At 46.4% G+C, this 72089-nt stretch overlaps 2 protein-coding genes and 2 pseudogenes across 2 annotated transcripts; 2 read left to right on the forward strand and 2 right to left on the reverse strand.

The window, feature by feature from the left end:
• The first annotated feature begins 21708 nt into the window (after window positions 1-21708).
• On the forward strand, window positions 21709-29444 carry LOC123125777 (DNA (cytosine-5)-methyltransferase 1A-like; annotated as a pseudogene).
• A 569-nt stretch (window positions 29445-30013) lies between these two features.
• On the reverse strand, window positions 30014-31231 carry LOC123125778 (PRA1 family protein E). Its single transcript, XM_044546235.1, has one exon. The coding sequence runs from the start codon at window positions 31035-31037 to the stop codon at window positions 30336-30338; it is 702 nt and encodes a 233-aa protein (XP_044402170.1). The 5' UTR covers window positions 31038-31231; the 3' UTR covers window positions 30014-30335.
• Window positions 31232-32369: 1138 nt separating this feature from the next.
• Window positions 32370-44408, forward strand: LOC123121023 (uncharacterized; annotated as a pseudogene).
• A 4798-nt stretch (window positions 44409-49206) lies between these two features.
• On the reverse strand, window positions 49207-50518 carry LOC123125779 (expansin-A13). The gene is made up of 3 exons (XM_044546236.1): window positions 50238-50518; window positions 49832-50153; window positions 49207-49751 (listed from the first exon to the last, which is right to left on the reverse strand). Exons 1-3 carry the CDS (start codon window positions 50377-50379, stop codon window positions 49439-49441), a joined length of 777 nt encoding a protein of 258 aa, XP_044402171.1. The 5' UTR covers window positions 50380-50518; the 3' UTR covers window positions 49207-49438.
• Between the last annotated feature and the right edge of the window lie 21571 nt (window positions 50519-72089).

The following is a 72089-nucleotide window of genomic DNA, read 5'->3' on the forward strand; positions in this document are numbered from 1 at the left end:
TAGTTGAAAGTTGATAGTAGAAATTATGCGGACTGGGTCCGTAAACTGAGGATTATCCTCATTGCTGCGCAGAAGGCTTATGTCCTTAATGCACCGCTCGGTGTGCTGAACCTCGAGCGTCGTCTCTGGATGTTGCGAACATCTGACATACATGTTTTGATGACTACGTGATAGTTCAGTGCGTAATGCTAACGGTTTAGAATTGAGGCGCCAAGGACGTTTTTGAAACGTCGCAGAACATATGAGATGTTCCAAAGACTGAAATTGGGATTTCAGACTAGTGCGCATGTCAAGAGGTATGAGACCTCTGACAAGTTTCTTAAGCCTGCAAACTAAGGGAGAAAAGCTCAATCGTTGAGCATGTGCTCAGATTGTCTGAGTACTACAATCGCTTGAATCGAGTGGGAGTTAATCTTCCAGATGAGATAGTGATGGTTCTCCATAGTCACTGCCACCAAGCTATTAGAGCTTCGTGATGAACTATAACATATCAGGGATAGACATGATGATCCTTGAGCAACTCGCGATGTTTGACACCGTGAAAGTAGAAATCAAGTAGGAGCATCAATTGTTGATGGTTAGTAAAACCACTAGTTTCAAGAAGGGCAAGGGAAAGAAGGGATACTTCATGAAACGGCAAATCAGTTGCTGCTCTAGTGAAGAAACCCAAGGTTGAACCCAAACCCGAGACTAAGTGCTTCTGTAATGAGGGGAATGGTCACTGAAGCAGAACTACCCTAGATACTTGGTAGATGAGAAGGCAGGCCAGGTCGACAGAAGTATATTGGATATACATTATATTAATGTGTACTTTACTAGTACTCCTAGTAGCACCAGGGTATTAGATACCGGTTCGGTTGCTAAGTGTTGGTAACTCGAAATAAAAGGCTACGGAATAAACGGAGACTAGCTAAAGGTGAGATGACGATATGTGTTGGAAGTGTTTCCAAGGTTGATGTAATCAAACATCGTACGCTCCCTCTACCATCGGGATTGGTATTAAACCTAAATAATTGTTATTTGGTGTTTGCGTTTAGCATAGACATGATTGTATTATGTTTATCGCAATACAGTTATTCATTTAAGGAGAATAATGGTTACTCTGTTTATTTGAATAATACCTTCAATGGTCTTGCACCTAAAATGAATGGTTTATTGAATCTCGATCGTAGTAATACACATGTTCATGCCAAAAGATATAAGATAGTAATGATAGTACCACATACGTGTGGCACTGCCATTTGAGTCATATTGGTATAAAACGCATGAAGAAGCTCCATGTTGATGGATCTTTGGACTCGCTCGTTTTTGAAAAGATTGAGACATGCGAACCATGTCTATTGGTATATATGCATGAAGAAACTCCATACAGATGGATCGTTTGGACTCACTTGATTTTGAATCACTTGAGACATGCAAATCATAACACATGGGCAAGATGACTGAAAGGCCTCGTTTTCAGTAAGATGGAACAAGAAAGCAACTTGTTGGAAGTAATATATTTTGATGTGTGCAGTCCAATGAGTGCTGAGGCACGCAGTGGATATCGTTATGTTCTTACTTCATAGATGATTTGAGTAGATGCTGAGTATATTTACTTGATGAAACACAAGTCTGAATTATTGAAAGGTTTAAGTAATTTCAAAGTGAAGTTGAAGATCGTCGTGACAAGAGGATAAAATGTCTATGATATGATCATAGAGATGAATATCTGAGTTACGAGTTTGGCACACAATTAAGACATTGTGGAAATTGTTTCACAACTAATACCGCCTGGAACACCATAGAGTGATGGTGTGTCCGAACATCATAACTGCATCCTATTGGATATGGTGCATACCATGATGTGTCTTATCGAATTACCACTATCGTTTATGGGTTAGGCATTAGAGACAACCGCATTCACTTTAAATAGGGAACCACGCAATTCCGTTGAGACGACACCGTATGAACTATGGTTTAGAGAAACCTAAGCTGTCGTTTCTTAAAAGTTTGGGGCTGCGACGCTTATGTGAAAAAGTTTCAGGCTGATAAGCTCGATCCCAAAGCGGATAAATGCATCTTCATAGAATACCCAAAACAATTGGGTATACCTCCTATTTCAGATCTAGAAGCAAAAGTGATTGTTTCTAGAAACGGGTCCTTTCTCGAGGAAAAGTTTCTCTCGAAAGAATTGAGTGGGAGGATGGTGGAGACTTGATGAGGTTGTTGAATCTTCACTTCAACTAGTGTGTAGCAGGGCACAAGAAGTTGTTCCTGTGGCACCTACACCAATTGAAGTGGAAGCTTATGATAGTGATCATGAAACTTCGGATCAAGTCACTACCAAACCTTGTAGGACGACAAGGATGTGTACTACTTCAGAGTGGTACATAATCCTATCTTGGAAGTCATGTTGCTAGACAACAATGAACCTACGAGCTATGGAGAAGCGATGGTGGGCCCGGATTCCGACGAATGGCTCGAGGCCATAAAATCCGAGAGAGGATCCATGTATAAAAGAAAAGTATAGACTTTGGAAGAACTACTTGATGGTCGTAAGGCTGTTGGGTGCAGATGGATTTTAAAAGGAAGACGGACAATGATGGTAAGTGTCACCATTAAGAAAGCTCGACTTGTCGTTAAGATGTTTTCCGACAAGTTCAAGGAGTTGACTACGATGAGATTTTCTCACTCGTAGCGATGCTAAGAGTCTGTTGGAATTATATTAGCAGTTACTGCATTATTTATGAAATCTTGCAGATAGGATGTCAAAACATTGTTTCCTCGACGATTTTCTTGACGAAAGGTTGTATGTGATACAACCAGAAGGTTTTGTCAATCCTGAAAGATGCTAACAAGTATGCAAAGCTCCGGCAATCCTTCTAAGGACTGGAGTAAGCATCTCGGAGTTGGAATGTACGCTTTGATGAGATGATCAAAGATTTTGGGTTTATACAAAGTTTATGAGAAACTTGTATTTCCAAAGAAGTGAGTGGGAGCACTATAGAATTTTTTATGAGTATATGTTGTTAACATATTGTCGATCAGAAATGATGTAGAATTTCTGGAAAGCATACAGGGTTATTTGAAAAGTGTTTTTCAATGGAAAACCTGGATTAAGCTACTTGAACATTGAGCATCAAGATCTATAAGGATAGATCAAAAAACGCTTAATAGTACTTTCAAATGAATACATACCGTGACAAGATTTTGAAGGAGTTCAAAATAGATCAGCAAAGAAGGAGTTCTTGGCTGTGTTACAAGGTGTGAGTATTGCGTAAGACTCAAGACCTGACCACGGCAGAAGAGAGAGAAAGGACGAAGGTCGTCCCCTATGCTTTAGACGTAGGCTCTACAGTATGCTATGCTGTGTACCGCACCTGAAGTGTGCCTTGCCATGAGTCAGTCAAGGGGTACAGGAGTGATCCAGGAATGGATCACATGACAGCGGTCGAACTTATCCTTAGTAACTAGTGGACTAAGGAATTTTCTCGATTATGGAGGTGGAAAAAGAGTTCGTCGTAAAGGGTTACGTCGATGCAAACTTTGACACTAATCCAGATGACTCTGAGTAGTAAACCGGATTCGTATAGTAGAGCAGTTATTTGGAATAGCTCCAAGTAGCGCGTGGTAGCTGCATCTACAAGATGACATAGAGATTTGTAAAGCACACACGGATCTGGAAGGTTCCGACCCGTTGACTAAAAACCTCTCTCACAAGCGAGATATGAACAAACCTCATGGGTGTTGGATTCGTTACAATCACATAGTGATGTGAACTAGATTACTGACTCTAGTGCAAGTGGGAGACTGTTGGAAATATGCCCTAGAGGCAATAATAAAATGGTTATTATTGTGTTTCCTTGTTCATGATAATTGTCTATTGTTCATGCTATAATTGTATTAACTGGAAACCGTAATACATGTGTGAATACATAGACCACAACATGTCCCTAGTAAGCCTCTAATTGACTAGCTCGTTGATCAATAGATGGTTATGGTTTCCTGACCATGGACATTGGATGTCATTGATAACGGGATCACATCATTAGGAGAATGATGTGATGGACAAGACCCAATCCTAAGCATAGCACAAGATCGTGTAGTTCGTTTGCTAAGAGCTTTTCTAATGTCAAGTATCGTTTCCTTAGACCATGAGATTGTGCAACTCTCGGATACCGTAGGAATGCTTTGGGTGTACCAAACGTCACAACGTAACTGGGTGGCTATAAAGGTGCACTACAGGTATCTCTGAAAGTGTCTGTTGGGTTAGCACGAATCGAGACTGGGATTTGTCACTCCGTATGACGGAGATGTATCTCTGGGCCCACTCGGTAATGCATCATCATAATGAGCTCAATGTGACTAAGGAGTTAGCCACGGGATCATGCGTTACGGAACGAGTAAAGAGACTTGCCGGTAACGAGATTGAACAAGGTATAGGGATACCGACGATCGAATCTCGGGCAAGTAACATACCGATAGACAAAGGGAATTGTATACGGGATTGATTGAATCCCCGACATTGTGGTTCATCCGATGAGATCATCGTGGAACATGTGGGAGACAATATGGGTATCCAGATCCCGCTATTGGTTATTGGCCGGAGAACGTCTCAGTCATGTCTGCATGGTTCCCGAACCCGTAGGGTCTACACACTTAAGGTTCGGTGACGCTAGAGTTGTTATGGGAAATAGTATGTGGTTACCGAAGGTTGTTCGGAGTCCCGGATGAGATCCCGGACGTCACGAGGAGTTCTGGAATGGTCCGGAGACGAATATTTATATATGGGAAGTCCTTATTCGGTCGCCGGAAGTGTTCGGGGGTCTATCGGTATTGTACCGGGACCACCGAAAGGGTTCCGGGGGTCCACCGGGAGGGTCCACCTGCCCCGGAGGGCCCTATGGGCTGAATATAGAGGGGAACCAGCCCCTAGGTGGGCTGGGCGCCAAACCCCCCTAGGGCCCATGCGCCTAGGGTTTGGGGGGAACCCTAAAGGGGGCGCCCCCCTTGGCTTGGGGGGCAAGCCTTTCCCCCTTGGCCGCCGCCCCCCTCTAGATCCATCTGGAGGGGGCCGGCCCCCCTCTCCCTTGCCCCTATAAATAGAAGGGGGTGGGAGGGCAGCCACACCCCATCCCTGGCGCAGCCCTCTCCTCCTCCAACTCCTCCTCCTCCGTAGTGCTTAGCGAAGCTCTGCCGGAGAACCACGAGCTCCATTGCCACCATGCCGTCGTGCTGCTGGAGTTCTCCCTCAACTTCTCCTCTCCCCTTGCTGGATCAAGAAGGAGGAGACGTCCCCGGGCTGTACGTGTGTTGAACGTGGAGGCGTCGTCCGTTCGGCGCTAGATCGGAACTTCCGCGATTTGAATCGCCGCGAGTACGACTCCATCAACCGCGTTCTTGTAACGCTTCCGCTTAGCGATCTTCAAGGGTATGAAGATGCACTCCCTCTATCTCGTTTCTAGCATCTCCTAGATTGATCTTGGTGACACGTAGGAAAATTTTGAATTATTGCTACGTTACCCAACAGCTGGCTTGACATCACTTAGCTTGAATCTCTTGAGCATGTCTTGAGTGTATTTGGCTTGGTTGATGAAGGTTCCTTCTCTTCTTTGCTTCACTTTGAACCCGAGAAAGAACTTCAACTCTCCCATGGAAGACATCTTGAACTTTGAGGTCATGAGAGCGGCAAATTCCTCATTGAAAGCTTTGTTAGGGGAACCAAAGATAATATCATCAACATATAGTTGGCACACAAACAACTTCCCTTTGACCTTCTTAGTAAAAAGAGTGGGCTCGATTAGCCCAACTTCAAATCCACGGTCTTGTAACAACTCGGTAAGGTGGTCATACCACGCACGTGGGGCTTGTTTAAGGCCATAGAGTGCCTTATCGAGTTGATACACATGATCGGGAAAGTAGGGATCCTCGAAACCGGGGGGTTGCTTGACATATACCAACTCATTAATAGGACCATTAAGGAAAGCACTTTTCACATCTATTTGTTGCAACTTAAAGTTGTGATGAGAAGCATAAGCAATCAACAAACGAATGGATTCAAGGCGAGCAACGGGAGCAAAGGTTTCACCGTAGTCGATACCCTCGACTTGGGAGTAGCCTTGTGCCACCAACCTTGCCTTGTTGCGAACAATGGTCCCATGAGCATCTTGCTTGTTCTTGAATATCCACTTGGTTCCAATGACATTGTGGTTCCCCATTGGCCTTGGCACCAATCTCCACACCTTGTTGTACTCGAAGTTGTTGAGTTCTTCATGCATGGCATTAAGCCAATCCGGATCTTCGAGTGCCTCATATACCTTTTGGGGTTCAACACAAGAGACAAACGCGTGATGTTCACAATAGTTTGCCAATTGTCTACGAGTGCTTACCCCCTTTTGAATGCTCCCAAGCACATTCTTCATGAGATGACCCTTGGTGGAGAGCTTGGATGCAATCTTGGCGGCACGACGCTCCAATTCCTCCTCGGGGGTGAGTCGAGGAGCGGTCACTTGATCATCTTGAGCGCCGTCTTGAGCTTGATCTTGATCTTGAGGAGGCTCTTGATCTTGAACTCGCTCGGAGGAGAGAACTTGACCTTGGGCATCACTTGATGTTACAACACCATCTTGAGATTGATCTTGCCCTTGGACTTGTTCTTGAGGTTGAGGGCCTTCATTTTGTTCTTTGGAAGTGTGTGAGCCTTGGGTTGGTGATGGCTCCACTTGAGTGGAGCATTGTCCTTCTCCTTCGGCCACAAGGGGTTCCTCAATGGGTAGGATAAAACCAACTCCCATTCTTCTTATGGCTTGGGGAGGAATTTCATCACCTACATCACAAGTGCCACTTTGCTCCACTTGGAAGCCGTTATTCTCATCAAACTCCACGTTACACGTCTCCTCAATAAGTCTCGTGGATTTATTGAGGACACGGTAAGCATGAGAGTTTGTAGCATAACCAACAAATATGCCCTCATAAGCTCTAGCCTCAAATTTAGACAACCGAACACCTTTCTTGAGAATGAAACACTTACACCCGAACACCCGGAAGTACTTGAGGTTGGGCTTGTTATCGGTGAGAATCTCACATGGAGTCTTGTTCAAGCCTTTGCGGAGATAGAGCCAATTGGATTCATGACATGCGGTGTTGATGGCTTCGGCCCAAAAGTTGTAAGGAAACTTGAACTCCGCCATCATGGTCCTTGCCGCATCCATCAACGTCTGGTTCTTCCTCTCCGCTACACCATTTTTTTGAGGGGTGTATGGTGCGGAATATTGATGCTTGATCCCCTCATCACTAAGAAACTCATCCAAGGTGTAGTTCTTGAACTCGGTGCCGTTGTCGCTTCTTATTGTCAAGATCTTTGCATTGTGTTGACGTTGGGCTTCATTTGCAAAGTCAATGACGGTTTGTTGGGTCTCGCTCTTCCTCTTGAAGAAATATACCCAAGTGTATCTTGAATAGTCATCCACAATCACCAAGCAATACTTTGTACCCCCAAGACTATCAAAGGATGGAGGCCCAAAGAGATCCAAGTGAAGAAGCTCCAAAGGCCTCTTCGAGTAAATGATAGTCGTGGGAGGGTGATCCTTCTCATGTAGCTTTCCTTCGATACAAGCACTGCAAGCACGATCTTTAGCAAAACTAACATTTGTTAGTCCACGAACATGGTCCCCCTTGAGAAGACTTTGCAAAGATCTCATATTGACATGGGCTAAACGGCGATGCCAAAGCCATCCCACGTCAACTTTAGCCATTAGGCATGTCGCGGCCTTAGTGGGTCGCTCCGAAAAGTTAATCACATATAGACCATTCTCGACATGCCCAACAAAGGCTACTTTAAGAGTCTTGCTCCACAAGAGGGCCATGGTATCAATATCAAAGAAAGGGGCAAAGCCCACGATTGCAAGTTGACGAACGGAAAGTAAATTGTATGCAAGGGACTCAACAAGCATGACCTTCTCGATCGTGAGATCATGAGAAATGACAACCTTGCCGAGTCCCAATACCTTAGAAGACTAGGCATCACCCCACTCGACATTGGTGGGCATAGATGGAATCTTGTGCACGTCCACCACCAAGTCCTTGCTTCCGATCATATGATTAGTGGCTCCACTATCAAGCAACCATGATCCCCCACCGGAAGCAAACACCTAAAAGAGATCAATGCTTGGTTTTAGGTACCCATTTTGTAATGGGTCCTTTGATGTTAGTAACAAGGGTCTTCGGAACCCAAATAGACCATTCAATGCACTCATAAGGAGAACTAACAAATTTGGCATAAACATGTCCATCACTAGCACGGCACAACACATAAGAAGGGTTAAAGTCGCCGGCTTTGTTGAGAAGGGAAGTGTTGCCCTTTTTGGCATCACCACCCTTCACGGTGCTCTTCTTCTTCTCCTTAGTAGCACCCTCTACCTCCTTCACAAAGGTTTACTTGAGAGGGGGGTCGTTTGGCCTTGTCATCCTTCTTCTTGTTCTTGGACTTGGGTGCGTACCCAATCCTTTCCTTGGCCACAACTTCCTTTTGATTGCTCAAAAGGTCGTTGAGGTTCTTCTCGCCTTGTATGCATGATACAAGACCCTTCTCAAGCTGGTCCTTTAACTTAGCATTCTCCTCAACAAGATGCACATGCTCACAACATGGGTTAGTAGCATTTGCATTATCAATTAACACCATATGAGGAAATGTGGCTTTCTCCTTGGTTAGCTTTACTTGGAGTTGATCATGAGACTCCTTGAGGCTAGCATGAGCACCCTTCAAGACTTTGTGAGCCTTGTCAAGTATGTCAAACTCCTCTTTGAGTCTAGCAAGATCAACCCCAAGCTTGGCCTTCTCGGAATTGAGCACACGAGAAACAACAAGAGCATGATCAAGATCTTTCTTTAACTTAGCATGATCATCGTTGTGTGACTCCTCAAGAGCCAAACGAAGACCATGCTCTTCCTCAAGAGCGTTGAAAAGATCCGAAATCTCATCGGCATAGTCTCGACTATGCCCCTCCATCTTAGAGATGGTATCTTCGTGAGCCTCGATCATGTCATTGGCTTCACCAAGTTGTTCCAAGAGAGCAACGAAGTGCTTCTTGGATTTACCCTTGAGTTTACCCATAAAGGACTCAAACTCATTCTCCTCCACATTAGATCCCTCATGTTCATCAATGCAATCCGTCAAAGAAGGATGATTAATGATGGTAGTTTTGATGTTAGGGGTTACCTTGTTGGTGGCTTTCGCCATGAGGCACTTGGTGGTGATGCTCTCATTTGGTGAATCGAAGAGAGACACCCATGGAGTCGTCGCAATGGCAACGGAGGCCATGGCTACCGACTAACCATCGTCATCATCCTCATTGTACTCTTCTTGTACCACCAATGCCTTGGGAGGAGTCTTCTTGGTGAAGTTGCTCTTGTTGGGGAAAGACTTGGCCTTGTCCTTTCGGATGAGCTTGCCACCATTGTCTTCCCTCTTCTCATAAGGGCACTCCGCAACAAAATGGCTCACATTGCCACAATTATAGCAAGTCCTCACACGTTGCTTGACCTTTGCACCACTTGAATTGTTCTTGTTGAAGTTGGGCCTTGAGTTCTCCTTGCTCCAAAATTGCCTTGGAGCAAGAGCCATGTGTTCATGATAGGCATACTTTGTATCTTCGGGGTTGCTCTCCTCTTCTTCCTCTTCGTCCTCCTCCTCCACATTAACCTTGGCCTTTAGTGCAAGGTTGGGCTTCTTTACTCTTTGAGACCGTAGCACCGCATTATCGGCGGTCTTGTCCAAGATGCTCATAGCGACGAACTCATCCAACACTTCACTTGAGGACAAGGTGTGGAAGTCCGGCCTTTGACAATGACGGAGGACATGGCTTTGTGATAAGGCATCATTGCCTTGAGGAATTTGCGCTTGATCCAATTTTCATCCGTGTCCTTTCTTCCATGATCTCGGAGTGAAACCGCGAGTTTGGTTATCCTCCGATAAAGCTCACGAGGTTCTTCATCTTCTTTCATTGCAAACTCATCGGCTTCATCTTGCACCACTTCATAGTTTGAGCGTTGAATGCTTGCACTTCCCCGGTAGAGAGAAACAACTTGGTGCCAAGCATCTTTGGCCATGGAGTAGGGCTAGAGATGAGGAAGATCTTCGGGTGAAATTGCTTCTTGGATGATGAAGAGAGCATTCTCATTGAATTGATTATCCACGGCTTCTCTAGGAGTGAAGTGTCACGCCCAATATGCAATACTATCCTAAAGAGACTCGAAGGTCCCACCAAGGATAGAACCGCATATTGACACGCTTTTGCAAGGTGGATATCATTACATCAACATTACATAATATATGGGGATACAAACAGGGCATACAAATGCCGCATGAATACATCAATAAAACATGAGAACAACATCCGACTAAGGATGAAACATAAACAGAAACTCAAACGACATCCACCCTGCTAGCCCGGGCGGCCGACCTGGAACCTATCCCCTGATCGAAGAAGAAGCAGAAGAAGAACTCCAAAACAAGAAACATCGCTCTCGCGTCATGATCGTCGCAAACTAGTATCTGCAACTGATGTTGTAGTAATCTGTGAGCCACGAGGACTCAGCAATCCCATTACCATGGGTATCAAGACTAGCAAAGCTTAAAGGGTAGGAAAGGGGGGTAAGTGGTGAGGTTGCAGCAGCATCTAAGCAAGTATGGTGGCTAACATACGCAAATAAGAGCGAGAAGAGAAGCAACGGAACGGTCGTGAAACTAGCAATGATCAAGAAGTGATCCTGAACTCCTACTTACGTCAAACATAACCCAGAAACCGTGTTCACTTCCCGGACTCCGCCGAGAAGAGACCATCACGGCTACACACGCGGTTGATGCGTTTTAATTAAGGTCAAGTGTCAAGTTCTCTACAACCGGATATTAGCAAATTCCCATCTGCCACATAACCGCGGGCACGGCTTTCGAAAGATAATACCCTGCAGGGGTGTCCCAACTTAGCCCATTATAAGCTCTCACGGTCAATGAAGGATATTCCTTCTCCTGGGAAGACCCGATCAGTCTCGGAATCCCGGTTACAAGACATTTCGACAATGGTAAAACAAGACCAGCAAAGCCGCCCGATGTGTCGACAATCCCGATAGGAGTCGCACGTATCTCGTTCTCAGGACACACCGGATGAGCAAAACGTCGGGTTGGCATAGACCCTGGTTGCCCAGGGGGCGCCGGACATCGCTCGGTTTGGACCAGCACTTAGACAAGCACTGGCCCGGGGGGGTAAAATAAAGATGACCCTCGGGATGCGTGACTCCCAAGGGAAAAAGGCTAGGTGAGGCAAATGTAAAACCAAGGTTGGGCCTTGCTCGAAGAGTTTTATTCAAAGCGAACTGTCAAGGGGGTCCCATAAATCACCCAACCGCGTAAGGGACGCAAAATCAAGGAACATAACACCGGTATGACGGAAACTAGGGCGGCAAGAGTGGAACAAAACACCAGGCATAAGGCCGAGCCTTCCACCCTTTACCAAGTATATAGATGCATTAATAATATAAGAGATATTGTGATATCCCAACATAAACATAAACCGACATGGAGCAATCTTCATCTTCACCTGCAACTAGCAATGCTATAAGAGGGGCTGAGCAAAGCGGTAACATAGCCAAGCAACGGTTTGCTAGGAAGGGTGAAAAGGTTAGAGGCTGACATGGCAATTTGGGAGGCTTGAAGAGCAAATGATAGGTAGCGCAGCATAGCGATAGAACGAAGCAACTAGCATAGCAATGATAGTAATGAGATCCATGGTGATGGTCATCTTGCCTGGAATCCCGCTAGGAAGAAGAACGAGTCCATGAAGAAGATGAAGCCACGAAGACGAACGAATCCTCACGATGGCAACGACACGGGAACTATCGAGAAAAAGCACACAACATGGTAAACACACCACACATGAACAAGGCAAGAAGCTCAACCAAGTATGACGCATGACAAGGCTACATGAAGCTACTCATGACAAGAGATGATGCACACAAGAACAACACATCAAAGCAAGTTTAAATGAGGACGGAAACAACCTATAACAATTCCGGTAAGTCCCCATATGCAAATTTCGAAATTGGTCCAGAACTGAATAAACTTTATGTTCAAGTTGTTAAACAGCAAGTTAAAGAGCACCATGATGATCTACACGAAATTCTAGTCAAGTTACATATAAAGTTCATTAGATTCGGAGCTACGGCCTACAAGCTATGAGCAAAACAAGTTAAACATGTTATTGATGCAAAATGCATTCAAACATCAAGCAAACACCTCGGAACAAGGATGCAACAAGATAATATGGAACTACATGCAATTCTAAGCAAGTTTGATATAGAGCATGCTCAAAACGGAGCAACGGTGCAACACATGCACTCCAAACAAGACATAGCAACAAACTGACCATAACAGCAACTAGGCATCTCGCAATCATCAAAACAACAAGCTAAAACAATCCAACATGATAACAAAAAGCAAGGACATGGTGTACAGGTAAAGCATTACAGAACATGAACACTGATCTATCTCCAGAAATCACTAGAACATGCTCAAAAGGACATGGCAAGATTGCAAATAATAACAGATTACAGACTTAGCAGAAATCACTGGACATGGCAGAAATAACATCAGCTTGCAAGGTTTAGAGCAAGAAAGCAACATGCTACAGGAATATATCATAGCAAACAAAGGCATGACATGAATATACTAATTGCATAGAACAAATGTCCCTTACTGATCACGAGCCAAAAAGGCACAGAAGATATGATGGCACCCAGGTAAACATAGCAAGTTTCATAAACAGATTCAGACTTAAGAAAAACAGAGCATGGCAGAAATAACGATAAGTAGGCATGTTGGTGAGCTTGAACCATTCACTACAGAGCATTAAATGGCATGGAAAGGTAACCAGCAGCAAGAAGGCATAAATATGAAGCTAAGAATGGCAATAACATAGTCATAGGGTACATGGATCACTAGTAACAACCATGGCAAAATTGATTAACGTGTAAACAATCTGCCAGGAATATTATTTAGCAACTTGAGAGCAAGATTACTACAATCTACAGCAGGCTATAAATGCAAACAAGGGCATGGATGGATAGATCATAACAAGTATAACAAAAACTCCTTAGTGAACATCTCCAGATCATGCATAGAATGACTTGTAGCAGCAGGTTTACATGGCAACAAAATATAACAGACTCAGACTTGGCAGAAATGACTAAGTCACAGAAATCAGCAACATCATGGAGGCTACTTTGCATGCTTGTGCTAGTCACCACAGAGATCTTAAAAATACAAGACGAGCACCACTGTACATATGGCATGATGTAGAACAAAGCACATGTAGACATCAAGCTCATAGGATGCACACACAAAATGCAATGAAAAAGACAAATCACCAAGTTCTATAAACAGACAGCAGTTAACAGCATATAGCACTCTTGCAACGATGATTAGGGCATCAAGATGAGCTCAAACAAACATGGCACAATGGAATAAAATATAGAGCATCTCCCAATAAACATTTTGACATATTACACGCACGAAACAGAGCAGTATCTATGGAGTTATGATGCGATGAACAGAGCACCAGAATGTGAAATTAACAGGACTTGGAGAAATTCGGGGGAGGGAAGAAGTCAACCTCTCCTTCGGATCTGGATCGGGCTCGGTGGGAGTTCGCCGGAGAGGAAGGAGAGGCCGGCGAGGGGGGCGGTCGGGGCCGGCCACCGGGCGAGAGGCGGCGAGGGTCGTCGGGGACGGCGGGGCACGGTCGGCGACGAGGTCCGGCGGGCGCGGGGCTCGGGCGCCCGCGGGAGGCGGCGGCGCGGCGACCCGTGGCGACGGTCGGCGGGATCTGGCGGAGCGGCGCGGGGACGGCGCGGCCAGGGCGGCGGCGCGCTCGGGCGCTTGGGGCGGAGGCGGGCGCCTTGGGCGGCGGCGGCGGATGGGCCCGCGCGGGCCCCGGATGGGCTCCGCGGGCCGCGGCGGCGGGGAGGAGAGAGAGAGGAGGCGCGGGGACACGTGGAGGGCGCCGGTTGGAGGAGAGCGGCGGCGGGGTGACGTGGCGGGCGCTGATTGGCCGGAGCGAGGTGTCCGGCGGACACGTCCGGCGGCGACAATTTCGTCCGGTGGCGCAGAGGAGCGGGGTTAGGGTTTGGACTGCGCGAAATTCGGGGGGAGGCACATATATATAGGTAGAGGGAGCTAGGAGTGTCCAAATGAGGTGCGGTTTTTGCCCACACGATCGTGATCGAACGACCGAGAGCATGGAGGGGGTTTGGATGGTCTCAAGGGCTGTGGTGAAGAGGGGCTGGGCTGCAAAGAGAGAGGGGTTTCGGGCTACGCGGTTAACCGTTGGGGCATCAAACGAACTCCAAATGGAACGAAATTTGACGGGCGGTCTGTCGGTGCTATACCAAGGCCACTCGGCAAATACCGACCCATTCTGAGAAGGTTTTTCTCCCGCTTACGAAAAGAAAACAGAGGGGGTGCAACGGGTGCGGCGAGAGTGTCGGATCGCGAAACGGACAACGGGGAAAAGGACCGGATGCAAGTTTTGAAAAACATGATGACGCAATGCAGATGATGACATGGCAAAATGCAACACGCAAGCAAATGACATGGCAACGACGACGAATAACTGGAAGACACCTGGCGCATCGGATCCGGGGCGTTACATGAAGTTGCTTCGGTCATGCGGATAGAAACCTTCTTCAATGATTCTCCAAAGATTAGTATTCACATGATTTAAATGACGCTTAAAGCGATAGACCCAAGAATAAAATTCCACATTCTTCTCAATCTTAGGGGCAGGGCCGGCATGATTCAAATGAGTGGAAGGAAGTGGTCCACCATAGACAAGTGGAGGTTCCACATGGGTAAAGATGTCGGTGCCATTTTTACCACTAGAAGAAGGAGCTTTCTCACTAGTAGCTTCCCCCTTGTCGGAGTTAGCATCTGTCACCTTGTTAGCGGGATCACCCACTTTCAATGGTGCGGTGGAAAGTTTAAGCCCTTCTATGAATTTATTAAACATGCTTTCAACCTCGGTCGTCATGGAGGTCTTCAATGGGTCCAAAGCCACATTGAATTCCTCACGAGAGACCGCGGTTCCCCCATCGGCCGTAGACGAGAATGGATTCACACCGGAGTGCTCCTCCGCACCGTCTACGGTGTCAACCATACTCTTCGGATGGCAAAGTCCTTAATAAAGAGACGAGGCTCTGATACCAATTGAAAGGATTGATATAGTTGACTAGAGGGGGGTGAATAGGCAACTAAAATTTTTTAGCTTTTCTTTACCAATTTAAACTTTGCATCAAAGTAGGTTGTCTAGATATGCAACTAGGTGAGCAACCTATATGATGCAACAACAACAAGCACAAAAGCAAGCAAGGGATATAACACAAATAAGCTTGCACAAGTAAAGGCATGAGATAACCAAGAGTGGAGCCGGTGAAGACGAGGATGTGTTACCGAAGTTCCTTCCCTTTGAGGGGAAGTACGTCTCCATTGGAGCAGTATGGAGGCACAATGCTCCCCAAGAAGCCACTAGGGCCACCGTATTCTCCTCACGCCCTCACACAATGCGAGATGCCGTGATTCCACTATTGGTGCCCTTGGAGGCGGCGACCGAACCTTTACAAACAAGGTTGGGGCAATCTCCACAACTTAATTGGAGGCTCCCAACGACACCACAAAGCTTCACCACAATGGACTATGGCTCCGCGGTGACCTCAACCGTCTAGGGTGCTCAAACACCCAAGAGTAACAAGATCCGCAAGGGATTAGTGGGGGGGATCAAATTTCTCTTGGTGGAAGTGTAGATCGGGGCCTTCTCAACCAATCCCGAGCAAATCAACAAGTTTCATTGGATAGAGAGAGATTTCGGGCGAAAATGGAGCTTGGAGCAACAATGGAGCTTAGGGTTGGAAGAGGTGGTCAACTAGAGGAAGAAGACACCCCTTATATAGTGGAGAACCAAATCCAACCGTTATCCACTTAACCAGCCCGCGACCTGCGGTACTACCGCCCCAGGCAAGCGGTACTACCGCAAGGCCTCACGGTACTACCGCGACTGACCGCGGTACTACCGCTGCTACGGTAGGAGCTAGGACAGGCCTGAAGCACAAAGGCTGAGGGCGGTACTGCTGCTTGCGCGGTACTACCGCTCCCCCTTGCGGTACTACCGCAAGGCAGGTTTGGACTAGCCTGGGAAGGGCGCGGATGAATAAAAATACATCCATGCCAACTTCCGCTGAAAAACAATCGATGCAAAAATCCGACACGGTACTACCACATATGGCATGTGGTACTACCGCGCAGGGAGCGGATGTAAAAAATTACATCCGCCCCTACTTCTGCTCATGCGGCTGTGCCAGACCAGGACTCATGGTACTACCGCGCACATGGGGCGGTACTACCGCGTAGGGCGCGGACGTAAAAAATTACGTCCGCCCCTACAGCCGCACGGGCAGCTGAGTCTGGTCTGAGGCCACGGTAGTACAGCTCCGTAGGAGCGGTACTACCGCGGGCGCCTACGGTACTACCGCTCCTTAGAGCAGTACTACCGCATGCCCCAGAACAGCAACACTTAGGAATCCTTCCTTTTGCATAGAAATGAGGAAAACGGAGGATGCTCCAAAGTGCACGGGGAAAGGTGGCGCAGAGGAAGAAAACGTGTACGTGATGATTCCACCCGAACCTTTCCGAAGCGGACCCCCTCTTAATAGTACGGCTTTCCTATGACTCAAATCCATCGAAAAGAAACGTAAAAAAACGTCTTCTTCAATAGTCTTCGAGGGGCACCAAACTGTCTTGTGCCTAGCGATGAGACGTCTGAGAAACTCAAGGCACACGATTAGTCCGCAAAAGCATTGTCATCAATCACCAAAACACCTTAGGGATAAATATGCCCTTACAGATGGGTTGCGCTACTCAATGCGACTCCTGTCCATTTGCATTTATTAAGCGTGTCCTCGTAGATGAGGTTCAGTCCGCTGTCGTCGTCCATTAGCACTTTAGTAAGCCGAAAACCATCCACAATTGGGTTGAGGACCAGAGCGGCTGGTGCTCGGACTGAGCGGGATCTTGGTTTGTTATCGGCATTGAAAGTAATTGCCGTATAGTTCCAAGGGTTTATAGCTGCTACATGGAAGACCTCGGCAAGGTCGCGAAGCGCCCGTTTGCACCGATTATTTGATGAGAAGGTCTCGAAGACTGCGAGTACTTCGGGATCGTGTTCTAAAAAGTACTTTTCTAGTGTAGTATTGGTGAGGATACCCTCGCCGCTCTTGGCCACCTGCCGGAGTATCCAACATGCCCGTAGGCCGTGCGTTGGTTCGGTATTCGGCGTCATGTGTATTTGACAGGGCATGTCGAGCCATTCTTCGAAGACAGTTTTGTGTCCCGTAAAGGGCTTGAATTTCTTGTCCACGGGATGATGATTAGGTGCCCTGCAAGGGTGCGCCCTTTTTGCCCGTCCGGGAGATGGCTTAAAGGCCTGCAGTTCCCAGCGGGCTGTCTGAGTTTTCCAGGCGCTTTGCATTGCGCAATACTTCTGTACTATGTGTGCCAAATCTACGAAGTGCAAGACATGACGGCGATCGAGGGCATTAAGGATTCCCTCATCCGTACAGTTGTTGCAAAATACTGAAATTGCGTCATCGTCGTAGCAATCTTTTACCTTGTTTTTAACATGGAGGAATCTAGCCCAAAAATGATGGACTGTCTCCCAAGGCTGCTGCCGCACATACATTAGGTCGCATATGTCCAGAGGGCTGGAGTTGCTTGGAGAATATTGCTTGTGGTGGGTGGGCGGGCTCGAATTCGCACCCTGACCCGCCGTGGAATCCGGAGTTTGAAGAATTTCCGAGGTTACCGGCCCAGGCTCCGGAGTGTTCAGGGAATTCTCAGACTTAACGTCCGATCTTGTGTTCAGAGGACAGGGAGTGTCCTCTCGAGGGCAGGTATCCGGTTCTTCGGGTTCGGAAATCCAAACATAGTTGGTTCTCAACGTAGGAGAGGAGTTTTTGTCAGCCTGTTCTTCCACAACCGCTACCTGATGGGTGATCGGCGGACATTTAATTTCTCTCTGATCGGGTTTAATCCCGATCCGACCATAGTCAGTTGAGACTCCTAGGGCGGCGATGCGATCTAGCAGCTCGTTCGAAGATGATAGATCTGCCGGATCCATCTTGTCGGAATATTCGGGGCTGATATGAAGGGGATTTTCGGCGACTTGGGGGTTGCCTTTGGCTTAATGGCCGGACGGGCACCCACAGTGAAGTCGCCGAGCCGGAGGGTTTGCCCTGGAACTAGGGCTCCTTCGGAAGTGATACTGTCATTGATGACAAGGCGAGCCATCGGTCCTTCAGTTGACGCCACAGAGGAACTGTCAATGAAAGCACCAATGTCGGTGTCAAAACCGGCAGATCTCGGGTAGGGGGTCCCGAACTGTGTGTCTAAGGATCAAAGGTAACAGGAGACAGGGGACATGGTGTTTACCCAGGTTCGGGCCCTCTTAACGGAGGTAATACCCTACGTCCTGCTTGATTGACTTTGATGAGTATAGGGGTTACAAGAGTTGATCTATCACGAGATCGTAATGGCTAAACCCTAATTGTCTAGCATGTATGATTATGATCGCCTCTGCGTACTAAACCCTTCGGTTTATATAGGCACCAGAGGGGGCTAGGGTTGTACAGAGTCGGTTTACAGAGAAAGGAATATTCATATCCGCATGCCAAGCTTGCCTTCCATGCAAAGGAGAGTCCCATCCGGACACGGGGGGAAGTCTTCTATCTTGTATCTTCGCGGCCCATTAGTCCGGCCCATGTTGCATAGCCCGGACGCCCGAGGACCCCGTAATCCAGGACTCCCTCAGTTACAACAAAGGATGACCTTCCTAATTCAAACCTGGACATAGTCGTGCACCACCGCGCCGGTTTAACCATTTTGCACAACCAGGAGAGCACAAAATCCAGCGATGCATTCGCACCCAAGGAAACCAGCCACCACGCCCAACTTCGACGAGCCCCAGCCATCAACTGCGTCGTCCCCAAGGGTAACCGCTGCCACTAGGAGCTCCACCGCGTCGAGCTGGTCACCGCCATCTACTCAATTATCTTCAGAGACCACTATAGCATAGAGTTCGTCTATTCCCGAGCCACACTTCTGCAGGAATGGCTACTAGTGGCGTGCACCAAAAGCCCAGTAGTGCCGGGCAAGGCTCTCAGGGCCACCCCCACCACTAACATGGCATTCCAGTGGTAAAGACCTAGCAGTGGCAGATATTACCTAGTGCCCGCCACTAGTAATGACCACTGATGGCACACACTATCAATGGCGGGCGTCAATATTTACCCTTCACTGGTATAATTCTATAAAATAAAAAACAAATGTGCCAGCCGGTGGCGCAGTAGCGGTGGTCCACCCCACGCACGCTGGATCCACCGCCGCACACACGTCTGTTGGTTTCACCGCCACGAGCCGACTAGATCCGTCATTGCGAGCGTTGCGCCCGCTAGATCCACCACCCCGCCGGATCCCCCGTCGTGCCCGCTGGATCCACCATGCTTGTTCAACAGAGAGAGAGAGAGAGAGAGAGAGAGAGAGAGAGAGAGAGAGAGAGAGAGAGAGAGAGAGAGAGAGAGAGAGAGAGAGAGAGAGAGGGGGGGGAGAAGGGAAAGGATAACGGGGAGATAGGAGAAGGGATTGACGGTGACGATCTGTGCGTGCATGTTGGGTGTGGATGGTTGGATGATAGCCACCTCATCAATCTGTGGGATATTGGATTGGCCAATTAGAACGCAAGCGGTACCAGTGGTGGGCCCTAGATTATGCCCGCCGCTGCTATGTTTTTTTCTATTTTTTGCTATTATTGTGTAACACAATATATTACTTGCTCTGAGACTTTTCCACAATTGCCCCATAGTGCATAACAGAATCTAGTCGTTAGTGATCCTTATTGGGTCGTGGCTCCGAGTCCTCGAGGTGGTGTATCTACTCGTCTACCTCGTGAGTTCGCTAGTTGCTTCTTCTTGGCTTTGTGATGCGGTTCAATGACGTTGGCAGCATACAGATGTCTGCAATGTGGTCTCGGTTGAGTAGGTCTTTTGACGGCGTTGACTGCTTACCTGTTCAGGCTCTAGGTGTCGTTTTCTTGAGGTGGTTGGTGTCGAGTAGTTCTGGTGGCTCCTGTTGCCAACCTTCCCTCTCATTTTGATCTTCTTTTCTTCTTATGTCATGTGCTCTGGCTCAGCTTGATGTGTGTATGTGAGGAGGTGGGGCTGATAACACCGGCCATTGCTCCACCCCTGCATTCTGCAACTTATCTTGCCAAATTACATTTGTTGGTAATAAATGTTCAGGTGGGAAGTTTCTGCCCCCCCCCCCCCCCACACACACACACACACCTAAGATGTTTAAAAAAAGTATATATGTGTGATTCTTGCTTATGGTCTGGCGTGTATTCATCATTGATAACAATGTCATCGCATGGAAAATGTTTCCACCACGTGAAATTGACATTAGGAGCAAAACAATAAGACATGGAAGAGTAAAATACCATAGAAGTGGCTATGCCACATGTTGTGTGGTTGCCCCTTGTATTGATATGTTGCAACGCATTGCGCTATCAGTGCCATGGTTTTCTTCTAACTAACATCGTCGTCTAGAAACTCTATGGAGTTCCAAATCCAAACCTTAGTTTTCAGTCTACATGACTTGTGATTTTTTAGTTCAAGTTAACAGACACGGCTTTCAAGCTATGAGTGCCATGTGGATGTGGCAAAAAAAATTGGCTCCATGGATATTCTCTTTAACAAAATGATAAACATCTGATCCGGCCACTACGGGAAGGGGGGGGGGGGGGGGGTTGCCTCGCTCAGCAACGCCGAAGGGCCATTTCATGCAAGGAAGTGGCGGCTCTGAGGTTGGCGGTTGTGGTAGTTGTGGAGCCAGCCGACGCAAGGAAGAAGAGAGGGTCCAGATGTTCACATGAACGAAAAGCAATCGTTTTCGTATTGCCATAATCATTTCCCAAATATACCATATGTTTTTTCCTCATAAATGCGCAGCACTGGCACATTTTCGTATTCGATCGAGCAACGGGCAGCTGGCACATTTGAACGGAGACGGGGGAGGGGGTCGCCAACAATAGAAGGAAAGAAACCCGCAGCGTGACAACAAAAAGGGAAAGGAGTTACTTCTCCGCGAGGTCGATCCCAAGCTTACCCGGAGGAAATCGCCCTCGCTCCCGCCCAGCGGCCTCGCCCAGCGGCCAACGCGATCGGCAAACCATAATTTGCGAACTGTTGAAGGACTATCTGTCCATGAAACTATCTGTCCATGAAACTTCGACGCCACGCGATTTCTCAAATCTTTCCGTTGGGTTCTCAACTTTTGATCCTGGATCTTGCGGTCTTGCCTGCCTGCATGGTGTGCGTGTAGCCAGCCGGTCAGTGGATCGTTTTGCCGATGATCTGTGTGAGGCTCGACCAGATGCTTCGTCCGCGTCCTCTACCGGCCACCGGTGTTTTCTACCTTGCTCACGTGCTCCCAACGCCGTGCTTTTTCCGTCCGGATCTTTGCTTTAGATGAATGATATAGATAGCCGAGACCAGGCAGGGGAGGCTGGAATCACGTCTTGGTCTCTCTATCCATGAGTTTTGGTCGAGGATCTCGCGTACGTTCTCGCCTCCATGGTGGGCGTAGATGGGATTCGTCCACGTCCTGCTGAGGTTCTTCAAAGCCCGGTTTTACATGTGGTTCTCTACCTCCTTTACGTGCATGTGCCATACTTTTGTCGTAGCCTTGGATGGATCATGATCGCCAACTGACTGGCCAGTGCTAGGATCGTGTTTATATCGTGTTTTTTTTTCTTTTGGCTTGGTCTTGCTTTGCTGGCCGCCTACTCATAGGTTCCGATCACTCTCTGTACTTGCATCTATAAATGGTGGCATCGCTGTTTGTGTTTGTGTATTTTGTTTGGTTTGAATCCGGGTGACCGTGCTTCTGCGGCTTGATTTATAAATGGTGGCATCGCTGTTTGTGTTTGTGTATTTTGAAACCAGATGAACTTGCTTATATGTCCAATTCATGGTTACATCTTGTTGTATTTGCATAGATCCATGTTTCCGCATCTAGACTTTTGATTAGGATGCTTCTCTGAAGGTCTATTTCATGGTTTTGTTGCGCAAGAGTTTCGACCTTGGTGGTGGATATGTGGTCTGCCCTTGGTGGATATGTAGATTGCACCGCCGAGGTAATTAACGCTCTCACTCCGTTTTTGAACTCGTAGCCGATGGTTGATGGGTACTTCTTGCAGATCGGTAGATCTGGCTCTGTTATGTGGAGTTGTGTGCTCAATTGCCCATAGGTTGCATCGGCGCCTCTCCCCATTTTTGTCCATCTGCTCTTGGTTGCTCTATTTCTTCTGATCGCTTTGTGTACTTGGCATTTCATCACCCCTTCAGGTTTGAATCCGGCTTATTGTGATTCTATTTTCGATTTACACATGATGACGTCTCGTCACCTATTTGGTTTGAGTCTGGGTGAAGCTTCTACGCTCGATTTATGGTGACATCGCTAGCTGTATTTGCGTAGTTTGAATTTGGGTGGACGTGCTTCTATTTGATTTACGGTGGCATCTGGTTAAGTTTGAATAGATCTGTGTTTTCACATCTGAACTTCTAATTAGGATGTTTCTCTAATAGTCTAATCTATTTATGTTGTGCAGGAGTCTTGGTTTCTGTGGTGGTGAATCGTGATCTGGCATTGGTGGAGATCTGTAGATTCAACTGGCCAGGTAAGTTTATTGCCCCCCTCCCCGCCCCATCATTTTTGCGTTCACCCTGTCTAGCTCTGCCATATATGTCCTTGTTTGAAAATATGTTAACGAATTGTTGATTTGAGGTGTAACCGCCATACTCTTGATTTTGTAATTTGATTGCTATATTTATCTAAACTTCTAATTGACACATCTACTTGATTCTAAACTTTACAGGGGAATTATGTCGAACTCTCCATATTCTGCGGGTACTGCAGGTATATGTGCTTACCTTGCTATTTTGGTTCCCAAACTTTACATAAACTTATTCCTGGAAATGCTATAGTTTCCGCAACATTTCACTTCTCCATATTAGCAAATTACACGGTCATAATATTATTATTTTATAAGTTTGATGTGCGGTGTAGTATATGAAAACTATGGATTGGGACATCATTGTCATTTATTGGTACATTTGCCATCTCATGCATTTAACTAATCATTCAACAATATATTTTACAAGGCCACTGTGTGTAGTAAGCGAGCATAATCATACTGGGTCGATCAAAGAATGAGTAGTTAAACCGCCATTTTAATATTTTTATGCATGGGATTCATCTGATGCATACATACTTGCACTGCATTCAGTTCTTTCAGTGTGTCCAACATTTTTGTTGAAAAATGTGTCTAACATTTCTAACAAAAATGTGTCCAACATTTTTTTCGCTTTCAGGAACAAAGAGGCGCCAAGCAAAGCCTAAAAGCGACAATGAGGATATAATTGAGGAGAGCAATGTTACCACCAACATTGGTCACAATGCCATTGGCTGCAAAAGAACAAAGAGAGAAGTTGCCCGTTCAAATTTCAATGAGAAGTCATTTGACTTATTTGAAGAAGATTCACTTGTCACAACCAAGGAAATCAGAACTGAGGAGGAAGCAGAGGCAGTTAGGTTGACAAGAACAGGACCTGAAGATGGGAAATGCTGCAGAAAACTCATCGATTTCATCCTGCATGGTAAAGATGATAATCTGCAACCATTTGAAATGTCTCAGAGTGATGGTGTCTCCATGACAGCTCTTATCATGCCATTTGATGCTCATATCGAAAAGGACAGGAAAAAGGGAATACGATGTGTCAAATTTGGGCGTATCAAGGGATGGGCAATTTCCGGCTATAAGGAAGGCGCCGTGGTAATTTCGCTCTCAACAGAACTAGCTGACTATATATGTGTGAAGGCCACAAGAAGCTACAGGTCTCATTTTGACCTTTTCAGCCAGAAAGCTCATGTTTGTGTTGAAGTTTATAGGGAGCTAGCTAGATCGGTTGGCAGAAACCCTTTGCTGAGCCTAGAAGAGCTGCTTGCCGGTGTTGTCCGTTCCATTAATTTGAGCAGTTGCTTCAATGGAAGAGTGAGAAAGGACTTTGTGATATCCATCGGTGAGTTCGTACATAACCAGCTCACTGCACTGGATCATGCAGCAAACAACGATGATGAGATGTTGTTGACGCTGCCTGCTCTTGTGGCACTAAGAAATGAGTGTAAATCTAACGTGGGATTCGGCAAGCTGGCAGCTTTGGCCTCACATGAAACTTTGATGATCAAGGATGGGCGGTGCAAGGAGGTGCAGGTGACCGAGAACGAGGATGAAGAAGAGAAACTAGCAAGGTTGTTGCAAGAAGTGGAAGAGTGGGAAATGAAGAAGCCGAGAGCCAAGAGTGGAAGTTCACAGAAAATTAAAAATGCCTACATCAAGATCAGTGAAGCTAAGATTGCCAATGACTACCCACTGCCAGCATACTATACACCATGCGATACAGAAAAGGATGAGTACATGTTTGACAGTGAAGATGGCATGCTGCCAGTAAGAATACTCAACAATTGGGCTCTATATAATTCAGATTTCAAATTCATGTCTTTGGAGCTCATCCCTATGGAACCAGGTGCTAAAAATGATACTGTTATCTTTGGGTCTGGTTGTATGAGAGACGATGATGGTACTTTCTGTTCAGCAGCTGAGCCAGCAGAGTTATCTTCTTCCTCGAGTAAATCTGACCAGGAAGATCAAGGGATTCCGGTTTATCTAAGTCCAATCAAGGAATGGCTTCTAGAATCTGGTGGCTCGATGATCTGCATATCTATTCGAACCGACATAGCTTGGTAAGTACTCCTGCAGCTCTAATCCATTATGTATACTATATGAACACATGTTACAATTGCTTGCGTTGCATTTCCGATCTTATCATGTTTTGAAATTTGCATTTTATTTATGCATGAAACCTTGCGATTCCTTGATATTAAACCTCCCTCTAACTTACATATGAATTTCAATTACGTCAGCTACAAGTTACTCCAGCCAACGAAGCAGTATGCGCCATGGTGTGCCACTGTCCTTAAAACAGCAAGATTGACTGTTAGTATCATCGCCATTTTAAAAGAACAAACTCGCGCTTCAAAACTTTCTTTCGCTGATGTTACCAAGAGAGTAGCAGAATTTGAGAGTGGGCATCATGCATTCATTTCAACAGATGCAACACTTGTTGAAAGATATGTTGTGGTTCATGGACAGATAGTCCTTCAACAGTTCGCAAATTATACAGATGAGTCCATTCGACGGTGCGCCTTTGTCACAGGCCTTATCAAGAAGATGAAAGAAAGAGGGCAGACGAAGCTAGCAACGAAGAAGAAATCTCAAGTGGCGAGAGGAGAGAATCTGAACCCAAGTGCAAAAATGGCCCGAATATCAAAACAAAATCTTATGCGTGCGACAACCACAAAGTTGGTCAGCAGGATATGGGATGATTACTATGCAACCCATTTCCCAGAGGATTCAAAGGAGGGGGGTGAGAATGATGAGCAAAAGGTATTTGAGGAGGAACAAGAAGAAGATGAAGAAGATGATGTTGAGGGGGAGGTTGAAGTTGGCGAGGAACATGTTTCGAGGACCTCGCCATCAACAAAGTCTAGAAATACATCATCAGATGCTTGTGAAGAAATAGAATGGAAAGGTCAAACAGTTGGGAAAACACCATCTGGAGAAGCTCTGTACAGAAGTGTGAGATTTGGAGATCTCAGTGTTGCTGTTGGTGGGGCACTCACATTGGAAGGTCATTCAGGAGAAGCCACCATGTGTTTTGTTGAGTACATGTATGAGACACATGATGGCACACAGATGATCCATGGTAGAGTTATGCAAAATGGTTCAGACACTGTCCTCGGCAATAGAGTCCAAAGTAGGTGACATGAGAGAATCATTGACTGTCAATGTCCAGCAGATTCCCTGGGGCCACAAGTGCAGAAAAGAGCAGTTGGAAGCTATTAGGGTGGATAGGGCCAGGGCAGAGGAGAGGAAGAAGAAGGGTTTGCCATTGGAGTACATCTGCAAAAGCATGTACTGTCCTGAGAAAGGTGCCTTTTTCTCCCTCCCTTGTGAGAAAATGGGCGCCGGAACCGGCACTTGCAGTTCTTGTGAGGAGCGACAAGCGGTCCGTGATGAGTTCAAAATACTGTCAGAGACCAGCTTTGTCCTCAAGAATGTCAAATACAATGTTCACGACTTCCTGTATATCAGGCCTCAGTTTTTCTCTCCCGTCGAGGGTCGTGGGACCTACAGGGCTAGAAGAAATGTGGGCCTGAAGCCCTATGTGGTATGTCGTTTGCAGAGTGTCAATGCTGCTGCTGGATCTCATAAAGCTAATCTGAAATCAACAAAAGTCAGTGTAAGAAGGCTATACAGGCCCAATGATATTTCATCAGATAAAGCTTACTCTTCAGATATCAGAGAGGTTTGGCACTCTGCCTTATGTTTACCACATTTTTCTTATGTGCATCATTACCATCATATTGTGCCTGTGATTCCACCTAACTTTATGTTTTTTACACTTGGACTTTAATCTAGTTTTCTTTGTTGTTTGATCCAGGTGTACTACAGTGAAGATATAGTTAGTGTGCCTGTTGGGATGATAGAGGGAAAATGTGAGGTTACAGCAAAGGATGACCTTCCAAATTCAAATCCTCCAGTAGTAGTTGAGCACGCCTTTTACTGTGAACATTTATATGATCCTGGAACTGGAGCTCTCAAGCAGGTCAGAATGATATTGCCAAATTTAATTTTGTGTTCATGTCATCTTGTTGACAAACTTCTTCATATAGTTGATTGAGTTTGCCTTGTCTATGAACCAGCTACCGACCAATGTTAAGCTCGCCCTGGCAAGGAAGGCTCCTGCTTCGAGAAAGAATAAAGGGAAGCAGATTTGTGACGATGAGCAAGCCGGTTCGGATAAACACAAGGATGAAACACCAGAGAACTGTCTTGCAACCCTTGATATTTTTGCTGGCTGTGGAGGTTTGTCTGAAGGGTTGCAGCTATCTGGTAATGTGTTTCCCATTAGCATATGTTCTTCATAAGATGCGTGTGCATTTTCGCAGACAGGGCACCTTGGCCACCACATACCTTCTGATCATTCAACTGTACAGGCGCTTCACGTACAAAATGGGCGATCGAATATGAAGAACCTGCTGGGCAAGCATTTCTTCAAAATCATCCTGAAGCAGCAGTGTTTGTGGAGAACTGCAATGTGATTCTGAAGTATGCAAAACCCACTTCCCCCTTTGGATGTACTAAACCCATTACTTATTTCTGACTATTCTCATCTTCAGAGCGATAATGGATAAGTGTGGCGATGTTGATGACTGTGTCTCCACTCCCGAGGCTTCTGCGGGAGCAGCAAAACTTTCAGATGAGAAGGTTAAGAATCTCCCTGTGCCCGGTGAAGTAGAATTCATCAATGGTGGCCCTCCATGCCAGGTCAGATGCCTCACCTATACACCAGGAGAATGCTCAGCGTTTTGTCAATCCTCTGCGTTGTTGCTTGACACTCTCTGTGCATCTTTTCTCAGGGGTTCTCCTGGATGAACAGATTCAAGCAGAGCCCATGGAGCAAGGTTCAGTGCGAGATGATTCCGGCATTCTTGTCCTTCGCAGAGTATTTCCGGCCTAGGTTCTTCCTTTTGGAAAACGTCAGGAACTTTGTTTCGTTTAACAAGGGCCGGACCTTCAGACTGACACTAGCATCACTCCTGGAGATGGGGTACCAGGTGCTTGACGCTTGCTCTTCTCTGTTTGTGCTATGGCCTTCCTTGACTTCCATATGTTCTGAACTTGTCTGCATGTTCCTAGGTTCGATTCGGCATTCTAGAGGCAGGTGCTTATGGCGTCGCGCAGCCCAGGAAAAGGGCGTTCATCTGGGCCGCCGCGCATGGGGAGACTCTTCCTGACTGGCCTGAACCAATGCATGTCTTCGCTAGCCCTGAGCTGAAAATAAACCTGTCAGGAGGTAAATACTATGCTGCTGCCAGGAGCACAGCTGGAGGAGCTCCTTTCCGCTCTATAACAGTCAGGGATACAATCGGCGATCTACCACCGGTGGAGAATGGCGCCAGCAACCCAACAATAAAGGTGCGTACAATCTGAATATCTTGTGGCAGTCAACGCTCTTGATCAGTACAAGCTGAATTTTCTTTCTCCCTTGTGTGCTGTAGTACGGAGGCGAGCCCATCTCCTGGTTCCAGAAGAAGATTCGAGGCGATACGCTTTCGCTGAGTGACCACATATCCAAAAAGATGAACGAGCTGAATCTCATAAGGTGCAAGCACATCCCAAAACGCCCTGGCTGTGACTGCATGACCTGCCAGATGAGAAGGTAGCATTCACATTTTCTGCTGCTTTCTACATTCTTGGTAAGCAACCATGTCATGTACTAGCAGCTAATTTTCATCATGTGAATACTACAGGTGAAGCTATCCAGAGGGAGGAAAACGGTGGATTTGATCCCTAGGTGCTTGCCCAACACAGCCAAGACGAACAATCAGTGGAAAGGCCTGTGTGGGAGGCTGGACTGGGAGGGCAACTTCCCCACATCAGTGACAGATCCCCAGCCAATGGGCAGGGTCGGCATGTGCTTCCACCCTGATCAGGACAGGATCATCACTGTTCGTGAATGTGCGCGATCCCAGGTAAGCAAGTACTCTTGCAGATATCCCTATCAACACTCTCTCGAAATTGCTACTGCATAGTGGGTAGTATATACAGTAATGCATCCACTTGTGCCTCGGCAACTACACTTGGCTGAAATGAAGCATAGCTGACAGTAGATTTTGTTCCCACCAATGCTACTAGAGTAGATTGAGCTATTTTATCAGAATCAGATCATAGTTCTGTGCACGTGCAAGAGCAATTGCCTTGTTTGCCGTCTGGCTTAACCTCCAGGGCAGGCACAGGCAAATCAGAATCCAATGCACGTTGCCATGAATCGGATCTTCTGTTATCTTTTTGATTGAAGACTCTGATCTGATCCCACAACATGACATGAATGCAGGGCTTCCCTGATGGCTACCGTTTCGCTGGCAACATCCGGAGCAAGCACAGGCAGATCGGGAATGCGGTACCACCTCCCCTTGCATACGCGCTAGGGAGGAAGCTCAAGCAAGCCATCGATGCCAAGCCGCTTAAGTTAACTGATGAAGACATGGTCCAAGTGGGACTTAATTTATCGCTGGGCCCTATATAAATTCTGGGAACAGTTGACTCTGAAGTTATTACAGGCTGGTCACATGAATCTTTATGTGCATCTGTTGTAAGGAGGATTAAAATCATCAGGATGTTGGTGGAGGGAACATGCTCTTAGTAGTGGGGGCATAATCTTTAGTAAACAGAGGGAACATACTCTTGGAATTGGGGGCATAATCTTAGTAAACAGCAACTGTAAAACAATACCAAGAGGGTTATATGATTGAATAAATGAATGCAGTTTTCTGTTCTTTACAAGTAAGAATTACCACCATCAAAACCTATTGTTGTTTCCCAAAGTTGTGAAGAAATGAAAATACAGTAGCATTCTACCTTTTTACTAGTCACATGATACCAACTCTTGAGCTCACTTTGTCACTTGATCTCTTTCATGTATCCACTTCCTTAAGAATCTCCTGTGCTGACCTATTACTCTGTTAGTGTATATTCATACATAAGAATTTATAAGTGAGGATTACCATCGTCAAAATCAACTGCTGTTCTCCAAAGTTGTGAAGAAAAGAAAATATATTAGCAATATGAAGCCAACTCTGCACCTTACCTGTCAGCTGATCTCTTTCATGTATCAGCTTTTCCAAGAATCAATCTTCTGTGTTGGCCCTGTTACTCTGTTAGTTAATTCAATGGTACATAAGAACATAGGAAGATACACTGAATTTCACAAGCTTTATTTCCACAACTAGTCAGTAGGAGGGATGATTTACACCTTGGAGCAACATCTTACAAAACTTCCCTTGAAAAACAGATTCAGATCATCACAATCAGCTTAAGAATTTCACTTGAACACCAAGTGGACTGGCTACAAACAAATCAAAACTCCCCGCAAAAGGGAAAGCAAACAAGATCCTATACACGGCATACAGACTACGAAGACTGCAATCCCAGAGCATTACATCCGCCAAGAACAGAGGATGAGAAGAGGAGCCACACTCAGGAAGAAACGCCTTGGATCGAATCGAATTCCTCGTCTCATTTTGGGAGCGTGCTGTAGCCGTAGGTGCTCCCCATGAATGACGAGACGGCGGCGTCGGCGTCGAAGGCGTCCCTCTCGTCCAGGTAGACGTTCATGCGGAAGGCGGCGTGCACGCCGATGAGGGCGGAGGCGAGGACGAGGGAGACGAGCAGGTTGAGGCCGGCGCGGGTGAGCGCGACGGCGAGCACGGTGGCGGCGGAGAGGACGGCGAGCACGACGCGGTCGTCGACGTCGCGGCCGAGGCAGACGAGCGGCCCCGCGTCCCCGCCGCGGCCGAAGTAGAGGGCGAGCCAGGCGACGAAGAGGGCGAGGAAGGCGAGCATGGAGCGCGGGCGGTAGACGAGGCCGAGGAAGACGAGGACGAGCGCCGCGAGCGCGTAGTTGGCGCGGAAGTAGGCGAGGTTGCGGCGCGCCCGGGCGCGCGCCTCGCCGCAGGTCTCCGGGCGGGAGAAGGCCGTGTGGTCCAGCACCTCCCGCCAGGCGCGCGGCCGGCCCACGGCCGCGGCGGCCGCGGCGCTGGCCCCCGCGCGCGAGAAGAAGGCCACCCCCGCCTCCGCCGCGGTCGCCGCCGGCGGGGAGGCGGGGGAGGAGGAGGAGGAGGGCGCCGCCTCGAAGTCGCCGTTCGCGTCGGGCCGCGGCGGCGGGGGCGGGGCCGGGACGGCGCCGTAGCGCGACCAGGAGGCCGTGGAGGAGGACATGGCGGAGGGAGGAACCCTAGGTGGAGGGGAGGTGGGGATCGGGGGATCGTGCCGTGATTGATTGCTGTTGCTGGGCGTGGGCGTGGGCTGGCTTTGATCGGTCGACGGGTCGAGCGATCGGGTTTTGTCGAGTGGATCTGGCTGGCTGGGGCTGGCTGGCTTGGACGGGGGAGAGAGAGGAGCAGGGGAAGAAAGGGAAAAGTTTGCTTTTGGCCAATTCGCGGGCTAATTTATTAATGGTGTATTGGAGCGACTAGTTGGGACGTCGGCAGATCCGATCGAGCGGCTGATAATGGCCCCTCCTTCGACACACAAACAAACGTCCATGTACTGTCCATGTCACGATTAATATGCAACGAACCGAGTGTCCAGATCAGACTTGACCCGCCGTTAATTTCCGGCGTATTAGCGTGGAACGTGTACAGTGTTACTATTCACAACGTTCTGGCCGAGCATTCATGTCTAAGAATTTTCCAAAGCTCATTATAGTCCGCTCCGTTCGCAAAGAAAAAAAAAATCCGCTCCATTCGAGAAAAAAATAAAAAAAATCCGCTCTTTTAGCACAAAAAAATTTTTGTCCGCTCACTCATACACAAACGCAAAACATTCAAAGTTTACAATATCCTGGATGCAACCATGAAAGAAAAGGCCTATAAAAAGACACTGAAAGAAAAGGAGAGACGACGCATGTCCACAAACATTTGCAAGAAAACTCCAATGCAACTGATTTCTACAACCGTCATCCTCACCACTTGTCGTCTTTAGAGGCCATGAGAGCAACTCCAACGCGCAGACTCATTTCGTCCGCGCGTGTCCGTTTGGATCGTCGCGGACAGAAAAGGCGGCCCAACGCGCCGACCCAAACAAACGTGCATCCGCTTTTCGTTCGCCTGCCGACCCATTCCTGGTCCAAATTTGAGCCTCATTTGCGTCGGCACGGACATGAAGCGGACGCGCGCGACGTTCACCAACTCCTCCCTCTTCCACCTCCGTCGACAGCAAATCCGCGCCCAGCCCACCCCATCGCCGTCGTCACCCAGTTCATGTGCCCCCTGCCAGCAGTCCGTGCCCACACACCTCCCACGTCGCCGCCACCACCGCCTCGTCACCGGGCAACTGCAACTCCCCCCCCCCACCACGACGTCGCCGCGAGCGTGAAGCCCCCCCCCCTCCCCCCACCCGTGCCCACGGCCAGCTCCTTCGTCTGACACCGCACGCTCATGGGACGCCGCCAGACCAGCTACCTGGTCCAGGGGAGGCACGCGTTTCTTCGCCAGCCAGCTTCTTCGATGAGGCCCACAAGATGTTCGACGGTTTGCCCCCAAGGTACAAATGGACTCCGCCGACGAGTTCTTTTTCCACAATTTCCTCTGTGACTCCGATGATGAGGAGATGGTGGCTGCCATGTTGGTCGTCCATGACCTCCTTAATAGGCAGCGGTCGTTGTTCCGGGGCTCAATCCCGGGGCACACTCCGGCGTTGAATCGCAACCGAGAGAGCGGCCATTTTCTTCTTTGGAAGGACTACTTGAGACACCCAATCCGCTCTCCAAACATCACCAATTCCGAGGCCGTTTCCGCATGGCTAGGCATGCTTTCTATCGTATTCGGGAGGGGTTGTCGGATACGATAAGTATTTCGAGTGCAAGGAGGATGCCCTTGAAAAGATTGGCTTCTCCTCTTATCAGAAATGCACCGCAGCTATTCGGATGCTTGCATACAGAGTTCCCGGTGATCTCATTGATGAGTGCGTCTATATGAGCGAGTCCACGTGCCTAGAGTCCATATACAGGTTCTGCAAGGCTGTGATTGAAGTGTTTGGCCCTGAGTACTTGGGAGAGCCAAATGTTGCAGATACAGCCCGCTTGTTGGCGATGAATGCCAGCAGGTGCTTCCCAGGGATGCTTGGTAGCATAGACTGTATGCACAGGCAGTGGAAGAACCGCCCTTCTGCTTGGTAGGGGCAATATAGGGGCCATGTCAAGGCTTGCACTGTCATACTTGAGGCCGTGGCCTCAGAAGATCTCTGGATCTGGCACTCTTCTTCGGCATGGCCGGATCGCACAATGATATCAACATGCTTCAACGCTCTCCGGTGTTTGCAAGACTTGCCGAAGGCAACTGCCCGCCGGTGAATGTTAACATCAACGGCTACAACTACAACGAACGATACTACCTAGCTGACGGTATCTATCCTGAGTGGCATACTATTGTGAAGATAATCTCCAACCCTATAGGAGAGAAGAAGATGAGATTTGCACAAGAGCAAGAGAGTGCTAGGAAGGATGTGGAGCGTGCCTTCGGTGTTCTCCAATCTCGGTGGGGCATCGTACGGTATCCTGCTAGAACTTGGAGCACCAAAAAGTTGTGGGAGGTGATGAATGCTTGTGTGATCATGCACAATATGATCATAGAGGATGAGCTCTTGGAACGTATCTATGATCAAGGGTTTCAGTTTCAGGGTGACAATGTTGTGCCTGAGCATGGAGGAGCGGCAACGTTTGCACAGTTCACCCAATTTCATCATCAAATGCGTGATTGGGAAACTCACATTTAACTATAAGATGATTTGGTTGAGCATATGTGGGCTCATGCTGGCAACCAATAGATGTATCTTTTTTCAAAATGTATTTGAGATAATCTATTTTTTATTCGGCTTGTAAACTATGATATATTTATTTGGTTTGTGGAACTATGCTATATTTGTTTGCTTCTGAAACTATGCAAAATGTGTGTATAATGGTTGCAAAACGACGGCAAGCCGGGCACGCGGGCAAATATGGGTCAGTGATGTCTACTACACAACTTGTTCTCATAGACTCGTGTTTGGCCTCCAAGCGCAGAGTTTTGTAGGGCAGTAGCAAATTTGCCTCAAGTGGATGACCTAAGGTTTATCAATCCGTGGGAGGCGTGGGATGGACATGGTCTCTCTCAAACAACCCTGCAACCAAATAACAATGAGTCTCTTGTGTCCCCAATACACCAAATACAATGGTAAATTGTATATGTGCACTAGTTTGATGAAGAGATGGTGATACAAGTGTAGAACGATAGTAGATATTATTTTTGTAATAGGAACAATAAAAACAGTAAGGTAGCAAGTAACAAAAGTGAGCACAAATGGTATTGCAATGATTCTAAACAAGGCCTAGGGTTCATACTTTCGCTAGTGCAATCTCTCAACAATGCTAATATAATTGGATCATATAACAATCCCTCAATGTGCAATAAAGAATCACTCCAAAGTTCTTATCTAGCGGAGAATATAAGAAGAAATTGTTTGTAGGGTACGAAACCACCTTAAAGTTATCTTTCCCGATCGACCTATTGAGCTATTCCTATATATGGTGTCACAAATAACCCTAGAGTTCGAACTAAAATAACACCATATGATACGCATTAACCAACCCTAATGTCACCTAGATACTCCAATGTCACCACAAGTATCCATGAGTTAATTATACGATACACATCAAACAATTTCAGATTCATAATACTCAATCCAACACAAAGAACCTCAAAGAGTGCCCCAAGATTTCTATCGAAGAAAGTAGGATGAAAACTTGCATCAACCCCTATGCATAGATTACCCCAATGTCACCTCGGAAATCCGCGAGTTGAGTGCCAAGACATACATCAAGTGCTCTCAAATCCACAAAAATATTCAATCTGATAATAACGAAATCTCGAAGGGAAAACTCAATTCATCACAACAAGATAGAGAGTGAGAAACACCATATGATCCAACTATATTAACAAAGCTCGTGATACATCAAGATCGTGCCAAATCAAGAACACGAACAAGAGAGAGAGAGATCAAACACATAGCTACTAGTACAAACCCTCAGCCCCGAGGGTGGACTACTCCCTCCTCATCATGGTGGTTGCCGGGATGATGAAGATGGCCTTCGGTGATGATTTCCCCCTCCGGCAGGGTGCCGGAACAGGGTCTAGATTGGTTTTTCGTGGCTACAGAGGCTTGCGGCGGCGGAACTTCTCATCTAGGGTTATTTCTGGGGGTTTCTGTATTTATAGGAATTTTTGGCGTCGGTCTAACGCTGAGATGGGCCTCGAGGGGCCCACTACCCACCAGGGCACGCCAGAGGAGGGGTGGAGCGCCCTGGTGCCTAGTGAGCAGCAGACCCCCCCCCCAAGTGGTTCTTTGCTCCAATATTCTTCATTTGTTCCATCAAAAATCTCCAAAAAGTTTTGTTCAATTCCGAGAACTTTTATTTCTGCACAAAAAAAACACCATGGTAGTTCTACTGAAAACAGCGTCAGTCCGGGTTAGTTCCATTCAAATCATACCAAAACCATATAAAATTGTTATAAACATGGCATGAATACTTCATAAATTATAGATATGTTGGAGACGTATCAGTCAGCGCGTTGGGCGCACTGCCGACTCAAACCAAAATAGGGCGGACACCGAGCGGGCGGCCAACCCAAATGGACAAAAAGTGGACAAAGCGCGCGTCCGTTTGGGTCGGCGCATTAGAGTTGCTCTCAGGACTTTGTGAGCCGAAGAAAAGCCTACGGTCGGCAAGGCCATTGTCGATGTGGCGCATCGACCGAAGTCATCCCCGTGCTCCTCGAAACCCGGACCCACTGCATGTCATCGATGTCATCGAGGAGAATGCCAGAACCGCCGCCCACGAGCCTCCTACCATGTTCTTGGACCTTTGTCTTCCCCCAAACAAACATGACACTATGCGAGATGGGATCCGCCATAGACACATAAAACACCACCAGACCCATCGCGTTGAGGAACGATGGAATAAGGTTCCCACCGAGTGTGTCATCAAGATGGGGCTGAGATATGGGACATTTCATCTCAAACGCCAGCGTCACTGCCAGCCAAGTGCCACCATGGAACACACCAAACCTAACCCTAACTACAGCCGAGGCAGAGAGTCGAGGTTCCCCCACCCATCCTTTGCCAGAGCATCGATCGGAGGGGAGGAGCCCACGGCCTTGTCGGCGGAGCGCGGGAGGAGTTATTCTCCTCCATGATCACCTCTTTCCTTGGACAAGATGGAGCGAAGCGATTACGAGATAATACAGTATTTTCACTGCAAGACAACATTGTGAAAGCCTTCATCCAGCCAAAAGTGACAGTGTAACGAAGAGTTAGTGCTTCTACACATTTTTGTATGTGATGACATCAAAGGACTAGCGGCAACCCAACACACAATGTCCATATGGTCCACGGTCCCGCACCACCGCGCTAGTTGCTAAGCTCGATGAAGATGTGAAGATTGCTGCATCCACATTCATGAAAGCCAAAACCAATCGGCAGTAGAGATCATTTTCTCAACTTATGTTGGAACTACATAACTTTAGAAACAATAGCCTTTCGATCCCCCTGGAAGCAGAATGTGCGACCCATGTGAGATCTGAACCAATATTCAAAATTTAGTTTAAAGGATCGTATTGAACTTACTCAAAAAAATAAAGATCGAGTTGCAATGTCATGTTGTTATGAAATTTTAGGGGTGAAATATAGGACAAGCTTCACACCACGGGGATATCTATGAGGCTAGAATCAACAAAAAAATTAATTACATTCAGACCACAAGAAAAATGATATATAAATAGTATAGTTGATGTTTCTTCACCTATGCTTGTGAAAGTTGCTAATGGTAACATTATTTCTTATGTTCATCCTAATACTGTCCATGGTTGCATTATTAGCTTACAGTATGCTGATGATACATTGCTCTTTCTTGATCCCAACCTGGATAACGGTAGAAATATTAAATGGTTAGTTTCCTGTTTTCACAACTTATCTGGTATGAGGATCAATTTTAACAAATGTGATTTGCTTACTATCAATGTGAAGGATGAGGTCACTAGGGTGTTGGCCCAAAATTTTTGTTGTAAAAGAAGTCATTTCCCCTTAAAATACATAGGAGTATTTTGCTAAACTTCACAGAGAAGGCCTCTAATCTATTATTGATAAAATTATTAAAAGGATATGTGGTTGGAGGGGTAAACTTCTTAGTTATGAGGCTAGGTTTGTTTTACTTCATACTTGCATTGCTAGCATTCCCATGTACCTTGTGTCTATAATCAAATTTCTTAAATGGGTAATTAAGGCTATTACTTCCCACATGGCTCACTTACTCTCGGGAAATATGGGTGATGTACATAAATAACATTTGGCAAATTGGGGGCTTATGTGCTAGAAAAAAAATCTTTTGACGGGCTAGGTATTTCAAACTTAAGGGAATTTAATATGTCCTTGGTGGCCTCTTGGTCTAAAAGATACTTTTGCGGGTGGTGACAAAAGTTGGTTATTCCTTGTGGATTATAAATAGCATACTAATAAAACCTAAAAAAATTGTTCTAGAATGAACAATGCATCTCCTTTTTAGAAAGGTGTAACTTGGGCCATGAGCCCATGACTAGTGTTAGACCCTTTTAGAAGTGGGTTCTGGGTAATGGTAAACATATCTACTTTTGGCATGATGTCTCAGCAGAAGATATCTCTTTGAAAACTCAATTTTTGGATGTATTTGAACTTTGTCGACATCAAAACTATACTATTGCTCGGGTGTGGGATGGTCAGGTTCTTAAACTGGCCTTTAGAAGATGTGTGGATCCTATCTTTTTGGATAAATGAAACGATCTTTTGAATGTCCTTCATTGCTTTAACCCTACTGATTCAGCTAATAAGCCTGTTTGGACTCTTGAAGCTTCCGGGGTTTATTCCACTAAATCCTTTTATAGCAAAATTGGCCATTTCTGGGAAATCGCTATTCCACATAGATAGTTATTTTTTGTTTGGTTGGCAGTTTAATAAAGTCTTGACAAGAGATAGCTTGAACAAAAGACAACATGTAGATGATCTAACATTTCCTCTATTGCAATGAGGTGGAATCTGTTGATCACTTATTGTTTGGTTGAATTGTTGCGAAAAAACTTGTGGGGGTTGTCGTTGAAACATTCAAGTTTACTTTCCCTGAAAATACAACTGATTTATCTGCCTTGTGGTGTAGAAATAATAAGAAATTTGTTATTGACATGTCTTGTATTTGTTCTATTTGGAGCTTAGGGCATCGCCAATGCTGGCCCGCAAATGGACACCTTAAATGCCCATTTCTATGCCCGGACGAGGTCCGCGGACATGATGCCGGAGAGAGCCATCCAACGCTATTCACAAATTAATATGTATTTGTCCAATTGGGAGGAGAGAGAAGAGGGGGCCATGCATGCGGATGCTTTTCATGGGATATTCTGGTGTGGTGTCCGGTTGGGAAGAAAGAGAGGACAGAGGAGCATGCATGTGAAGCGAGAAGAAAAGAGAGGAGGGCCACATGGAGGCTTTTTGTTCGTCAAGTGTATATCCAAACTCTGACAAGACTCCATGTCTGGACTGCTATGTGGACATATACATGTCCCTATTGGATGGCAAAATGGACCGTACATAATGTATAGTGAAGGTTTGAGAGTGTGCTTTGGAGATGCCCTTATAAATACTGCGCAGTGATTTCTATTTTCAGGGGGGCAATATGGAAGGCTACCCGGATTCTTCTGGGAAGGGCAAAACTTTGCTTTATCAGTGAAAGATTCTATGCTCGGATACTCAGTCAGTCTTACTAAAGGAATGCTTGCTAATATTGGGTCGACGAAGACAAGAGCTTCTTAGGACACTTGGAGATGTAGGGAGAGGCGGGCAAAAGGATTGAACAGCAAAGCTTCTTTCTGAGAGCGCGTTCCAGCTGAAATGTAATTTTTCGATAAGGGGCGTTTTATTACTTAAAAGGTTTCAGTAATACACCGGGTCTCTGCATAACTAAGATGCACATAACAAAACCAAGTCCAAACTCATAAAGAAAAGTGACAAAATATAAGTAATCATAAGACTGTATGACGCCTAAACCGTAGGGGGGGGGGGGCAATCCTAAGATCATGCTGCCATCCATGTCGGGTAAAAGTATCTTTCCTCGTGTTCTCCAAGCGTGTACACACCTTCATAAGCAGGTCTCGATTCTCCACACGTTGTAGAGACGACCATAAACGAATTGTACTGATATATCTATAGATAACATGCATAAGACAAGTGCTTTTATCGTTAAAAACCTTATCATTTCTACATAGCCAAAGCGACCAAATAAAAGCGAGCGCTCCCACCCTAAGAAGAATTCTAAACCTATGATCAATCCCGTGTAAGCAGTTGCCAAATATATTAGCAATATTGCATGGAGGATACAAGCCAAAAGCTACTTGGATGACTGGTCATATAGAACGAGCTAATTTGCATTGGAAAAACAAGTGTTTAATTGTTTCATCATGTTTAAAAACAACACATTGCGTACTTTCATGCAAATTCCTCTTAATAAGATTATCTTTGGTAAGAATGACTCTTCGACGAAGATACCACGCAAAGATTTTATTCTTAAGTGGTATCTTCATCTTCCAAATCTTCTTATTGTTATCAACTGGCATTTCTGACTGGATTAGAGCTCTATACATAGAGTCCACCGTGAATATACCACTCACGTGTAGGTTCCAATGAAATGCGTCGGCTCCTTGTGACAATTGTACCATGAAAAGTCTCTATAACAAAGTGTTCCACGATTCAAGTCTGGGACCAATTAAATCTCTTCTGAATGTCACATTTGGCAGAAAGGATTTTATAACCGTGGCGATAGTCACCCTTGTGACGCACAATATTGTATAAAGCTGGATAATGTTCTCGAAGTGTAGCATTGCCTAGCCACTTTTCCTCCCACAATCTAATTTCCGAACCGTCTTTTATAGTGAAGGATCCATAAGGGAAGAAGTATTTCTTTGTAGTCGTTAGACCCCCTAAAAGTGGGAGTCCCCAGGCTTTCAGTGTACTTGGGGCACTGCATTTGGGCCCACATATTTTCACCTTAGAAGGGTTTGCCATACACCATTTTCCGTCAGCAGCTTAAACAGCCATTTACCAAGGAGGGCGGTATTTTTAACCTCGTGGTCATGAATACCCATCCCTCCATGGTCTCTGGACGGCAAACCACATTCCGTTTAGCCAGTCGATATTTCTTTTTCTCACTATCTCCTTGCCAAAAGATTTTTGATCGAAAATAATTCAATCTATGTAAACCTCCTTTAGGCGGCTGAAATGTAATAGTTAGCTCTTCGTGGAATCCTGCTTGGTTTCCTTCTCACTGTCATGAGATTTCTTGCTCCCTCCATCAGCCTGATGTGGCATGGTGTGAACGTTAAACCTTCCTGGCTCACCATTTACGTTTAGTTGCAACTAGAAGCATACACGCGCCTTGCCGTGTCGTTCTACTTTTTTACCATTTATTTGTTTGTTACTGATGTGTTAGCAGCACTGCCAAAAACATATCCAAAGTAGTGGTTGTGCCACGTGTGTCCCGGACATGCATGGTTAAAACATAGTACTGGATGGACACGATAATATTCATCTGCAAAACTAATTCAAAAGTATAATATGTGTAACTGAGGCTTCTAATTGTAGTATACATCTACAACAATCATACGGCTCTAAGATTTGACCAACCGGTATTTCATAACTTACCTTGGTCAGATACAAATAATACAAAAAACCAACAATAATGGTCTGCAATAACAGTAAAAGGGTAGTGGGGGTGAGAAATACTTGGAAGTTGCAACACTGCACCAAAGTATATGGCTTCTGGTTTTTCAATATTGATCATTTAGATGCGTAGTTAGAATCAAAATAGAAAGAACATATTTGAATAAAAGCAATGCTTTGCACTGACTAACGATAGGAAAGGGAATGAAGCATGTTTATAGCGGCCTCTAAAAGGAAGAGACGGAAATGGGAGGATCAAGAGATAATAGTACAAGTGATTGATCTCAGCTTTCGTTTGAATGCAACATTATTGATGCATTAATAAGGCATGATCAGCTGTGTACATAAGCGACCCGGTGATAATTAACCAAATTATCTTCACAGAATAACCTAGTTATCATATTGTTTTATTGTTTTAGTGCCAATTAAGTTCAGTTAGAGACTGTGCTTCTTAGGCGTGGAACCATATGCTAATTAATACTCCCTCCGTTTTAAAATACAGTACATACTTTGTTTTGAAAAGTCAAGCATATCAATGTTTGACCAAGTTTAAAAAAATCAACATCCACATGTACTTTTATAGTTTATTTATTTAGTACTTCAGATACTGATAGTTTATTCTAGAAACTTGGTCAAACATGGACATCTTTTGATTTTTGAAAAAACTAATATGCACTGCATTGTGGAATAGAGGCAACATAAAGCATGCCATGTATAAACTACCTGAGGTTGTTAATCCACAAGCACGTACATGGTACTCAAGTAGTGCAGGATGAGGCTTTCAGATTGAGACCTTACACTGTGAGATAATCTGCTACTTGTTTAGCCCCGAAGCGAGCGAGATTGAATCTGAATCAGGCTACCAAAGAAAGGATGACAGAGGAAGAGGAAGGACGTATCGGGAGTTGTACCGCAGACCTTGTGGACCATGGTGTGTCGATGAAGGCGACCAAGTTCCGAAGATGACAATCGTCCATGTACAACGGTGTTGCTAGCCATGGCGGCCTACCTTGTCGCCTGCTCCTCTAGGCCCCGAGCGTCGTCGTCGTTGGACGTTAATTACCGCACAAAAAAGGAGAAAGATGAGGCGATAGGCGGGGTGTGCGGCGTGGTGGTGGACATGCAAAGCCCGTGCAGCCTTGTGGTGCAGAGGAGGCGGTGTGGGCCGAGCGCCCGCGCAACTGTGTGGCACGGAGGATGCGGTGATGGACCGGCGGCGCCCGTGCAACCATATGACAGGGAGGAGCAGGTGATGGGTCAGGTGCCTGTGCAACCGTGTGGTGCGGAGGAGACGGTGATGAACTGGCAGCGCCCGTGCAACCATATGACACGGAGGAGCAGGTGATGGGCCGGGTGCCTGTGTAACCGTGTGGTGCGGAGGAGATGGTGATGGCTCGGGCGTGCCGAAATGAGGGAAGGGGGAAATATGGAGACATGGGTGGGCCATGAGGCGTGGTGATGACTTACGGCGCCCATGAGGCCATGTGACGCAGAGGAGGCGGTGATGGGCCAAGCTGGCGGTAACCATGCGCTATGCGATGATACATCACTTTGATAGCGCGTGGATATAGTTGGCCGCGTCATTAATTTTCCTCGTACCAGTCTACCAGATGTGCATGAGCGACATGGTTTTAAGCCTCTGATCCAAAATAAATGTCATGGTTTTAGTTCAAGGATTAAGCGACACGTAACCCATCAAGTGTTGGACACACGTAGTTCGATGGTTGACCCAAACAGTAAACAATACCTACTGTTGGATGATTAAGAGGACATTGGTATCTCATGCTCACCAGAGTTCAAGTCTCAGACTTGACATTGGTGCTCGCATTCTTTTGGCGATATGCGTTCAGTGGAAGAAGACATTCCCATCGACTACGAAGGCATCTATGGCGGCTTCGTCAATCTCAAGATGATGTGTCGGCTTAATATCTCGGAGGAGCTCATATGGGTAGGGTGTGCGTGCATGCATTCATAGGATAAGTGTATGTTTATGTACGGTTTCGATTGTACTGTATTAAAAAAGTTACTCACCTAGTAAGAAAATGTGGTTCTCCTAAAAAACTGAGTGATTCTTCTAAAAAAATAAGTGAGTTGGTCACTTAACCCTCCCAGCCCCGGAGCGCTCACAGCCCTTGAATTCAAGGGAGCTTAGATATTGTAGTGATGGGGCGGGGAACATCAAGTCACAATTTATATGCTTGTCTTTTTTATGTGCACGAATACAATTTTGAAATTACACGTTGGTGCCGACAGTCGTTTATACTTCCTCCATTTTAAAGTTGAGACACTTATTCTCGAAAGAGGGAGTATAAAACTTTATTAGAATAACTCCAACAGGGCGACCTATTTCGTCCGCTGGCGTCCGCTGGCGTCTGTTTGGGTCGGTACAGACACAAAAGTCGGCCCAACGCGCTGACCAAACGAATGTGCGTCCGCTTTTCGTCCGCGGCGACCCATTCCCGACCCATTTTGAGCCTGATTTGCGTCGGCGCGGACAAGAGACAGACGCGCGCGCTCGCCTTCTCCTCCCCCGGGCCCGTTGGTCAGTGGCACATTGGCCTCTCCATATCCAACAGCAAACCCTCGCCCGCCTCCTTCGTCGCCGCTGTCGCCGCCCATTTTTTCCGGTGACTCTGCCAGCTGCCGGCGCCGCAACATCCGCTCAGCAACGCCGCCAGCTCCCACGTCGCCCGCCACCGTCGTCTTGCCGCCGAGGAACCGACAGCTTCCCACTCCCGCTCCCCCCCCCCCCCCCCGACACAGCCGCGACCAAGAAGTCGCCTCGCCACCCCGGCGAGATCCTCACCGGCACGCTCGTTGGACGCCGGCACGCTCGTCGGACGCCGGCAGGGCAGCTAGCTGGTCCGTGCGCGCCGCGACTCCCTTTGCCGGCCGTCTCCTTCGTCGACGCCCGCAAGCTGTTCAACAGTTTGCCAAGGTACAAAATGGACTCCGCCGACGAGTTCTTTTTCACAATTTCCTTTGCGACTCCGACGATTCGTAGTCTGATGACGAGGAGGAGATATTGGCTGCCGTGTTGGTCCATCACCACCTCAATAGCCAGCGGCCGTTGTTCCGTGGCTCCATTCCGGGCCACCTTCCGGCGTTGAATCGCAACCGAGAGAGCGGGCATCTCCTTCTTTGTAAGGACTACTTTGATACAACAAATCCGTTGTTCAAACATCAGAAATTCCGTCACCGTTTCCATATGAGTAGGCATCTTTTCAACCGTATTAGAGAAGGGATGGTCAGCTACGATGACTATTTCGAGTGCAAAGAGGATGCCGTTGGAAAGATTGGTTTCTCCTCTTATCAGAAATGCACTGCCGCCATCCGAATGCTTGCATACGGAGTGCCCGGTGATCTCATTGACGAGTACGTTCGTATGAGCGAGTCTACATGCCTAGAGTCCCTGTATAAGTTCTGCAAGGTTGTTATTGTTGTGTTTGGCCCTAAGTACTTGAGAGAGCCAACTTCTGAAGATACATCCCGTTTGTTGGCGATGAATGACAGCAGGGGCTTCCCAGGGATGCCTGGCAACATAAACTGCATGCACTGGGAGTGGAAGAACTGCCCTTCTGCTTGGCAAGGGCAGTACAAGGGCCATGTCAGGGCTTGCACTGTCAACTAGAGGCAGTGGCATCTCAAGATCTCTGGATCTGGCACTCTTTCTTTGGCATGGCCGGATCGCACAATGGTATCAACGTGCTTCAGTGCTCACCGGTGTTTGCTAGGCTTGCCGAAGGCAACAGCCCATCGGTGAACTTTACTATCAACGGCCACAACTACGACAAAGGATACTACCTGGGTGATGGTATCTATCCTCAATGGACCACTATTGTAAAGACAATCCCCAACCCTGTCGGAGAGAAGAGGAAAAGATTTGCCCAAGAGCATGAGAGTGCTAGGAAGGACGTCGAGCGTGCCTTTGGTGTTTTGCAATCTCGATGGGGCATCGTTCGGTATCCTGCTAATACCTGGAGCACGCAGAAACTATGGGAGGTGATGACTGCTTGTGTGATCATGCACAATATGATCGTAGAAAATGAGCGCCTGGAACGTCTGTACGATCAAGGGTTTCAGTTTCAGGGTGAGAATGTTGTGCCTGAGCATGGAGGAGCGACAACGTTTGAACAGTTCACTCAATTTTATTATGACATGCGTGATTGAGAAACTCACGTGCAACTGCAAAATAATTTGGTTGAGTATATGTGGGCTCATGTTGGCAACCAATAGATGCATCTTCTTTATTCGGCTTGCAAAACTATGTGAGACATTTTTACTTTTATTTGGCTTGTAAAACTATGATATTTTATTCGGTTAAAACTATGTTATTTGACTACATGATTGAATGCAAAAGTTATGTGTGAAACAATGCAAAAATAAGCTATTTATTGAAATAGGGCGGCCAGCCGTCACGCCGACACATATGGGTCGGGGCGTTGGGTGCACTGTCGACCCAAATCTAAAACAGGACGGATGCCGGGCAGCCGACCCAACGTCGGCTCGTTAGAGTTGCTCTTACGAACTATATAAATAAACTAAAGAGACGCCGTACTTGAAGCGTGGAGCGCTCGTCCGTCGAAGTGCAGTTTCAACGCCCGTGTCTCAACTCACCTCACTGACCGTGTGCATCCCGTGTTCCCAAGTCACTGGAGCAGTATTTTATCTATCAGAGGCTCCGTCTCTCCCTGCCGACGAGACCCCGTCGTAGTAACACGGGCGCCAGTACGTCGGGTGGTGGCGCCACACGCGCGACGGCGACGCGACGTGGTGTCGGGTGCTCCCGGACACGGAGAAGCCGCCAGCCATCGATCGGGACGGGCGGGCCGACGCCCAACCCCCAACAGGGTCTTCTGCTCTCTGACAGCGCAAACAAACAACGAACGAACATCCGTGGCCCGCGCCTAAACCGTCCTCGAGCTCCTCGTCCGTGCCCGCCCGCCTCGGCAGATCGGATTTGAGAGCGACTTGCATGCAGATCCACGGCGGCAGAGGAAGACATGCCACGTGCCGGCCCGGTTCCACAGCGTGGAAAGGGCAGGAAGCACGAGAGAGGGTGATGGGAAGCCTGAGTGCCTGCGGTCTGCGAAAATCATTAGACTGACAGCTGTTAGGGCGATCCATTCGTTTAGAATTAAATTGTTTATATTTGTTCGAGCTAATCTACCACACTGTTTTTCCTTACAATTTTGGGAATACATCCGAGTACCCTGGCTGTGGATCCACCATTTCTTTTCTAGTTTCTTTTTTCTTTTCTTGAGGCGAGTGGATCCACCATTTCTGTGGCCGACAGGAAATGGCGCTGCTGCGTTTTCTTCGTTTTTCTCATTTCCTGGCACATCCAGATGGCGCACGTCTTTTCTTCGTTTTTCTCATTTCCTTTTTTGGTTAGTTTAATTTGTAATTTGAAAAAAATCGTTAATATAAAAACCAAAAACATCAATTCTAAAAAAATGTTCCCAAGTATTTAAAAATGTTCACGAATTCGGAAAAAAAATCAAAAAAATCATGAAATTCAAAAACAATTCATGCAAGTATTCATAAATAAAAAAAATTGAAATTAAAAATGGTCATGAATTCAAATAAAAATCACGAATGAAAAGCTTTCGAATTCTAAAAATTCTCACACAAATACAAAAACATGTTCAAGAATTCAAAAAAGTATTACGAAATTTAAAAATGTTAATGAAATTTAAAAAATCATGAATTATAAAACGTTTGCAAATTCAAACAATTTTAATGCTAATTCAGAAAATGTTCACACGAATACAAAAATATTCTTGAACAATTTCTGAAATATTTCGGAAAATAGAAAACAATTTTAGACATCCCGAATAATATTTGAAAAATCTAAACTGTATTTGAAAAGTTATGAACATAATGAATATCCAAACATTTTTTTAAAAAAGTAAACATATTTTAGAAACGTGGACATTTTTAAAAATAAACAACAATTCTCAAAATCTTGAAATTTGTGATTAAAAAACTAACATATTAAAAATCAAAGAGAAAGTAAAAAACAACATCAGAAAAGAAATGAGACCAGAAAGGAAGCTTCCGGAACGTTCCAAAGAACGGCCGCTTCGAGCGCTCCATAGTCAGATTGAATGGGTTGGCGATCGGAGCCTTAGCACTCGCAGCGGGGCGATGCATGTCCGTTGTGAAAAGGGAAGAAGGCTCGATCCGCTCAGCGCATGAGGCAGGCCCTACAAGTATTTACGGGCCAGGCCAACTTGCAGTTTTGTACTGTTTTTTTTCATGTACTTTTATTGGTTCTCACCAAAAAGAAAGTGTTCTAAGAAAAGGTTGTGGTTTTGTGGGGTACCTATGCCTACTCTTTTTTCGTAACATGTCCTCACTTCGCTTAATGCCTTTTTTTTAGAAATCATATTCCTACGAACTAGTTTTGCGAAAACTTTACGTACTGTGTGAGGCGGGATTACTACCTGGAGCAAAGCGCGTGAACAACCGTCCCTAGACTAAACTAACACGTAAGAATTTTGTAAAATCATTACGTAAGAATAGCTTCGCTCATGCCTTTTTCCCTTCGCAGAACAACAAACTTAATAACTTAGTGATTGCCTCTTTATTTCTTGTAGTAGCAAGTAACTGCGGTGTCCACATGCCGTCGATGCCATCGATGGAGGATGCGGTATCGTAGGCAGATAAGGTGGTTCTGCTCTTGTGATCTATGGTTGTATGCAAACTCCCGGTTGATAGGCAATATAAGGGGTCGCCAAATCACATGAAACCGTCGTCGGTGCTTACCGCAACGGTGGGCGCCAACACGAGTTGCAATGACCTCCCACTGCTCATCGGTGTCATAAGCACGCCGCTTCCACCTGTGCATGCTTGTACCACTGAGCCACTCTCGCACCTAAACATCAACATTAAGCACGGCATGCTTAAAAGTCACTTGTCCAACTATAGGACAAGTGAGTTGGTAGTGGTTGATTCACCTCTTAGGTTATCAGGAATTATCACACTTATCATCTATTTTATGGTGTAAATGTTGTTTTCACTTATGTATACTTTTTTTTAAAGAATCACGATCTAAAGGTTTAAGTGGCCCAAACATTTGAAGCCTGAGTGCCTGCGGTCTGCGAAAATCATTAGACTGACAGCCGTTACAGACTGGGCGATCCATTCGTTTAGTTAAATTGTTTATTTGTTCGAGCTAATCTACCACACTGTTTTTCCTTGCAGTTTTGAGAATACATCCGAGTACCCTGGCTGTGGATCTGTTCGAAATATGAGCAAATTACTACGAGATTTAATCCGAATAAACAAAAGATAAATCATGATTGCAATAGCTGAGATTAAACTAATCATACGAACTAGCATAGTAGATGAACAGATCACATCTAGGGCACATACTTTCTGTGGATCCACCATTTCTTTTCTAGTTTCTTTTTTCTTTTCTTGAGGCGAGTGGATCCACCATTTCTGTGGCCGACAGGAAATGGCGCTGCTGCGTATAGCTCGCCTCTCTCACGCTAGACGGGCCTGGCACATCCAGATGGCGCACGTCTTTTCTTCGTTTTTCTCATTTCCTTTTTTGGGTTAGTTTAATTTGTAATTTGAAAAAAAATCGTTAATATAAAAACCAAAAACATCAATTCTAAAGAAATGTTCCCAAGTACTTGAAAATGTTCACGAATTCGAAAAAAAAATTCAAAAAAATCATGAAATTCAAAAACAATTCATGCAAGTATTCATAAATTTAAAAAATATGAAATTAAAAATGGTCATGAATTCAAATAAAAATCACGAATGAAAAAGCTTTGTAATTCTAAAAATTCTCACACAAATACAAAAACATGTTCAAAATTAAAAAAAGTATTACGAAATTCAAAAATGTTAATGAAATTTAAAATCATGAATTCTAAAATGCTTGCAAATTCAAACAATTTTCATGCTAATTCAGAAAATGTTCACACGAATGCAAAAATATTCTTGAACAATTTCTGAAATATTTCGGAAAATAGCAAACAATTTTAGACACCCCGAATAATATTTGAAAAATCTAAACAGTTTTTGAAAAGTTATGAACATAATGAATCTCCAAACATTTTTTGAAAAAAAATTAAACATATTTTAGAAACGTGGACATTTTTAAAAATAAACAAACAATTCTCGAAATTTTGAAACACTTTTTGAAATTTGTGATTAAAAAACTAACATATTAAAAATCAAATAGAAAGTAAAAAACAACATCAGAAATGAAATGAAACCAGAAAAGAAATGAGCCTTCTTCCCTTTTCACTTATTTAGCTCAATGTGTGTAGTCCGTATTGGAATACCTAAAAAGGCTTATATTTAGCGGAGGGAGTAGTCTTCAACAAATTGCATGTATTGCATCTCTTTTAAAAAATGTTGTCTTTAAAAAATGGTGTCATAATACTTGATAATCCACTGAAATCCTCAAAGAACATAACACCTTCATAAACTGGATAAATTCGTCTCTTTATGTACATTGATCACATGCACAAGCAAGCCTAGTGTACATGTACCTTTAAGCAGGTACACAATCTGATACAAGAAAAGTAAATCATACACACATTTTTTTGAACCGGATTAACCCCTTCTCCATTGCTCACATATCGCCCGAAAATCAACCACACATTACACTCAAGTTGTTACTACATCATATAGAGTATATAGCAAACAAATTAGATATCTAAGCAACTTCATCTGCACGTCGTCAACGATTTCTCGATCACTTGAACTGTAGGTTACTAAGTAAATCGACCACCCATTACACCCAAGTTGTATAGCAAATAAATTGGATGCCTAATTGAGTTCATCTTCACGTACGTACGCCGTACGTCGTCAACGTTTCTCGGTCACTTGAACTGCAGGTTACTGGAGAAGGTCTGGCCGAACCTCCAGCTGGGCGGCACCACATCGGAGAAGACGAGCGTCTGGCCGTCGGTGATGGTGACCCTGAAGGAGAGCCCCTGGCCGTTGAGGTAGGCGAGGGAGTGCCAGTTGGCGCCCCAGTTGTGCGCCATGGCCATCCAGTCGCCGGACTTGGAGCCCCTGACGTCCATGGCCCTGATGGAGCCGGCGGCCGCCACGTTGGTCGGCAGCACCAGCTCGAAGTAGTCGTGGCCGCTGATGGTGAACCGCACTCCGCCCTTCTTCACGCACGGCACCCTGCCAAAAGCGACGAGCTAGCTAGGTTAGCATACACGCATGATCATGAACGTTCTTGGTCAACCTGATCGATGGCGGACCTTTGGTAGATGATGGGGATGATGCCGCCGCGGTAGACGCCGATCTTCTCCCAGGCGGGCTGCGCCATGTCGAAGTGGGGGCGCGGCGGGTTGCACCAGCCGCCCTTGTCGCTGGGGAGGTCCCAGTTGGGCGGGCAGAAGTTGGTGGCGGTGACGGTGACGGACACGCCGGGCTTGCACCACGTCTTGTCCGTCTTGCGGTCGCACACCACCTTGTAGCACTGCCCGCACGCGCCGCCGTCGCTGAAGAGCGCCGTGCTCAGCGCCGTCGTCCGCGTGCCGTACCCCTGCGCGTACAGGTTCCCGTACCCGCACGCACCGCCTGCGTATACGCCTCACGCATGGATGTAAAATCAGATCACAAACTGCCATTGGTTAGAGCGTCGTTGAGCAGCGGGATACGTACCCATGGTGCCGGAGGCGTCGCTGCCGCCGTAGAAGGTGGCATGCGCCCTCACCCACCCGCTCGGCTCCAGAGCGTCTGCGGCGATGGCCAGCGCGCAGCCGAGCGCGAGCATGATCGCCGTGCGCACGTAGGCTCCGGCCATGGCCTACCACCAGTCGGTTTCCTCTGAACAACCGTACGTAGTTTCTTGTGTACTTGTGGCTATGGAGACGATGTCGCTCGAATGATGTCGTTCTGATGGATGAACGCTAGCTGAACTAGACGATGCTACAACACATATGGTATATATACACACACACACAGAGACGCTAGCGTACGTGAGGCGGCTGCACTGGCAAATAACAAAGGCAGGCCACGCCGGCCATATCGATCACAATGTAGTGAAGGTAGCCATGCAGATGCAGTGCACATGCATGCGCATGACTTGCGCGTGTGGCACATCTTGAAGATGCTTTCGTACGCGCATGCATGACATGGCACACACCTATTCCAGTACCCACCCAATGTCCGTACATCTCCATCTTGCTTCAGAGACATGCATGCATGATCCCCAGCGAAAACCTAAAAGTGACCAATCTTTCTGAAACCAATTCGCTGCAAACATATCAACCCGGGCCTCCGGGTCGACATGCAGAAATATTCTAACAAACTGATCTTTGATCTTTCCCTGCATGTATGTGTCCAGTTCTGCCCTCGGTTTTGTTATTATCACCCAGAAGGGATGAGATGAGGTGCAAAAAAGGTTGTGTAGACGTACGTCGGAAGCAATTAAAGCTTCTTTCTGCGTGCATGTATGTGTCCAGTTCTGCCCTCTGTTTTGTATAGATGTGACAGACAGTTTCGTCCTCAGTTTGTTTGTTACCACTTATCACCCAGAAGGGAGGAGATGATGTTCAAAAAAGGTTGTGTAGACGTCCGTCGGAAGCGATGAAAGCTTCTTTCGTCTACAAGACGTGTTGGGCTGGTGGCGCGCGTACGTTTCCATGTGTTGATTGGCAAAGAGTTAAAGGAGGTTTGACACTCTCAGCTCCGCTAGCCAGCCGGACGGTGCGAGAAGAAGACGGGATGAGGCGCACGTAGCCATGTTAGTGTGCTTGCTTGCTTTTGCTTCTGCACTCTCAAGCAGCGTTATACTATATGAATAGTAGTATGATCGATCCGGTGGTTGCAGCTTGGGGAATCTTTTTTGCCTTGCCTTGCCCTGGCTACATATATGGATTTGGTAGTTCGATCGGCACAGCCGTAAGCAACGCAGTGGAAGATATGGATTTTAGTAGTAGCACTAGCACTCTAGCAGGTTGCCGCGTGCTTGGCTTGCGTGCGCTGGGAAGGAAAAGGGCTTGATCCAGAGAATTGACCAAGCGTCACGTCGTGCCCAAGGTCAGCTCCAGCAAGTCGTGTCGCAGTTCTTTTTCCTGCCACATCATTTTTTGGCTAGCTCTTTTTTGCAAGTTTTTCTTATTTTGAACTCACTAGTACAAAAAGGGCATATTGTCCTGGTTTTTGAACCGGGACTAAAGGATCGTTACTAATGCCCTAACCCTTTAGTCCCGGTTTTTACACGAACCGGGACAGATGAGCCTCCACGTGGCCGGTGCGGCGAGCCCAGGTAGGAGGGACTTTGGTCCCGGTTGGTGGCACTAACCGGGACCAATAGACATCCACGCGTCAGCATTTCAGGGGCTGGGGTTTTTGTTTTTTTTTGAAAGGGGGGGGGGGGTTTGGGGGTTTGGGGGTTAATTTAGGTGTTTCATATATTGTGTTAGCTAGCTAATTAATAGAGAGAAGTGTCCTCTCTTATCTCCATGCTTGGTCGACGCTACGTACTATATACGTATGGAGAGGACTAGACACGCTAGCTAGTAATCAAATGAAGGAAACAGAAGATCGTCATGAACATGTACATACAGAGAGAAGTGATATCGACCACCTCTCCTTCTCCGAGAGATTGGTCGAACAACAAGTTCTCGTATATCTATCCGACACTACCGGCTACATATATACAATAATTATCTCTTACAATATAATCTCCTAATTAAATTGTAAGAACACAGGGTCCACATAGTATTCTCCGTTTTCAGCGATCACGTGGTCAAGGAAGAATGCCGCCAATTCCTCTTGAATTGCTCGCATACGATCTGGTGCTAGGAGTTCATCCCGCTTCCGAAACATCTAATTTGAAGAAGGGGGTCAATACATATATATATATATGAATAAATGAAACTCAACACAAATGATGGTAATAAAATAAAATTGTGAATATTATTGCTTACGCACTTCATATTGTTCGTCAGAGTAGCCCCGCTCACAGGTCGTGTAGCGGATGGACTCGCAAACGTAGTATCCACAGTAATTATTCCCGGGTTCCTGCCACAACCACTTTACAAGAAATAGAGGTCAATCAAACTGATAAGCAAGCATGCTAAATGGTATTGATGAAACTAGCGCTTGAATCACTAGGAGATGCGCGGAACATGCTACTATAGTACTTACTTTCGGGTGTTTAAATTGCAGCTTCTTCGGCAGTCCCGGAGCTTTTTTGGTGAATTTTCTCCAAACCCTGCCAGACAAAGAAAACAATTACTTGATATCAGGAAATGAACAAAGTTGCTGATATGGTGGATAATGATCGATTTAACTTACTTCTCGAGCATTTGAGTCATGTCCGCATAGTCCTGGGGATCTTTTCGTCTCGAGTCTAAGACGGTTACTACTCCCTGCTCAAGCTTAATCTCTAGGAGAATATAGTGGAAGCTGCGCACGCATGCATAAGTCATCAATTACATTACTATAACCTGGACTAATAAGGGAAACCGAATATGCACAAGACAGTAACACTCACTTGAAGTTGTAAGGAAAGAGTATTATATCTTTGTTTTCATTTATTACCAACGATCGTAGCAAGTTGGCCTCGGTATTTTCGGCATGATATTTAACCTCAGTTGCATCTATGAGATTTGTGTTAATGAACCCAATATCACCGATTTGTCTTTTCTTCAATTCGGCGATCTTCAATCTGCATAATATAGTGAGGATAATTATAAATACATGCAATGAAAGAGCTGACCTATATAGAGAGACTTAATGACAGAAGTAGTACTACTTACAGACAGTAGCAAGTGACCGTTGATTTATCGAGGGCCTTTTGATTGAAAAACTGGAAGAACTCCTCAAATGGAACATTCAACAGTTCAATTCCAACGAGGTCATGCTCCGGTTTAACTCTTAGCGTCAAAGTATCCCTCCCCCAGACTCTCTGCAGGTTTTCATGTACCAATCATGTAATCTTCGCATCATCGTTGTTAGAGATCTTTCATCTTTGACGAGAGGCTTCCCGTAATGGTATTTGTGTTCGTCCACCTCCAAGATATCATAATGTACATCGTCGGGCAGGTAATCTCCAAGATTGCTATAACCGGCACCATCCTCGGATCATTAGCGACGATGTCGCTAGACACCTTGAGCGGGGGGCACGATTGGTTCGCTTGTTCACCGAGCTGGGCAATTTTTTTCCCAGCTCGTCGTTCTTTTAACCTTTGATCACTGACAGTACTTCCCGACCGCTCCGCTTCGGCAAATGTCTTTGCAATAATGCGCTCATAGTTGCCTTTCGGCGGAGACTTTGGTGGTTTTGTCAGGGCAGCCAGAGTGCGCTTCGCTTTCACCGGATCTACCTTCTCCTCCGGAGGTGGATGTTTATTTGCTTTCACCCCTTCAAAGAAGTTCGTCACTTCGGCTCGCACGATCTTCCTGGTTTCCTCCTCGGTCCTCTCGTATGGTAACTTCTCTGGAGTCTTCAGAGAAGGACCGAATCTGTATTGCCTCCCGCCTCTGGCTGTACTGCTAGACGCCGGCAGAGCAGACGGAGCGGCTGCGGCTGTCTTCTTTCCTTGCTTACGAGGCGGAGGAGAAGGACTACGACGCGCCGGAGCAGCCGGAGCGGCGGCGGGTCTCTTCCGCCCTTGCTGACGAGGCGGAGAAGGAGGAGGCTGGCTGCTCTGGCGCGCCGGCGCAGGCGGAGAAGGAGGCGGAGTGCCGCCACGCGCCGGAGAAGGAGGCTGAGTGCCCTGATCACTCGCCGGAAGGAGGAGGCGGAGTGCCGCCACGCGCCGGAGAAGGAGGCTGAGTGCCCTGATCACTCGCCGGAGGAGGAGGCGGAGTGCCCTTACTCGCCGGAGGCGTCCAGTTCGGAAGGTTGATGAGCTCCTTCCGCCATAGGCATGGAGTCTTCAGAGCAGAACCCAGCCGAGTCTCCCCTTCACCGGTAGGGTGGTCAAGCCGGAGGTCCTCAAATCCCTCCGTTATTTCATCCACCATCACCCTAGCATATCCTTCTGGAATCGGCCGGCAGTGGTAGGTTGCGCCGGGTTCAGGAGGTAAAACAGAGCCAACAGCCGCCTTGACTTTGAAGTTCTGCCATTGCGTCATAAGGTGGCAATGTTGAGACTCCGTGATAGCATCCACGGGGTAGCTAGCAGGAGCCGTCAAGACATGCTCCGGCTGAAGCAGCTCGGTGGAAGCCACGCTGCTTCTCCGCTGAGATGGCGGGTAGCTCGGGGTAGTTTCGGCATGTCGATTGGCGTCTCGTTCCTCTAGCGCTTGAACCCTTTCGTGCAGCTTCTGAATTTGGGTCTGCTCCACTTTTTTCCTCCTCTCCTGGCTTTTGTAACCGCCTGCGTCCGGAAAACCAGCCTTCCACGGAACGGAGCCTGGCGTGCCTCGTGTCCGTCCAGGGTGCTCAGGATTCCCGAGGGCCATTGTGAGCTCGTCGTTCTCTCTGTCTGGAACGAACGTCCCTTGCTGCGCTGCATCAATATAGTGCTGAAGCCTCTTGACCGGTATTCTCAAAAGCTCGTCCGTCCAAACGCACCTCCCTGATACAGGGTCCAATTTTCCGCCAGCCCCGAAGAACCAAGTCCGGCAACGGTCTGGCCAGTTCATTGTCTCTGGTTCGATCCCTTTATCAAGCAGATCATTCTCAGCCTTGGCCCACTTAGGCCGGGCTTTGAGGTAGCCACCTGACCCCGTGCGATGGTGAAGCTTCTTCTTCGCAGCATTCTTCTTGGTTGTCGCTGACATCTTCTTACTCTTCTTCGATGTCTTGTGGGCCACGAATGCGGGCCAGTGATCTCTGATCTTCTCATACCGGCCGATGAATTCTGGTGTCTCTTCTTTGTCGACAAACGTTTTCAGCTCATTCTTCCACCTCCTGAATAGGTCTGCCATCTTCTTAAGAGCATGAGACTTGATTAATTGCTCTTTAACTGGCTTCTCCGGATCCTCCTCTGGCGGTAGGGTGAAATTTGCCTTCAGCTCAGTCCAAAGATCATCTTTCTGCATATCATTGACATAAGACACCTCAGGGTCTTCCTTCTTAGGCTTATACCATTGGTGGATGCTGATCGGGATCTTGTCCCTAACAAGAACCCCGCACTGAGCAGCAAATGCTTCCTTTGTCCGGATGGGTTCAATCGGTTGGCCGTCGCGCGCGATTGCTGTGATCTCAAACCTTTCATCCGAGCGCAACTTTCTCTTCGGGCCTCGTCTCTTTACCGAAGTTGTGCTCGATCCGGAGGGCTAGAAAAAAGAAGAAAGACGAGAGTTAATTAATATGTGTACATACCAAAACAATGAATGCATCAATTAGCTAGTCAGCACAGGCTTAACTAATATATTTACCTGGCCGGACTCTGTTCGGTCACCGGAGCCGTCACCACGGGCTCCTTCTTGCACCAGCATTGGGTCACCGGAGCCATCATAATCATGTCTTTCCTCCTCCACTCTTCGATCACCGTAGCCTGCTTCTTCACCCTGTTCTTCCAGACCATCATTGTCGTTAAGATACGACAAGATATCACCTCCGGCTAAGATTATGTCCCCCAACACCTCTTCTGCTTCCTCGTCTCGTCCGTGCTCCATTGTTTCTGCAAATATTACAACATGGCAATTATTACACAAACATGACAGCAAGTGGATATATTAGTGCAAACGTAGACCTAGCTTATTCCGGGTTTGGGGTGGCCTCGGCAACGCTTCAAGGGTAGGGGCGCGGCGGGAGGGGGTAGGAGACCGACATCGTTTTTTTCTAGGGTTTGGGTGTCCTCGAGAGTTTTGGTCGAGCGAGAGGGCCGGGGGGGTGCTCCCGTGGTATAAGTTATCACAGTCGAAGTTATCCGGGAGGGGGTTATATCGACAACGACGACATACATACATGGGAAAATAATGTTATCGGGGAGGGGGTAGGTCGACCCCCCCCCCTCGTGTTGAAGTTATCGGGACACGGGGTATATCGACAACGACATATCCGATAAAAAATAAGAAGACGAAGAAGAAACAAAAAGAGGAGAAGAAGATATTAATAGAGGAGAAGATTGAGAAAAAAAGAAGAAATAAAAAGAGGAGAAGAAGAAAGGAATAGAGGAGAAGATCGAAGAAAAAAAGAAGAAAAAAAGAGGAGAAGAAGAAAAAATAGAAATATCTATTTTTTTTCTTCTTCTCCTCTTCTTTTTCTTCTTTTTTCCTCTTCTTTTTTATTTCCCCTCTTCTTCCTCTCCTCTTCTTCTCCTTTCTTCCTCTTCTTATTTTCGTTCTTCCTCTCCTTCTTTTTCTTCTTCTTCTTCCTTTCCTAGCTAGATATATAAAACTTTTCTAAAAATGTAACTTTTGCATATATAAAACTTTTCCATGGACCATCATTTCTCATATATATATATCCATCTATAGCCACATACATATATAAATGGAAAAAAATGCTACGAACAAAAATACATATATACTTGGTAAATATTCTATGAACATCGTTTCTCATATATATATCAATGCATACATCCATGGATCATCATTGCTCATATATCCATAGTCATATATAAAAACTTTCTGTATATGAACAAAAAACTTTCTATGAACAAAAAACTTTCTATGAACAAAAAAACATTTTTGACATATTTAGCACATTCTAAATTTTCCTAACTCTTTTACAACCACAAAAATTAACATCATTACCTCTTTTACAACCACAAAAATCTAACCATCATTTTTGACATTTTTGACATATTTAGCACATTCTAAATTTTCCTAACTTTGATGTATTTTTTACAAACTTTTCTAAAAATCTAACTATTGCATATATGTATTTTTAAAACATCATTACAATTGAAAAAATACATACATACAAAAAACATGTAAAAAATACATACATACATACATATATGAACATACATAAAAAATACACATATCTAAAAAAATACATCGGGGCAGGAGCGGCGGGCGGCGACGACATCGGGCGAGGGCGCGGCGACGACGAGGGCGCGGGGCAGGGGCGGCGCGCGTCGGGGCAGGGACGGCGCGCGGCGACGACGTCGGGCGAGGGCGCGGCGACGGCGACGACGGGCGCGGGCGACGGTGACGGCGGGAGCGGCGGGCGGCGTCGGGGCAGCCTGGCGGCGTCGATGTCGTCGAGGGGTCGTCAGGGGCAACTGCGAGATGAAGATGAAAATTTTCACAAGTGTTGGTTATATACCCAGAGCTTTGGTCCCGGTTCGTGGCACCAACCGGGACCAATGCCCCCCTTTAGTCCCGGTTGGTGCCACCAACCGGGACCAAAGGTCTCTTTTCAGCAGCCCAAAGGGCGGGAAGCGGCGGCCTTTGGTCCCGGTTGGTGGCACCAACCGGGACTAAAGGGGGGGCATTGGTTCCGGTTGGTGCCACGAACCGGGACCAAAGGTGTGCATTGGTCCCGGTTCGTGGCACCAACCGGGACCAATGTCCTGCGCCTGCCAAAGCCGCGGTGCGGTGGGATGTTTAGTCCCACCTCGCTAGCCGAGGAGCGGCAGGACCTGTTTATAAGCCCTGCCCCGCCATCTCCATTGAACTCCTCTGAACTGCAGGCCTCTGGGCCTAATCTTGCACTGCTATGCCTGTGGGCCTGCTGGGCCTTCTGCGGGCCTGAATCCTGGCCCATGGATGGGTTTCTAGTCGTATTCAGGCCGTGGTGGCCCAGTAGGTGGCATTTTTTTTATTTTTTCCCAGTTTTTTGTTTTCTTTTTTGCTTTATTTATTTTATTTTGTTTCTACTTACAACAAAATACTTATTTATTTTATTTTATTTTGTTTCTAATTACTTATTTATTTTACTTTATGATAATTCTTTTTGCTATTAAAGTTTCTATCAAAAAAAGTTCTTTATGAAAATTCTTTTTGCTTTTAATGATTTTGAACAGAAAATACTTCGATAATTTTAGTTGCATCAATTTTATATGATTTTAGTTTCAATAATACTAGAGGTTTCTTATAATGTTTTGAACAGAAAATACTTTGTTAATTTTAGTTTCATAAATTTTATTAAAGTTTATTTTATTTTGTTTCTACTTATATATTTTAATAAAGTTTATATTATTTTGTTTCTAATTACTTATTTATTTTATTTGTTATTTTTCATGCACCATTTTTCATGCATTTACTAATTATTTTGAGCTATAAGACCCTAAAATTGAAAAGCATTTCAAATGAACTCTGAAAAGGTTGAAAGTTGGCATGGTATCATCATTTCATCCACATAGCATGTGCAAGAAAGTTGAGAGGGTTACGGCAAAAACTAGATGCACTTCGTGTACAAAACGGACAATGGTATCATACTCGTCTGTTACAAAGTTGGCATGGTATCATCATAATAGTTGCGGGAGAAAGTCTTCACTTTTTCTTCGCTTGTGTCATTTGCTTATTGCGCCGTAACCATGGATAATCTTCATCGTTTATCAGGATGCTTGGGTCAGCCTTGACTTTGAAGGGAGGAATTTCATGAAACTTTTCATAATCTTCAGACATGTCTGTCTTGCCCTCCACTCCCACAATGTCCCTTTTTCCTGAAAGAACTATGTGGCGCTTTGGCTCATCGTATGATGTATTCGCTTCCTTATCTTTTCTTTTTCTCGGTCTGGTAGACATGTCCTTCACATAGATAACCTGTGCCACATCATTGGCTAGGACGAACGGTTCGTCAGTGTACCCAAGATTGTTCAGATCCACTGTTGTCATTCCGTACTGTGGGTCTACCTGTACCCCGCCTCCTGACAGATTGACCCATTTGCACTTAAACAAAGGGACCTTAAAATCATGTCCGTAGTCAAGTTCCCATATGTCCATTATGTAACCATAATATGTGTCCTTTCCCCTCTCGGTTGCTGCATCAAAGCGGACACCGCTGTTTTGGTTGGTGCTCTTTTGATCTTGGGCGATCGTGTAAAATGTATTCCCATTTATCTCGTATCCTTTGTAAGTCAATACAGTCGAAGATGGTCCCCTGGACAACGAGTACAACTCATCACAAACAGTGGTGTCACCTCTGAGACGTGTTTCCAACCAACTGCTGAAAGTCCTGATGTGTTCACATGTAATCCAGTCGTCACACTGCTCCGGGTGTTTGGAGCGCAGACTGTTCTTGTGTTCATCGACATACGGGGTCACCAAGGTAGAGTTCTGTAGAACTGTGTAGTGTGCTTGAGACCAAGAATGCCCGTCCCTGCATATTATTGAGTCCGCTCCTAGCGTGCCTTTTCCAGTCAGTCTCCCCTCATACCGCGATTTAGGGAGACCTATCTTCTTAAGGCCAGGAATGAAGTCAACACAAAACCCAATGACATCCTCTGTTTGATGGCCCATGGAGATGCTTCCTTCTGGCCTAGCGCGGTTACGGACATATTTCTTTAGGACTCCCATGAACCTCTCAAAGGGGAACATATTGTGTAGAAATACGGGCCCCAGAATGACAATCTCGTCGACTAGATGAACTAGGACGTGCGTCATGATATTGAAGAAGGATGGTGGGAACACCAGCTCGAAACTGACAAGACATTGCGCCACATCACTCCTTAGCCTTGGTATGATTTCTGGATCGATCACCTTCTGAGAGATTGCATTGAGGAATGCACATAGCTTCACAATGGCTAATCGGACGTTTTCCGGTAGAAGCCCCCTCAATGCAACCGGAAGCAGTTGCGTCATAATCACGTGGCAGTCATGAGACTTTAGGTTCTGGAACTTTTTCTCTGGCATATTTATTATTCCCTTTATATTCGACGAGAAGCCAGTCGGGACCTTCATACTGAGCAGGCATTCAAAGAAGATTTCTTTCTCTTCTTTCGTAAGAGCGTAGCTGGCAGGACCTTCATACTGCTTCGGAGGCATGCCGTCTTTTTCGTGCAAACGTTGCAGGTCCTCCCGTGCCTCAGGTGTATCTTTTGTCTTCCCATACACGCCCAAGAAGCCTAGCAGGTTCACGCAAAGGTTCTTCGTCACGTGCATCACGTCGATTGAAGAGCGGACCTCTAGGTCTTTCCAGTAGGGTAGGTCCCAAAATATAGATTTCTTCTTCCACATGGGTGCGTGTCCCTCAGCGTCATTCGGAACAGCTAGTCCGCCGGGACCCTTTCCAAAGATTACGTGTAAATCATTGACCATAGCAAGTACGTGATCACCGGTACGCATGGCGGGCTTCTTCCGGTGATCTGCCTCGCCTTTGAAATGCTTGCCTTTCTTTCGACATTGATGGTTGGTCGGAAGAAATCGACGATGGCCCAGGTACACATTCTTCCTGCATTTGTCCAGGTATATACTTTCAGTGTCATCTAAACAGTGCGTGCATGCGTGGTATCCCTTGTTTGTCTGTCCTGAAAGGTTACTGAGAGCGGGCCAATCGTTGATGGTTACAAACAGCAACGCGTGCAGGTTAAATTCCTCCTGTTTGTGCTCATCCCACGTACGTACACCGTTTCCATTCCACAGCTGTAAAAGTTCTTCAACTAATGGCCTTAGGTACACATCAATGTCGTTGCCGGGTTGCTTAGGGCCTTGGATGAGAACTGGCATCATAATGAACTTCCGCTTCATGCACATCCAAGGAGGAAGGTTATACATACATAGAGTCACGGGCCAGGTGCTGTGATTGCTGCTCTGCTCCCCGAAAGGATTAATGCCATCCGCGCTTAAACCAAACCATACGTTCCTTGGGTCAGCTGCAAACTCAGCCCAGTACTTTCTCTCGATTTTTCTCCACTGCGACCCGTCAGCGGGTGCTCTCAACTTCCCGTCTTTCTTACGGTCCTCACTGTGCCATCGCATCAACTTGGCATGCTCTTCGTTTCTGAACAGACGTTTCAACCGTGGTATTATAGGAGCATACCACATCACCTTCGCAGGAACCCTCTTCCTGGGGGGCTCGCCGTCAACATCACCAGGGTCATCTCGTCTGATCTTATACCGCAATGCACCGCATACCGGGCATGCGTTCAGATCCTTGTACGCACCGCGGTAGAGGATGCAGTCATTAGGGCATGCATGTATCTTCTGCACCTCCAATCCTAGAGGGCATACGACCTTCTTTGCTGCGTATGTACTGTCGGGCAATTCGTTATCCTTTGGAAGCTTCTTCTTCAATATTTTCAATAGCTTCTCAAATCCTTTGTCAGGCACAGCATTCTCTGCCTTCCACTGCAGCAATTCCAGTACGGTACCGAGCTTTGTGTTGCCATCTTCGCAATTGGGGTACAACCCTTTTTTGTGATCCTCTAACATGCGATCGAACTTCAGCTTCTCCTTTTGACTTTCGCATTGCGTCCTTGCATCGACAATGACCCGGCGGAGATCATCATCATCGGGCACTGGTTCCTCTTGATCTTCAGCAGCTTCCCCCGTTGCAGCATCATTGGGCACATCGTCTGGTTCCTCTTGATCTTCAGCAGCTTCCCCCGTTGCAGCATCACCGTATTCAGGGGGCACATAGTTGTCATCGTCCTCTTCTTCTTCGCCGTCTTCCATCATAACCCCTATTTCTCCGTGCCTCGTCCAAACATTATAGTGTGGCATGAAACCCTTGTAAAGCAGGTGGGTGTGAAGGATTTTCCGGTCAGAGTAAGACTTCGTATTCCCACATGTAGGGCATGGACAACACATAAAACCATTCTGCTTGTTTGCCTCAGCCACTTCGAGAAAATCATGCACGCCCTTAATGTACTCGGAGGTGTGTCTGTCACCGTACATCCATTGCCGGTTCATCTGCGTGCATTATATATAATTAAGTGTGTCAAAAACCATTACAGAACATCATGAATAGATAATTAAGTGACCAAATTAATAGAAGTTCATCATCACATTAAAACCAAAGTACATACATAGTTCTCATCTAACAACATATAGCTCTCCAGAGCATCTAATTAATTAAACCATACATTGAAACTATGTAAAACATTTCAATGCGAAAACAAATGCGATCATAATCGCAACCAAGGTAACAATTGATCCAACGGCATAATGATACCAAGCCTCGGTATGAATGGCATATTTTCTAATCTTTCTAATCTTCAAGCGCATTGCATCCATCTTGATCTTGTGATCATCGACGACATCCGCAACATGCAACTCCAATATCATCTTCTCCTCCTCAATTTTTTTATTTTTTCCTTCAAGTAATTGTTTTCTTCTTCAACTAAATTTAACCTCTCGACAATAGGGTCGGTTGGAATTTCCGGTTCAACCACCTCCTAGATAAATAAAATCTATGTCACGTTGGTCGGCATAATTGTCATAAACAATAAATGAACCAAATAGTTATAAAAGATAATATATACCACATCCGAATCATAGACAGGACGAGGGCCGACGGGGGCGGATACCAAAACCATCGCACTATATAATAAGAAGGAATAATAAAAGTAACAAAATTAGACAAGTATCTATCTGAAGTAAGAATTTTTTTCTTTCAGAAAGAAGATAAGAACAAGAGGCTCACCACGGTGGTGCTGGCGACGAGATCGGCGCGGGCGATCGACGGCGGTGAAGACGGGGACGGGACGTGACGGACCGCTAAACCTAGACAAATCTCGGGGAAAATGGAGCTCGGAGGTCGAGTTTCGAGAGGAGAAAGATTAACTAGTGTGGCTCAGACATTTCATCGAACACCTCATGTGCATAGGAGGTGAGCTAGAGCACCCAAATGCCCTCCCCTCGACGGCCAGAAAAAATAGAGCACTGTGGAGTGCTCTGCTGCGGCGATGGGGTATATATAGGCAGCTCATTTGTCCCGGTTCGTGGATAGAACCGGTACTAAATCCGGGCCTTCTGTCCCGGTTCATGCCAAGAACCGGGACCAATGGTTGTGGGCCAGGAGCGAGGCCCATTAGTCCCGGTTCGTGCCTCGAACCGGGACAAATGGTTCCATACGAACCGGGACCAATGCCCACGAGGCCCCGGCCGGCCCCCTGGGCTCACGAACCGGGACGAATGCCCCCATGGGTCCCGGTTCGTGACTGAACCGGGACTAATGGGCTTGCCATGCCCGAACGAAAGCCCTGTTTTCTACTAGTTCTACTAGTAGTACCGAGTTATAAGTGTGGGTTCAACTGTTTATCCTGCATGCATGTATTGATGTATATATGGAAGTCTGAAATCATAGTTCAGTGATACGTACTGTACTAGCTAGGGATTCACAGTTTGAGACGGAACCGCGTTTCGTCCTATCATTAGTAGTAGGCCGGTGATAGGCGCCGGCGCACCGGCCGAAAATTTCGGCCGGTCCCATCCTGTGCGTCCGCTCCGCTGATTGCCAACCGTCAGATTAGGAGCGTTTGGTCCCCCACTCTCGCATTCGAACGCGCACGAGAGAAAAAAAAAGAAAAAGGAGAGGATGCGGCCCAGATCGCCGAAATCCATTGCATCGCTGCCCCCACCCGCGCAGCTGCCGGAATCCCGCCTCTCCGGCAGCCCCTCCATGGCCGTTGCACCTAGCTCGTCCCACCCCACCACGGCCACCGCCATCATCGTGACTCGCAGCTCCCCGCTTCTCTCCGCTGCTTGAAAGTAGCAGTCGTCATGCGCCCTCCTCATCTCGTCGTTGTTCCAAGTCTTGCCAGATGCAGCTCTAAACAAAAGTCAGCCCATCAAATCACCCAGTCATCATAGCAGCCAAAAATACAGTTGAAGCAAAATCATAGAATGGTTCCAGCAAAAAATAACTCCGGTTCCAGCAAAACAACCCAAGCGCTGGAAATTCAGGGAAATTGTTTGAAGCAAAATTTTACCACGGTTCCAGCAAGAAATAACTCCGGTTCCAGCAAAACAACCAAAGCGCTGGAAATTTGGGGAAATTGTTTGAAGCAAAATTTTACCACGGTTCTAGCAAAAACAAACTCTGATTCCAGCAAAACCAAAACTGAGCATGTAGGAATCTCGCGTAAAAACATGTTTGAAGCAAAAATTTACTTGGTTCCAGCAAAAAATACCTCTAGTTCCAGCAAATAATCACATCTCAACATCCAACCTTGCAGCTCCCCCAAACGCCGGTTGCAGCTCTGACGTGCACGATTGCAACTCCGCTGTCAAGGGGTGCAGCTGATTGGAGTCCTCCTCGCCGTTGTATGCAGCTCCTGAGCTCCACGGGTTGCAGTCGCCGCCGCCCGGCGTCGTTGGATGCAGCTCGACCAGATAGACGATTGCAGCTCCGCCAAACGCCGATTGCAGCCCGTGTGGCCCCTGATTTGTTGCTAGGTGTGGCACCTTGAGCTGGAAGTAAAGCATGGCAGCTCGGCCATGGCCATGGAGTTGGATGCTTTCAGGTGAGATGCATTTTTGGGAGGAGGAAGAAAGCACTGGAAGCGGACGGGATAAAGGAAAGAGGATAAAAAAGTGAAGCGGTGCAGCAGGGCTCGACAAGTCAAGGACGTGTGGCCTGCGTGGCCCCGCCTGCTCGCGTTGCTAGCGAGGCGACCGGCCCAAGTTTCGGCCGGCGCCCCGGCTCTAAACATTTACCTTAGTAGTATCCAGTGGTCATTTTTCTCCTATTGATAGCGCCGAAGACACTTGATGCCAAGATTATTTTTTGACTACCAGTTTTGTAGTAAGTTTGTAATACATGGACCATTCACTTGTAACTATTTCATTCATGTGTTTCCGCAAACAAAAATCATTCACATGGAGCTTTGTCTCCTTTTTTTGCAAGAAAAACTTTCGATCTAGTATTCATCAACTGTTACCCGAGCTTGATGTTGCAAAAGCTTGAACGTTCGATGGTATTATTATCATGTAAACATTGTTTACGTGGATTCTTTTATGTCTGTGCCAAACTTTTTTGAGACGATTTATGCATATGTTTGGTTGCCTGCACAACCCTATCATGTTGTTCCCCCCTTGGACATGATGTGCTGAGACATACTGAGCCCACACCTTATTTGATAGCATGTGCCTGTTGAGACATAATGTGTTAAGACTTTTTTTTGGAAAGGAGGAAGACCCCGGCCTCTGCATCTGGACGATGCATGCTGTCACTTTATTAATTGTTCACGCAAGACATTACAAAGTAATACAACAGCAAGGCTAAAGCCACCGTCTAGGCAACAACTGTCGCTATTCCTATCCAATTGATGAAGGGATGCTGATAGTCTGGGCCTAATACCAAACAGACCTCGCCGCCAAACCTAACATCTAAGACCTGAGGTACCATCCAGGACACCTGCCGGGTATGGGGCACCCACCAGTCCGGTGCACTCCTCAGCCAGGACGCCTGCCGGGTATGAGGCCGCCGCAGCCACCTGCCACCAGTCCATCTTCAGAGCTGTACTGTTTACCTACATTGCACGGTCTAGCTGTCATCGACGCCACCACGACGTCAGACCGCGACACCCTCCTGCGCGAGTCCATCTCCGCGCATCGGACGCCGAGTCACCACAGCGCCATGCCGCCGAGATCCGCCACCATCAATGAGTGAGATGACGCACCGCTCCACCAAAGAATCTGTCCACTGGTCCCTCGAACCCGTGTACACCTCCAAGAATGACGCCCCCAAGAGGGAAATGACACAAGAGCACCGCCGTCATCTGATCTAGAGATCTAGGGTTTCCCCCGGAGGTAGCAGATGGTGGCCTTGAACTTCTCCGTGGTGATGCTTTCTAGAAAGGAACGCTGCAAATAGCGCCGCAACCGCCGGCTTTGACCTCTAGCCAAAAGCAGGTTTTCACCCGGATCCGTTTGAAGGTCCTCCATCAAGCATCTTGTGCACGGGCCGCAGCCATCTCTGACGGGGAGTGAATAAAGAATCCAAACCGCCGCCGCCTGATCGGCCACGGCACCATCACGATGCCAAGGCGGCGTCGCCAGGCCCATCACGCCCTCCTGTAGCCGACCTCCAGATCTGCCGGCCCGCCAAACCCCATCTGGGCACGGCAAGGGCCGCGATCTGGGCCGCTGCCACAGGTGCTCCTCAGCCATGGAGAGGGCGCCTGCGCAGTCGCCGTCGACGCACTCGCCGTCGATCACCTGCTGCGCCTTGCCGCCAGTGAACCGCCGACCCATGAGTCGCTGCCGCCGCCAGGAGGACACCACCACCGCGCGAGGGGGAAAGGCCCTGCCGCCGGCGTCACTGGCCAGGCTGCGCCGGCGTGGCCTCAGGCGTCGGCAGGAGGGAGGAGATGAACGCGAACGCCTAGGGCCGGCGGCGGGGAATCGCCCCCCCCCCCCCCCCGTGTCGCCTAGGGTTGGCGACGCGGGGGTGGGTTTCCAGTGTGGTCCTTTTCACGTCAATGTGTTAAGACTTTGTTTGGTAGGATGTATCTGAGGTAGCTGCCGGCGAGGCGCTGCATTCAATTCGACTGATGACTCAAGATAAGTCGAGACGTACTTGAGATAGATAATTTGTGTATTTTGCTATTTCGAATACGTAAAATCCAGCGCCGAATAGTCATCAAAGGAAAAGTAGGCTGTACCCTCATCAAGAAAAGAGTTGCTCCGAGCCCGACGAGCCGCCTCGAGTGCGCAAGGCGCATATAGAACCAATTTTCTATAGTTCATTGCGTACCCGGGGTGACCTTATAGCTGCTGTTCCCTCCGGTCCATTCCCAGGCTGGGTTAGGGGAAGATCCAAGCGATTGCCTTCGCGGGTCCAAACCTATTGAATCTGGTACGCCCGAAGCATGAAACTAGATAGGTAGCCCTACCTAGGACTAGAAAAGTGTGGTATTTTTTCTTCCAGTAAATCTTCCACTCATTCCTTTCATTATGGAATATCATTTGAAGTGTATTTTCCTCTCAAAAAAGTCTTCGCCCTCACTTCACTGAACTTATTGAAAATGCCTAGGACAGAGTTCATTCACTTGCCCAGCAACCCAGCTAAATAGTTGATCCAAATTTCTATGCCTGATTGACTCAATCATCAGGAAGAGGAAGACTTGATAAAAGATGAAACGAAAGGATTGATTACCTTTTTAGATGTGGTTAGCTCTTCTTGAGGTGGTGAGGATACCACAATAGTTACAAACACGTGATAAAGAAAATTGTGTGCACAATTCAATGGAGTTTTTTTATGCTAATACAACATTCGACGAACATTTCAACTATATATAAATATGAAGAAGAAAAATAGTTCAGGCTTAAGAGATTTCGGCACATCATTTCAGCTTCATTCAGGAATCATTTCAGCAATAAAAACTAATAAATTCAGCAATACATCAACAAATCAGAGTGAACCAATACATCACTAGACCCATATTACATAGCCTCATTCCAAATTCAAATTATAATAGAAATTACACTATGGCATTTCACACTCAAATCAACATCATACCAAGGAGGAGGGAGGAGTCAGGCGGCAGGAGGTACCTTCTCTATAGGAGGCGGTGGAGATGACAAGTTGGATCAGGGGCGACCAGAGAGGCGAAATCTGGGCCGACGACAACCAGGGGTGGCGATGGAGAGCTTGGACGGGGCGGCGGTGATTGCAGATTTGGTTGGAGAAGCGACCAGGGGCGATGGCAAGTTCGTCAATGACGGTTAGGACTGCTGGGATCTAGGCTTGGTTGTGGTAGCGACGGTGCTGGGATTTAGGCGGTTGCGCTTTTGATCGCCATGGTTGAGCGTGAGAGAATGGCGACTTGGTCACAGGGGAAATGTTTTAGGGTGGTAGGGGTGTCGAGGGGTAGCCCTTACACATGGTGGGTTGGGAAGGGAACATGTGAGTCATGGCAGATTTTTCTTGGGGTCCGACAAAACATGGATGAACCTCCACCCACGGGTTCACAAGTGAGTATGATTGAGGGCCTTTGTGGCATGAGTTGAGCATAGCTAAGGGGAACCATAAACTGTACCAAACAACCAAATTGGGTTGGGTAGAGAATATCTAGGCCCAAACACATATTGTATGCCAACTTTGTCACCTGCCTGCCTAGGCCTAGGAGGTGCGCGAAGTCATTTCGAATGTAATGGTAAATCCTATCTCACGCCTGTTCAAATAGAAGGGCAAACTACCATGCCTAAAGTCCCTTTTAAGCATGGCCTAAAGTCTGTTAGGTTAGGCCCAAGTAGCGTAGCGAGTAGTCTGGTTCTACCAGTTTTATTCCAATATCCATTTTGTGTACATTTTACTTATGATTTCCTTTTATTTCTTCTTTTACCTCTTTTGTTTATTTATTTTTATTATTTTCGTTTTCTTTCTTTGTATTTTTTCTTTCATTTCCCTTTTCCTTTTTTCCTTTTCCATTATTCATGTATTCTCATATTTATTTTGTTCTTTTGCCTTTGTTTCTACTTTTTCATTAGTACCAACAACATGTCTTGTGCATACATGACTTTTTTTTAAACAGCATACATTCTTTCAATACACGTTGAACATATAATTAGTACATGGTGAACATTAAGTAAATGCACGGTAAAGATTTTTAAAACATGATGAAAAAATTATTTAATAAATGGTGAGAGTTTCTTTATAAAGTGTTCATGCATTTTCACATAAGTGGCACATATTTTTTTTAAATGGTCTTGTAATTTTCTAAGATTTTATATCATTTCAAAAAAATCATATAACTAAATGATTTTAATTTTAGAAAAAAGCCCTTTTTATTTAATAAAAAAACTTAAAAACCGAAACAAACCGAGAAAACCAACAAAAATCTCTGAAAACAAACTAGGCATTTCCTATTCCGTGTGTGAGTGCTAGATAGTGACAACGCGCGTAACCTCCCAGGCGTCGTGCGACCTTAGCCAGCCCATTTGCACCTTTCACTTTGTTTTCGTCCCACTGGTTTTGAGAAGGTTCTAGGCCAAATTTCTCGCTTTTTGTTTCTATCTTGTTGGGTTTACCTTATTTGTTTTCTATATAGTTTCTCATTTTAAAATTTCTGAACATTTTATGAAATCCGGAACAACTTTAGGAAAAAAGATACTTTTCTAAAATTCGAAAGATTTTTAAAATATGGCAATATTTTTTCAAATTCAGGATATTCACGAAAAAATTCTTTAATTCGCAAACATTTATTTTAATACACAAAAATTCTTTGGAATCCGAGAACTTTTTTGAAATCACGAACAATTTTGAATCTCAGAAAGACTTTCTTTAAAAGTCATGAACTTTTTTATGAAATTCGGAACATTTGTTAAATTCATGAATATTTTCTAAATTCACCTTCATCTTTAATTCTTGAATATTTTCTAAAAGATGAGAATATTGTATGCATAACATTGTTTTTGACTTGGGAGCACTTTTAAATTTGGTAACATCTTTTAAAATTTTCCAAAAAAAATTGTGATATTTTAAAGTTCACAAACACTTTAAAAACAACTGAACATTTCCAACATGTTTAGAATAAATTTGAATAGGAAACTGACCTGAGTAGAAAAAACTGACTAAAGATACAAGTAAAATAAAGCAGAGTACTTGTGTACGCTAGCCTCATATCCCTTTATTGGGCTGGCCCGGTAGAGCTGGCACGGAGAAGGCGCGTTTTGTCTTCCCAGATGAAAATCTCATTTTCTAGGATGCCTTCTGTTTTTTGCGAATATTTCTAGGATGTCTGAACACGCGGGGACTATAAATCTCGAGAGCTCCTATTGGATGCTTACTGCGTCCAACAGCGCGCCGACGCATAGGCAGACCGAGATTGGGTTGGCCAGACCGAGATTGGGTTGGCCCACTCGAAGGCACGAAGCTAACTATGTTTACTCCGCGAAGAAAAAGCGACGCACGGTTTGGAGGATTCGAACTCGTGATTTAAAGCTCGTCCACAAGTGACGGTAGCCAGTAGAGCGAATGACTGCTAGTGAATAAATTTAGCGCAATATCTTTACCTAAAATCTTAAAAGTGCACGTGCACTTTTTGGTTGAAACGAGCGGCTGAACGCTCGCCGCTCGATCAAACCCGATCACGCGGCCGCAGCAACCAGGCATTACCTGGTCGGCAGCCCGATGCACGTGCGAACCGATCGATGTCTCAGTCCCGAACCTCCCGACTGGAACCCCATCCCCAACCTCCGAACGCAGCGCACCTCCCGCCGCCTAGCCCGCCTCACCCGCTTCCAACAGCGCGCCTACCGCCGCCGCCGCCCCCACCCTCCAGCGCGTTAGCCGCCGCCGTCCACACAGCCGGATACGACCTCCCGCTGCCATCCTCTTCCCGGCCGGCGACCCCACGCATCCGAGGTCCTCTGCACAGCGCCACCCTGGTCCCTGGCGCGTCACTGCCCAAGCCCGTCCGCTGGTCGTCGCCCAAGGTTTCTGCTCGCTACCTCCTGAGGTCGAGCAGGTGATGCAGCCAGCGGTACTCCTAGATCTACGGATAACTCCGTAGCTTTACCGGGTCAGGCTGCACCTTGCGCTGCATCGTCTCCTTCCAAATCTTCTCGGCATGCCTCGAGTCTCTGTGCTTGCCACGCATGACCAGGAGGGAGTTGTACACCCACACATCGAGCTTGCACCCCCTCTGCTTCATCACATGTGATACTTCTAGCTTTATAGCCCTAATTCATTGCTAGCTTCTGGTAAGATACGAGTAGAATAGCATAGCAGCGCACAAGTTCTAGGCAGTTGATATAAAGCAACAGTCTATGATTTAGGCCACAAATTCTGCACAACCATATCTACGTAGACGGTCGAGGCAGCAGTCAAAGTTGCACAATGACTGCTAGGAAGTTGGCCGGGGCAGATGTTGAAGTTGCACACACACGGCGTCATAGTCGCCCAAGCACGACCAAAGAGTTGCACACTTCGGTCACCATACTTGCTCACGCACGATGCTAGACAGTTGCAGACGCGCAACGGGGTAGTTGCTAAAGACGACTGTGGAGTTGCACACCTCTAGTCGGTATAGTTGCTCACGCATGGATTGCGGGGTTGAACACTCTCGTTATATAGTAGCTCACACACGACTACAGAACTTGCACAGGCTTCTCATTCTCTTCTAGCAGCTGGATGGCAGGATGGGGGTCAGCTTTTGCAAACTCGCGCACCAGATCTTGCGGCTAGAACTAAACAGAGTTGGAATCAACACAAATCATCAGGTATAGGAGCTATGAAGTCGCTTCCTCAAAACATGGTGTGAGTAACAGACCTGAGTTGGATTGTTAACTTGAATGTCATGATTTCCTTCTTGCGGACAGTGGCGCATGCAGGATTTTTTTTAGGAATATGAATATCTAATTCTCTACTTGGTTGAATGAACAGCGACAATATGTTATCTAATTCTCTTAGTTGTTGAGCAAACATGAACGATCATTCAACAATAATAATAGGGGGAATATAGGGATTCTTACCATCGAGGAACCACTCAAACTTCTTGTTAGTGTCTATCTTCCTGGTGATTTTTGATGTCGTGATGGTAGTTGTAGTTGCACATATAATTGTTCTCAGTTGGATACGACTACTGAGACATTGCACACACGGTGATACTAAATTGGCTACATAACGTGCGCTTGCATTGAATGTTCGGTACCTCAAAATTTGTTCGGTACCCATAACTTTCAAACGTAACGTCGAAATTAAGATCTATTTTCACCGTTGAAACTTTCAAGACGTGCTCTTCGAAACTAGATACTGTATGGATATGT

The sequence above is a fragment of the Triticum aestivum genome, chromosome 5D (genome assembly GCF_018294505.1).
Source record: "Triticum aestivum cultivar Chinese Spring chromosome 5D, IWGSC CS RefSeq v2.1, whole genome shotgun sequence".
In the NCBI taxonomy this organism is placed as follows: domain Eukaryota; kingdom Viridiplantae; phylum Streptophyta; class Magnoliopsida; order Poales; family Poaceae; genus Triticum; species Triticum aestivum.

Excerpts from the sequence above, each read along its gene's own strand:
- LOC123125778 (XM_044546235.1), bottom strand. The coding sequence starts at position 31,037 with ATGTCCTCCTCCACGGCCTCCTGGTCGCGCTACGGCGCCGTCCCGGCC.
- LOC123125779 (XM_044546236.1), bottom strand. The coding sequence starts at position 50,379 with ATGGCCGGAGCCTACGTGCGCACGGCGATCATGCTCGCGCTCGGCTGC. Across the intron at positions 50,154-50,237 it reads CGACGCCTCCGGCACCATGG|GCGGTGCGTGCGGGTACGGG; the intron begins GTACGTATCCCG and ends GCGTATACGCAG. Across the intron at positions 49,752-49,831 it reads ATCCCCATCATCTACCAAAG|GGTGCCGTGCGTGAAGAAGG; the intron begins GTCCGCCATCGA and ends CGCTTTTGGCAG.